The sequence below is a fragment of the Solanum tuberosum genome, unplaced genomic scaffold (assembly GCF_000226075.1).
Source record: "Solanum tuberosum cultivar DM 1-3 516 R44 unplaced genomic scaffold, SolTub_3.0 scf00415, whole genome shotgun sequence".
NCBI classification, from domain to species: Eukaryota; Viridiplantae; Streptophyta; class Magnoliopsida; order Solanales; family Solanaceae; genus Solanum; species Solanum tuberosum.
Window position 1 is genome coordinate 15,725 of NW_006239349.1, and position 64,630 is coordinate 80,354.

At 30.5% G+C, this 64,630-nt stretch overlaps 6 protein-coding genes across 7 annotated transcripts; 3 read left to right on the forward strand and 3 right to left on the reverse strand.

Annotated features, from left to right (window-relative positions):
• Window positions 1-10,800: 10,800 nt before the first annotated feature.
• LOC102589297 (protein TRIGALACTOSYLDIACYLGLYCEROL 2, chloroplastic) lies at window positions 10,801-14,699 on the reverse strand. Its single transcript, XM_006363095.2, has 5 exons — window positions 13,954-14,699; window positions 13,498-13,827; window positions 12,135-12,250; window positions 11,205-11,295; window positions 10,801-11,122 (listed from the first exon to the last, which is right to left on the reverse strand). The coding sequence occupies exons 1-5, from the start codon at window positions 14,491-14,493 to the stop codon at window positions 11,030-11,032; spliced, it is 1,170 nt and encodes a 389-aa protein (XP_006363157.1). The 5' UTR covers window positions 14,494-14,699; the 3' UTR covers window positions 10,801-11,029.
• A 1,718-nt stretch (window positions 14,700-16,417) lies between these two features.
• LOC102589628 (uncharacterized) lies at window positions 16,418-18,925 on the forward strand. The gene is made up of 2 exons (XM_006363096.2): window positions 16,418-16,721; window positions 18,481-18,925. Exons 1-2 carry the CDS (start codon window positions 16,508-16,510, stop codon window positions 18,609-18,611), a joined length of 345 nt encoding a protein of 114 aa, XP_006363158.1. The 5' UTR covers window positions 16,418-16,507; the 3' UTR covers window positions 18,612-18,925.
• A 718-nt stretch (window positions 18,926-19,643) lies between these two features.
• LOC102589966 (uncharacterized) lies at window positions 19,644-25,095 on the reverse strand. The gene is made up of 2 exons (XM_006363097.2): window positions 24,936-25,095; window positions 19,644-21,087 (listed from the first exon to the last, which is right to left on the reverse strand). The coding sequence occupies exon 2, from the start codon at window positions 21,011-21,013 to the stop codon at window positions 19,808-19,810; it is 1,206 nt and encodes a 401-aa protein (XP_006363159.1). The 5' UTR covers window positions 21,014-21,087; window positions 24,936-25,095; the 3' UTR covers window positions 19,644-19,807.
• A 3,062-nt stretch (window positions 25,096-28,157) lies between these two features.
• On the forward strand, window positions 28,158-30,665 carry LOC102590282 (40S ribosomal protein S15-like). The gene is given in 4 exon segments (NM_001288044.1): window positions 28,158-28,216; window positions 28,316-28,461; window positions 28,997-29,054; window positions 30,252-30,665. Coding segments are annotated over 4 exon segments (456 nt in total). The 5' UTR covers window positions 28,158-28,213; the 3' UTR covers window positions 30,501-30,665.
• Window positions 30,666-31,057: 392 nt separating this feature from the next.
• LOC102606045 (probable pectinesterase/pectinesterase inhibitor 46) lies at window positions 31,058-33,130 on the reverse strand. The gene is made up of 2 exons (XM_006363143.2): window positions 32,098-33,130; window positions 31,058-31,900 (listed from the first exon to the last, which is right to left on the reverse strand). Exons 1-2 carry the CDS (start codon window positions 33,128-33,130, stop codon window positions 31,221-31,223), a joined length of 1,713 nt encoding a protein of 570 aa, XP_006363205.1. The 3' UTR covers window positions 31,058-31,220.
• A 14,852-nt stretch (window positions 33,131-47,982) lies between these two features.
• Window positions 47,983-52,282, forward strand: LOC102590620 (apyrase-like). Of its 2 annotated transcripts, XM_006363100.2 has the most exons (10): window positions 47,983-48,068; window positions 48,158-48,391; window positions 49,443-49,571; window positions 49,708-49,764; window positions 49,903-49,995; window positions 50,686-50,888; window positions 51,009-51,100; window positions 51,485-51,699; window positions 51,778-51,967; window positions 52,060-52,282. In XM_006363100.2, exons 2-10 carry the CDS (start codon window positions 48,167-48,169, stop codon window positions 52,209-52,211), a joined length of 1,356 nt encoding a protein of 451 aa, XP_006363162.1. In that variant the 5' UTR covers window positions 47,983-48,068; window positions 48,158-48,166; the 3' UTR covers window positions 52,212-52,282. The 2 variants fall into 2 exon arrangements, with proteins under 2 accessions (XP_006363162.1, XP_006363161.1); XM_006363099.2 differs by lacking the exon at window positions 47,983-48,068 and having other exon boundaries at window positions 48,075-48,391.
• Window positions 52,283-64,630: the final 12,348 nt, after the last annotated feature.

Genomic DNA, 64,630 nt, shown 5'->3' on the forward strand with positions numbered 1-64,630 from the left:
TTTTAATATTTTTTTGGGAGGGGTGGTGGTAGGGGGTGGGGGTAGGGGTGAGGGAATATTGAATTTAAAAACAAACTTTAATTTATTTTTTTTTGGGGGGTGATTGGGGGTGCTAATTTGAGGGTAGGGATCAAATAAATTGAATTTTTCAACAATTCTTTTTTAATTGAAAGTTGGAAGAGAGTTTTGGAAAATGTTTTCCTTAAGTTTTGAAAGGAAGTCATTTTCCTTAAATTTGAGGAAAATGAGTTCATTTGGAAAACATTTTCCAAAACATTTAACCCAACCAAACATGAGAAAATTGGAAAACATTTCCTTCATACCAAACACACCCTTAATTGTGATGATTTTCTTATTTAGAGTTAAACGATAAATATTTTAATTAATATTTTACGATATATTTTTTTATCATATTGATATGCAAAAAATTGTAATTATAGTACTTTTTGTATAGTTTTTGAATATTTAAAGTTTTTGTTTAAAATATCGAATTAATGTAATCTAATTTAACTTTGAAAATTAATCAAATTGACTTTCGAAAAATACAACATGACAATTAAAAGTGGACAAAGATAATAGTAGTATTTTTTTTTTTAATTTTCATTTGGTGTATTAAGGCTCAATTATATTTAGTTTTGTGTCGAAAATTTTCCTATTTATAGGTAAAAATATTTTTTAATAAAGACAACGTCATATATTTTGTAGAATTCAAATACAAGGCCTCTAATTAAAAAATAAAAAAATATTTATCGCTCCACCATAATTCTCATGGGTAAAGCAAAACTAAACTTCATTAGTCCCACTTGCCTAGCTATTCAGGAATAATGAATTGGTTCTTTGTTCTATTACTTGTTATATTCATTACAAAAACTGATTAAAATATTTACTGTATCCCAATATAGGTAAACTAAAAATATTTATATGAAATAGTTGAGCATGTGAAACTGGCTCGAACACTATTATTATTATAAAGGGAATACTTATTGTCTTTCGAAACCCAAAAGAAATTGATTTATTTATTTTTCAATTTTACCCTTACTCTATTAAATGTGGTGAAAGAAAAAAGTAATAAATGGTATCAAAAAATTAACAAGGATAATTTAATTTTAAAAAAATGTAATTCATATAAGGGATGGTGAGTTGGCCACTAGCTATGGAGTATTAGATTTTGTTGTCCCAAAATTAACTTTTTAATTATATTTCCAAAATTTGGGATCATGACAGAAAGTGACAACCACAAATAAATAAATAATTTTTTTTAAAAAAATAGCTAAAGATTTAGGTAATTTATGAGTAAGTTATAAGCAGCAGCTTAGCTAAAAATACCGATATACATTGGTTGATTTGTTTGTTTTTTTCTTTTAATTTTTCCAATCAAGGGACTATGCAAATAAATCAATTAGTCGTGTTTTAGGTGGATACTGAATTTCGAGATTAAATCATGTGATCCGAATGTGATTTCTTTATTTTAACTAGAAACTTTAAACTTAAATCTTAAAATTAGAAAAAATTCTAACATGAAGCTCATTCGCCTCATTTGATAAATTCGAATTGAATTAGTAGGGGCACCCAAAAAAAATTGAACAATGGTATGAGAGTAGAATTCAGAACTTCTATTTCAATCAATAAATAAAATTACAATAACTAGATTAAGAAATATCATTTAACTAGGTAAAAATTAAAAATAAAGTAAGCGTGGGAAGACGATGTTTTAATTTGTTTGAAAAAAATCATATTAATTGTCTAGCCACTGATATTTTGTGGTGTTTTACATTTTGACTAATTATACGATATGAATCTAGAACAGGGCTTAATTTTCTAATTAAAAGATCATTTCAATTAGAAAAAAAGAAAAAAAATTGTGAATATGTAATCATTTTAATGGGTAAAAAAAATCATTTACATTCCTTAATGTTTTAGCAAGCTAATACTATTAAACGTTCAAATAGACATATATTCAAAAGTCATAAAATATAGTCAAATACTAATGAATTTCAAAAATCACGATGGCATGCTAAAAATTTCTGTTATTTTAGTTCGAAGTTCATTATATTATCATGGTTAGGATTTTCACAGTAAACTCAAAAACTGAATCAATTTTTTAATATAAAAAAACACACACATTTTATTTTTGGTTATAAAATTTAAAAGTCAACAAAAATCTGATTTGTTTTGGTTTTAATCAAATATAACCAAAATATTAAATCAAAATGACATATGAATCTTTTGCGCTCATGAGTCATGACAATTGAATTTTTATCTGTATAGAGCAATGTTTTTCATCCTTTATTTGTTTAAGTATATAAAGGAATTTTATTTTTTAAAAAAATTGGCTTAAAAAACACAGACGTCACATCGTTAAAAACATATCGAATATATTACTTTTCATTTTGAATCATCTTTTAAGTAAAAAAATAAAAAAGCTAAATAATCTTTTAAACATATATAAATAAAAAAATGTATGCACGTATTTTAAATATTTCAGTAATCATTTAAGTAACGAAGTCAAAACAAAAATCAAGCAAGCACTTTCTTTTGATATTGCACCTTGCACTAAAAAAAAGTACGATTTGTGTTTGGACCTTCTTTTTTTTCAAGTAAATACATTAAAATTAATTTATGCAATCCTCTATTAGTCAAATATTTTATAAGCTACTTTCCCACTCTTTTTTATGGTTTATAGATTACACGAAAATGAAATGAGTTAAATTTATTCGATAGTGTCTTTAATTATTATTCAGTAAGTTCTATGACATAATAAATTACATTCCTTAAGCTTTTAATTTACCTTCCATCTTCTTTTTTTTTGGCTAGTTAATCCAGCTATTACCTTGTCTTCACTATATATATATGGGTTAAGGTTTTGTACAAGCTACAAATCAAATTAGAGTTTTTCTTCATAATTAATCACTAATAGTACACTCTAATTAAGACATGGCTATGAGCAAACCTTCATACACTTTGTTCTCCTTGGTGTCTGTAATTCTTATCTTAATTGGTATCTCTCTCTCTCTATTATATAGTACACACGCTTGTTACTGGTGTTTTATGCATAAACTGTCCTTATTTTATCGTGATCTATGAATTTTAACTCAATTCTTTTTGTATGTTTGATAGGTTTGCAAAGTATAGATGCTTCTGGACCACCATGTAAGACTAATAAGGATTGTGTACCTTACTGCAGTGTCCCTGTTAGTAGAGGCACTGGAATATGCTTTGATGGATATTGCACCTGTGAAAAACAAGAATCTATCAGCAATGCTAGGAAAATTTTACATGACTAGAAATAGGGATATATGAAAAAATTATGTTTTTTGTTTGTTTTTTTTACCTTGATATATGATTTGAATAAAATGTGACAAGGAATTCGATTTTTGATCGGTTAATTTTTTTATCATGTTTGGAGGATGAAAATCGATGAGAAAATAATGATTCGTCAAAGTTAATTATTCATCACCGTCTTAATTTCTTGTTACTAAAGATATAGCAAAACTTGATCCTTTTTTGTTTTCATTTTATGTTCATGCATTAAGGCTCAATTTTATTTGAATTCTTATTTTAAAAAATCACATTTGAAAGTAAAATATTTCTTATCAAAGGAAATTTCGTATATCTAATAGAGTTTGAATACTAGATCTTTAATTAAGGATGAAATAATTATATTTTCCGCTTCACCACAACATTGGTACCACTTACCTATCTATTCAAGAATAATGAATTGGATCATGTTCTATTTTACTTTGTTATATTCATTACAAAAAAATGATTTAAAATACTTATTGTATCTCAATATAGGTAAAAAGTAATAATACTACGTGAGATAGTTGAGAATTGATCCTCTCTCTTTTTTCTTTAGTTTTACCCTTACTCTACTAAATGTGGTGAAAGAAAGAAGTAATAAAATGATATCTAAAAATTAATAAGGGTAATTTAATAAAAATATTGTTTATATCAATATAAGGGATGTGCAAAAATTAATATGACAAATAGATAATAACGGAGGGTAATGGTGACTAGCTATGGAGTAATAAATTTTGTTGTCCCAAAATTAAGTTTTTAATTATATTTCCAAAAATTGGAATCATGACACAAAGTGACAACCACAAATTAAATAAAAATATGTTTTTTTTAAAATCAGCTAAAGAATTAAGTAATTTCTGAGTAAAGATCAAAGGAGCTTAATTATTTCATCTTCAAAGATATATATGGGTTGGTTCGTTTGTTTTTTCTTTTATTTTTTCCAACCAAAGGCAAATAAATCAATTAGTCGCGCTTTAGAATGAATATTAAATTAAGGAATCAAACTATGTGAACCATATGTGATTTGTTTTTATCTTAACTATTGATTTTTAATTTGAGCCTTAAAATTAAGAAAAATATTTAATAGAAATTTGATTAGCCTTATATGATGCAAATTCGAATTGAATTAGTCAGGGTTCAAAAAGATACTCAAATCAGAAATTATGAATTTCAATAATCACTATGGCATCCTAATTTTATTTTTGTTATTGAAATTCATTATATTGTCATAATTAGGAGTGTTCACATAAACTCAAAAATCGAATCAAGTCAGAAAAAAAAACTACTTATTTTGATTATAAATTTTAAAGTCTACTAAATCTGATATAATTTGGTTTTAATCAACTATAATTAAAAAAATCAAAATGATATGAATCGCTTGCACTCATGAAAATTGAATTTCTATCTGTATAAAGGAATGTTCTTTGATCCTTATCTGTTTAAATATATATTAAAAAACATATTACGAGTCAAATAAAAGGTTTTTGGTTAGAATAGGTCGGTTAAATGACAAAATATATTACTTTCAGATTGAATAATCTTTTGAATAAAATAAAAAAAGATAAGTGATTTTTACTAATATATAAAAGTTATAAATTCCATTCACGTATTTTAAATAATTCAGTAATCGTTTGAGCAACAAGGTCATAAAAAAAATCAAAAAAATAAAATAAAATCAAGCAAGCACACTATCTTTTGCTATTTGCACCTTGCACTAAAAAAATATTACAATTTGTGTGTTGATTTTTTTTTCCAAGTAAATCCAGTCAAATTAAATTATGCAAATCCACTATTAAATAAACATTAATAAGTTATTTCCCACAGTAAGTTAAGTAAATCTATTCTATAGTGTCTTTATTCAATAAATTCTATGACAAAATTAATTACATGCCTTAAAGCTTTTAATTTTCCTGCCATTTTTTTTTGGCTAGTTAATCCAGATAACATTCACCTCTAATTAACTTATTTTCCATGTTTTGGCCAATTATTAGAGATATCAATCACCTTGTCTACACTATATATATCTGAATAGGGGTTGCAATGTTTTGTACAAATCAAATTAGAGTTTCTCTTCATAATTAATCACCAATACACTCTAATTAAGACATGGCTATGAGCAAAGCTTCATTCACTTTGTTCTCTTTGGTGTTTGTGATTCTTCTTTCAATTGGTATATCTCTCTCTTATATAATACATATACACTTGTTACTGGTGCTTTGTGCATCGAACTGTCCTTATTTTATCTGATCTATAAATTTTAACTCAATTTTTTTTATATGATTAATAGGTTTGCAAAGTGTGGATGCTTTTGGACCAGCATGTAAGACTAATCAGGATTGTGTTGTTTACTGTAGTGTCCCTATTAGTAGAGGCACTGGAATATGCTTGGGTGGATATTGCACATGTGAAAAACAAGAATCTATCAGCAATGCTAGGAAATTTTTACATGACTAGGAATAGGGATACATGAAAAAAATTATGTTTTTTGTTTGTTTTTTTGTCCTTTGATCTATGATTTGAATAAAATGTGACAAGGAATTCGATTTTATGTTTGGAGGAATGAAATCAATGAGAAATTAATAATTCATTAAAGTTAATTATCCATTACCTTCTTAGTTTTTTTTTTTTCATTAAAGATAAAGCAAAACTTAACCTTTTATGTTTTCATTTGATGTCCATGTATTAAAGTTCAATTATATCTGAATTTGTATTTAAAAAAATCACATTTGAAGGTAAAATATTTATTATCAAAGGTAATTTTGATATCTAATAGGGCTTGAATATTACATCTCTAATTAAGGATGAAATAATATTTTCCGCCCCTCACTATATATTCTCGTTGATAAAGCAAAACTAACTTCATTGGTACCACTTGCCTATAGCTATCATATATAAATATAAAAGAGAACCCTAGGTCCGCCTACGTGGCGCCACCACAAACCATAATTCCCTTTTAATTTATTTATTTCCAAAATTAGCCTTCCCTTTCATGAGAGTCGTAACTTTTATGAAGAGTTGCGGCTTTTACGAAGAGTTGCGACTTTTATGAAGAGTTGCAACTTTTATGAAGAGTTGCGACTTTTATGAAAGATTGTGACTTTTTCAAAGAGTTGTGCCATTTCCGATAAGTCACAATAAACATTTGTTCACACTACCCTTTGTTGTCTATAAATAGAGGGATTTCCTCTCATTTTAAAACAACGAAAATTCTGAACTTCTTCTTCTTCTGCACAATTAAATATTCATGTACCTTGCTCCTGTTGAGTGGCTCTCTGACACCAATTGTTTTTGTATCAATACACTGGTGAATAGAGTCGTTCTCTCCTGAGAGGATCTATTTCTTTAAAACTCGGGTACTATAGGGAAATAATTTCCTTAAGGGGAAAATGTGAATTCAGTGAGTTGTCTATAAGCTATGTTGATGCCTAAGAGAGCTATATGCTACCTATGGGGCTATATTAATGCCTAAGAGGGCTATGTGACTGCCTACGGGGCTAAGGGACTACCGATAGGGGTATATAGGTTGATTGGCACCTTCCGGGCTTATGGGGGCCTGAGTATGTGGTCTTGTGTGTTGTTTGTACCTGCCGAGCTTATGGGGGCATAGTTAGGTTGTTGTTTTATTATTTTTGATAAGTTTAGATTTAGGAGCAAGTCAATACACTTATCTTATCCTTGAATAATTTATCAAATTATTCCAGTATATCAAGATACCTCCTCATAATCTAATGTCTTTCATACTCTGTATATTATTTTGTACTGACGCCCCATTGCCTTGGGGGCACTGCATTCATGCATGCAGGTCCTGACAGACAACCGAGTAGACCTCCTCAGCAGCAGGATTGACTTTTATCCGGTTGGCTAGCCCCTTTCCTCCGGAGCTGCCAGAGTTGGGAGGTTTGTTACATTTTGTTGTATATATCTTTATGGGTAGGCTGGGGTCCTGTCCCGCTAATCTTTACTACTCTTACAGGCTTGTAGACTAGTGTGTGGGGTGTATAGCTACGTTATGGTCATAATGGCCTATGTTATTGGTTTCCTGAAACTTGTGAGTTGTTTGATGTATTGTATTGATATATACCTGCTTTTAGTTTTGGTATAGATATCATGGTGGCCTCGACGGCCCAATCAGGACTTCTGTGCTAATTGGCTATTTATTTATATGATCTCTTGGGAGTAGCTGTTTCTTTTATAGATCAGTTGACAGGGGCCTCGTCGGCCGATGACTTAGTTTTAAACCGAGATATACTTGTTTGTTTTCTTGATTGCGTGTGGCTGCCATGCGCTAGTAGCAAATGGTTTAGCAGGGTCGACTTGGGCCTGAGTTTTGGCATTAAGAGCCAGTTGCTCCCCTCGAGTTTGGGGCGTGACAAAAGTAGTGTCATCGATTGCGAATGATTTTGAATAAGGGACTTGCCAAGACATTATTTAATTCAAATTATTTGAGCAACATACGTTATTTCATTGAACTCCAAGAGATGTGTTTTTACATTTCAATTAACTTATCAAGTACACAACTAATTACATAAGATGTATAACATTTAGATTTTGTATGTAGAGGCCTTGAATAGGAGAAAAACTCTCGCAATTGATGAATAAAATGTTTGTACCACTTTTTGAAAGTACAAATATAGACAATGAAACAATTGCATATCTTTTCTAAAGAATTTGGTGATGAAGAACTAGAGTAAAATGAAGAATTAATAACAAAACGCATAAATAATTAGAATTAAATCCTTTTGATTTTAAGATTAAAAAAATATTTCATTTCATCTTTGGATAAAATACTCTTGACAATTTATCATAGGTCTTTACCTACTCGAAAACATTTATATTATCAAATGTTCAGAAGTAGATTATTGACATAGTTCACCACCGCACAAAGCGCGGACAATTTACCTAGTTCAAGAATAATGAATCGGATCATGTTCTATTAATGATATCTAATAATGAATTGTAAATGATATTTGATATTTCTTTTTATCTCAATTTATATAGTATCTTTTAGATGTAACTAATAATATTTTGTATCTCAATTTATAGTCTTTTTATCTTGATTTGATATCTTTAGTGTGTAATTGATTAACAAAGGAAGTTACTTCTACTTTTTATTGGATATACATTTCTACGTGAAAGGTGTTAGCATGTATGATTTAATTCTCTATTTTATGAGTATATATAAGTTGAAATTGAACAAACTGTAATTATCGATTTAGCACACTGCTATATTGAAATCAAACTTAAAAGTATCAAATTATATCGAATTAATTTTTAAAAGCCACAATTTTCTATTCTATGAGTATATATAAGTTTAAAATTTGAAACTGAAAAAAGTTATAATTACCGATTTACCATATGGCTAAATATTGAAATCAAATTTAAAAATATCAAACTGTATCAAATTAATTTTAAAAAGTCAAGATTCTCTATTCTAAACTTAAAATTGAACAAACTATAATTACTAGTTTACCACACCACTAAATATGAAATCAAGTTTGAAATGAAGAAATAAATAATGGGTCCCACATGATCACAATATTGCTAACTGCAAATGAAATTCTCCTTGAAATGAAGAGAGTTAGCAAGCAGATGAAGCACGCATGTTAATGGTGTGCTAACTCTCACTTATTAAATAAGAGAAGATATAAATAAATTTTACGAGTTGAATTAAAGGTTTTTGGTTAGAATTGGTCGGATAAATGACCAGATATATCATTTTCCGTTTGAATAATCTTTGAGTAAAATAATAAAAGATAAGTGATTTTTGCTAATAAATAAAAATTGTAAATTTCATTCACATATTTTAAACAATTCAGTAATCGTTTAAGCACTTTCTTTTGCTATTGTTGGATTTTTTTCCCAAGTAAATACAGTCAAATTAAATTATGCAAATCCACTATTAAATAAACATTTATTTCCCACTGTAAGTTAAGTAAATCTATTCTATAGTATCTTTATTCAGTAAGTTCTATGACAAAATTAATTACATGCCTTAAGCTTTTAATTTTCCTTCCCTTTTTTTTTGGTGAGTTAATCCAGATAGAATTTACCTATAATTAACTTATTTTCCATGTTTTGACCAATTATAGAGATATCAATCACCTTGTCTACACTATATATATATCTCAATAGGGGTTGCAATGTTTTGTACAAATCAAATTAGAGTTTCCCTTCATAATTAATCACTAATACACTCTAATTAAGACATGGCTATGAGCAGAGCTTCATACACTTTGTTCTCCTTGGTGTTTGTGATTCTTCTCTCAATTGGTATATATATCTCTCTTATAATACACATGTTTGTTATTGATGCTTTATGCATCGAACTGTCCTTATTTTATTGTGATCTATGAATTTTAACTCGATTTTTTTTTATATGTTTTATAGGTTTGCAAAGTGTGGATGCTTTTGGACCAGCATGTAAGACTAATCAGGATTGTGTAGTTTACTGCAGTGTCCCCATTAGTAGAGGCACTGGAATATGCTTGGGTGGATATTGCACATGTGAAAAACAAGAATTTAGCAGCAATGCTAGGAAATTTTTACATGACTAGGAAGATCCATGAAAAAATCCTGTTTTTTGTTTGTTTTTTTACTTTGATCTATGATTTGAATAAAATATGACAAGGAATTCGATCTTTGTTATGATTGGAAGAATGAAAATCGATAAGAAATTAATGATTCATCAAAGTTAATTATACATCATCTTCTTAATTTTTTGTCATTCAATTATTTACAAGTGAAACGCATATTGGGTGCGAGTAAATATTTTTCTCTTAAGTGTGAGTTGAGTGCCCGCACGGTAAACTGAATTATTGATATTCCTATGTGAGATCTATCAATATTATAATAAAAGACATGCTGCATATGAATAATATATGGGAGCATAGATTTTTCTAAAATAGTATTTATATTTATATTAAGTTTAAATACTAAATAAAAAATCTATTAAAAAGAGTTCAAGTGAAGAAATAATTGTTTCACCCATGTTTGATTAGTCAAAGGATGTGTTAATTGGTAGGAAGACCTTCCCTGTGTTTAATTGATCAAAGCTTTGAAAAATATTTTCGCTAGAAAAAAAAAAAACTTCCTATAAAATAAGAAAAATAACTTCTCTAAAATGAAAATAGAAAAATTAAATCTTCATAAGTGGCACTCTAAATTTATTATTTCCTCCTCACCCCTCCGATGCCCCCTCCAATAAATTTGATAGATTACATATAAAAACTTTTTGAGATAACAAATTTTTGCTCTTACCAAACATTAAGGGGAAAAATTCACTAAATTTTAAAGAAAACAGAAAACAATTTCCTTTCTACCAAAGTCACCCTAAATAGTAACACCTCATAAAATGAGTGACACTGCTGATTAGATTAATGACTAGCAATTAATTTCAAAAACCACATATAGAAATTTTCACCAGGCTTTAATTAATTAAATAATACAATGGTGTTAAATCAGCTGAAACAAGTAATGATATTAGGAAACTGAAAGAAAAAGTGACCAAAGAATCAAAATTCATATTAGTGTAACCATCTTTTAATGACATTTATATTGCAATTTCTATCACAGAACAAAGGTGAAAATGGAAGCTTTCACACCTTAAAATCCTATTGAATTAGCAGAAACAAGACATAAACCCTATGCAATCCCCATAGCCTAAGGACTCTTCTCAATGCCAAACAGAACAACCTCTCAGGCTAGTAGTATTGCAAGAGATCAATCAACTTTACAATAGCCTGCTTAGCGATTTGATAAGCATTTTCAAATTGCGCCTAGTAGATTCATCGCCAGTGAATCCCAAAATGTCGGAGCTAATGCTCTGCACAATGTGACAAATTATGAATCACAAAGCATGAAAGTGATTGACATGTTAGAATGACTATTACCACGCGGGAAATTACCTCAACATTCTTCAAAGTGAAGACCAGTGTATATATGGACTTTCGTATCAGTTCAGTGTTCTCAGGAGTCATGACCGTGGAGTGCACTCTCCTGCAATTTGGTTCATAAAACACTGTAAAAGCAGATAATATGGTTTTTACATGCCTAAAGCAAACAGTAACAGAAGCAACCTCAAAGTAGATGCATAACTTGGGGATCACCTAGAAGAGTTACAATCTTTTGAACTCTGCTTTTGATGTCAATAAAAGGAACTCGCTGTTGTTCTCGAGGAAATTAGAAATGTTTAGCACTTTTCTTATCATGTGTACTCAACCAGGAAAGCATCCAAAGCTGTGTCCTAGTAGAGTATGGTCTATGACGTGGGTTCAATATGTGGCAATCCAAAATTCTTAATAATATACAAAAACATGCAATGTTTGTGAAGCAATGCAGTGGGTAGTGTAAGATCTACCTTTTCGTTGAACTTGCTATCTGCTTATTTGAACATTTTACATAATTGGTCTCACTCCAAATATGTAGCTCACAAGTGAGCAGCATGAGCAAAACTTAATTTGTATCACTCAGTTCTATTCTCAGCCAAAGTAACAAGTACCAAGTACATCTTACAAAGGTTTATAAAGGTCTAGGACTACTTCACCCTTGCTTTAAGATATTGGGGCAGATTCTTAGATACGTTCACATGTGGCAATCCTATAATACCTATTAAATAAACATATAAGATTGGTGGAGAGAGGTATGCAAGTGGAGAAAAGGAGAGACAAAGTGACAGAACAAGCATTTCAAATCCCAAAACTCTTCTTATAGATGGTCAGTAAATATATATTTATTGAGTTTTGCTGTAGAATTGCAAAAGGATCTTCAAAATGCTGGTTAAGCAGTTGAAAATAGGATTTCTCAAGAAAAGAAGCTACCATAAGTTACTGATTCACCTTATATCTTCAGATGTTAGTGCCAGACTCCGTGTTAAACTCTCAACTTCCTTCAGTAAGCCACTATCACGAACATCAGCTAGCATAGGTTGGACATCCTCAGCCATGGCTTTAATCTGAGGTGTCACTACATCAAAGGTACAATGTTCATACATGAGAATATACTAAATACCTGCAAGGAACACATAAATTGCTCAAACAGCATAATAGGATGAGTGCAACCATATGCCCGACATTCCGCTGTTTCAGATCTCCCCTCCCCCTCTATAAATGGTCCTAAAGCTTGATACTGATGAATGTGGTATAGAAATACTCACAGATTTACACTTATCACCTAACATCTGACAAACGAATAATAGTTGTGCACTTGCTTTCGACATATTACTTAGAATATGCACTACATGACACAGTAGTGTGCTGAATGAACATCAATAAGTCCAAACTGGGTTAGACTAGATTTTGTCAAGACGAGAGCATTTTTCTGTTAATAGAGATGGTTGCATGAAGTACATACTGTTAGTTTTTGACAGAATTCTCGAACAGATACACATACTAGAACTAATAATAGTCAAACAAACTTATAAAAACTAATCTCGTTTTATGAAGCACTTGTTTAATAGTTTCACTTTGTTCAAAACAAGATATTCTAACTCAATTCAGTTTTTCATGCGCATCTCAGAAATAATCCTTCATAAAAAGAATTGCAAAGCAATCAAGCAGATCTTGTCTGACAATCCATTTGCATTTCTCCTCTGCCCAGGTCAGATACTTGGGGTATAATATAATTTGGGCTTGCCCAAGCTAATGACCTCAGTAGTCAACCTCTGCACTTCCAGACACACATTACTTCACAAGCTCTTTCAACTTAGAGTTCTCCAAAATTAAGTGGTATCCAACTTACAAATTTCATCACAGTGAAACATTTACACCAATGCTCTTTATACAGATGCTGTCAAAGAGGATTGAAGTCCATAACATCGTAGTACAACCCATACATCACACGCTACACTTTTATAGGGTGTAGACGTGTAGCACATATTGCTTTGGTGGAAAGAACAAAGTTGAAATGTGTGATTTAACCTCAGCTTAAGATAGCGGCACTTTTAAAAATGTTCCCACACATGACACTTGGTCTTCAAAGCAAAAGTAATGAATTTATTATTATAAAGGATGTTATGAATTGTAAATTGAGAAGAGCAGAATTTCAACAAGTTAAATCATTCCATAACTATATTATAAGCTAAAAGTACAGAAGTTAAATTCAGTCTGTTTGTCAGATGTCCTTCTTTACTCCTTGAAATTAAACATCATCCATGCAAAGAGAAAAAAAATGGGAGATGAATAAATGTAAAGTGCATCAGACCTTTGTAAGCAGCGGCCGTGCCTCCTCAATAACATTTAGAGCTCTCTCAGCCAAAGCATAGGTGTTCGACAGACCAATTTCTTCTGCTTCACGACCAAGACGTGTGAATATTCCAACCAATGCATCTAGACTAACCCCTTGTTGTCCTTTTATCTTTTGCCTGTCGCAAATTATCAAACCCTCCTTAACACAATCCGGATCCAGGGGCCCTGCAGAAGGTACTGGGATTGGATCTTGAGGTGTGATATCAATCATGGTTTCCATGATAAGACCAGATTGGTTCACCTCAACTAATGAGTTTCGAGGAATAATTATCTTATCATCTTCAACCTATAAACACATAATCAATGCTTAAGATCAAGACATACACAAGCAACTATGGAACAACTACTTATTACTTCAAAAGAAGTATATATAAAACAGTAAATGTGTTCAGCAAATATACATGTTGCTCACCTCAACAACAGCTTCAACATTTCTCAAAGAAGGATTGACTCGAATCACATTGCCAATACTTACTCCTCTGATTCTAACAGGTGTGCCAGTGCAAATACCACAAGCCTGCTCAAACTCAAGCACAGCTAAATACTTCCTAAACCTAGACCGCAGCTGAAACCCTCTCAACCAGGCCAAGCTGAGTGCCAACAACACCGTACCCGAAACAATAAACAACCCAACCCCACCTTCCCAGATGCTCCTTTTTCCAAACCCAAAATCACTCAATGGACGCATAGTTCGCTTCCATATATTCCTGGGAACATCTAAAATAACAGAAAGCGGACCTTTCTGGTCGGAAGATGAACCTGGTTGTTGCTCTTGTTCTTGACTATGACCCGTATTTGCAGACATTGATTTCACACTAAAGGTTTGATTTTTAGGCCTGATTGGCGATTTTATACACAGAAAACGATCACCCAACACATTTCCTCTACTGGGTATGATGGGAAACACAGAAGAATTTGTTGATACATGGACTAAAGCATTTCCAGCCATCATCTGCTTTTCTTTTTGCCCCTTCTATCTGTTACCTTTCAGCACTTTTCTGGTTGTATAGACAAAAATTGAGCTGGAGATATTGAAAATAGAGATTGAAGATCAACAAAATGTTAGCATATTGGATGGTTCAAGCTGGAAGCAACCCTAGCGCAGATCAACGACTGACTGAATCTGTAGAACTATCATCACTGAGAGGAGAGCGGATAGAAAATGGGCTGGGCTGATAAAGTGAAAATAGGCTAACCAGATCTTGTAGGCCCATGTGAGACAGATTAGATGTTTTGGGCCTTTATAGCACAAGAAAATGGATAACTTACCAAAATCCTACTAGTTTATGAACTAATTACTTAGATATACCGTAGTTTGCAAAATTATGAATCTTATCGGATTTTTGGTGTGTTTAAATACATGTGTATCGATATAAATGTAGTCAAATTTGAGTGTAATTTGTTCTAGATACATTGTATTCAAGTGGATTTCACATGTATATGGATACATATACAACTCTTGTTCGCCTCCTCCTATCTCGTTCGGTACTCTCATATCTCACTTGCATATTTGGTATTCGAAATACATGTGAATCACACCAGGTACATCTAATGTGATTCACATATGTTTTAGATACATAGATAAATCTCATTTACCTCCCTTTTGTTCTCACTCGCTTCTCTCTCTCTCTATTTTAGTGTATTTGATAGAGAAAAAAACATGTATCTAAGTGTATTTAACTTGAAATCTGATATCAAATTATTAATTAGTCAAATAAAATATAATTATCTAAAACTACTAGAGAATTAGTAATTATGATAGGAATGTTTGTATAATTAAGTAGTTTTTCCTATGGAAAATGGGTCATTCGCATAAAATTTCACGAAGTATGCTATTTTGGTCTCGACATTTAGGTAATACCTATTAAATAAGTATCTAATATTAAACAGTTTTCAGGTGAAATAAATGAGAATAGAGAGATACTTTTTAGGGAAAATTGTATGAAATAGTAAACATTTAATTAATATTAAATGTTATAATCATAATTTTTATTTTATTTTTTGTAATTCGCATCAAACTTTTCATGTTTTTTGCTATCTGGCGGGACCCCCTCGAAAGGTATATTTTTATATAAGAATTCCCTTTATACAATTATGTGTTGTATAAAAATTAATCGTATATATATATATATTGCATTTGTTTGTACATAATTTGTTGTTTGTATATATGTCATAGTTATACATAACAAGACTTGTCTGTATAACCTATTTATGTATATATGTAGTAATTTAGTTTATATACAATTACTATGTTTTAGTTTGTATACATGTCAGTATACAGATTACCGAAATATACAAATCAATAGTTTCATAACAAACATAAAATTTGTTATGGAGCACAATTATGCAAACTATATCTATAGCATACAAATATGATTTTTATCTTTGCTATACCTAAAATTTGCTCTATTTTTTATCCGTCTACATAAAAGCAAATTAATTACTGACATATATCGACTTACAAGTTACACAACTATGTCCTCTAAATAATTATAGAAAATGCCGTCCAAACCACAAAAAAAATTATCAATACTATTTATACTGGGATCGTTTCGTTGGGAACAAGTTATCCCATAATTAATTATCCTGGGGTTAGCTATCCTGAGATAACTTATCCCACCATGTATATGAGATAATTTATCTCATCACTATGATATAAATGGTGGGATAAGTTATCCCAAACATAACAACCAAACAAGATACAAAAAATTTATCCTATCACTATTTTCTTATCTTATCACTATTTTTTTTTATCCCATCACTATTTATTTTTATCTCTCACACCAAAGTGCAAATAAAGAATTGTTTTTGGGTGAAAACGTAATTTAAGCATTCTAATTTCTAGTGGCTGGGCTTTTATAACTTCCGCCGTTGTTGCCTCCTTCAAACCCTAAACAAAAATCTGTGAACAAAGCAACCAGAGCTAGAAAAAACAGAGTTCACGGAGATATCTACTTGCGAAGAAAATGGCGAAGTCAATGAGATCAAAGAGGGAAAAGAGGCTGAGAGCTATAAGGAGGGATATAGTTGCTACAGAACCCACTGTTCTTAAGAAAGAAGCTGCTAAATTGGTTGCCCAAGAAGCTGCCCTTGCTGCACCTAAGCTTATTGTGAAGTCTCCCTTCAGCCGCACCACCATGGATACTTCTGCCTCTACTTCTAACGACGATACTAAAATGGGTATGCATGTTTTACTTTTATTTATTTTTCTCCTCGATTCTCTTTATACTTGATTTGGAATAAATATGATATCATATTTGCTAAAAGGCCAAAATTTTGTTGCTTTGGCTGATTCTAGTTTGGAATTAATTTTTTTATGGTTTCATTTTTTTCTTCTGCTGTTACCATTTATTTCCTGTGTATTTTTGGAGTATGATATGTTATTTATATTCATGCGTGTTTGTGGGGTGTGAGATGTTGATAGGAAGGAGTGGTATGCTGTGGGAAAGGTGGAAAACAGAAAATAATGAAAATTTATAGAAAAGGTGTAATACGTATCTTCTGTTTATGTTAGCGAATAATATACTTTGGAAGGATAAAATCCTTTTCAGAAGTGTGTCTTTGAAATAATTAAGCTTTTATATAATATTTGTTCGAGCTTCTGGATAAACAACTCATAGTATGAGTTAGTGTGTATTGAGTACGGCTATGATCTTGGAGATATCATGAATATGGCTATAGGAGATTCATATTTATGTGAAGGTATGTTGTAGCAGACCAGGATACTCAATGATAGTTTCAGTTAGATGCTTGGACATGCTTGCTAGCTTTTCTAGGATTATTGACTGAACAATCATATGAACTCGTTGTTTAGTTGCAGCACAATCATATGAATTCCTATTCTCATAATAAAAGATCATATCAACACTTGTGCTATTCTATGATAGAGAAAACTCTTAGAGAGCAAGGGTTTTAGAATAAGTACAAGCAATAATGTGAAGTTTAATGTTAGATTAGATGGGATTGCACTGCCTAAATGCGAACAATTCATATCTCTAGGGTTGATTTCCCAGGAGTATGGTATGATAGAGGAAGAATGTAACATATCGAGTCAAGATAAGATGGTTGAAATGAAGATGTGTTATCGGAGTGAGTAGCTGATTGGAGAATTTCTGCCACAGTGCTGTCAAATTCCTTAAACAGTTTTACTTTTAAGACCGCTTATGTGATATGAAAGTGAACCTTAGGTTCTTAAGGTCCTAAATTGTTGACATAAAAAGCCACATGCATAGTTGAGGAGTGCACGAGTTGGCCTAAGCACCGCCATTATAAAAAAATGTTTAAAAAATGAAGTAGCAGGAATAATGCATGCAAGCAATCTAACTAATTGGGATTGAGCCATTTTTGTCAACTTTTGAAAGCTGATATTATGATACATAAAATAACTCTTCCTCTTTCACTTTTTAGTTAGTGAATTGTGGCTAGTTCTTAAGATACTCCAGATGAGACCAATTTAAGAGATTGAGACTAATGGTTTAGCCGGTTTAACACTGATAATAGATTAACTGTCAGTTATCAGCATCAACCACTTTGTGTCAGTCTGTATATCCAGTGATTCCAGTAGTGATATGAAAGAAAAAGGAGTTATATGAATTATCTGAAGCATATTGCCACGAAAGGAAGATATCTCGTTACTAGAGTTCATTGAATGCATTAGTTTTACAAGTTTAGCTTGTACAACATCAGTGTGCACAATCAAGACATGTGGGGAACTCCATATCATGCCTTTTTCTTTTGGAACCGAGAAACAGCCCCCAACAATTAGCTTCCTAATATTATTAGTTCCTATTTATTTCTTGTGGAAAGATTAATACATGCGAGTAAGATTTAACTGCTCATTCTACTCCAGTGTTCTGTATCTGCTGTTGCTGCTGAAACTTGCGCACCTGTTTTTTAGCTTCCCCTCAATATGTTATCTTGTCATTGTCTTGATTTCCAGATGTGGAGATAGCCGATGGCAATCAAAGTTCAAAATCTCTAAAACCTCTTGGAAAGAAGATGAAAAAGAAGCTTAAAATAGCTAAGAAGAAGAATCATGGCAAGGGAAAGATCAGGAGGAAGAATGTTTGATTGCAGGCGGTTGCCATCTTGCTAAGCTGATAGATGTCTTGTTACTTACTGTTGACAAGTCCATCCCATATTCTCTCCTTAATTCATGATCTTACATTGTAGTAGTATCTTGGAACTTGAGCATGTGAGTGGATAATGCTCATACAAATTTTGTTTGTGTGCTGTCAAAATGAAGCCTCAAGTTCTTAAATTTGTTTACAAAATAGATCGTATTTTTCATTTGCCTTTTACAGTTTGTTGGAACATGCTAAACTTGCCATGAAATATGAAGATGTAGACTGTAATCCTTAGTTTTCTGATGTAGTTGACGTGGGTTTGTTTTTTGGCTTGACTGTTACACATGGTTCAATATTCACCTTTTCCAATTGTTAGGATGTGTATGTGTTTAAGCACTTTAACGATGTACAAGGATGCAACGGCCAAGTATGACATTATACCCTCAAACAGATAATATTCATATTTAACAATACCAAGTGGTCAAATTATCCATCACAGTGTACTGCAAGTGGTTCATCTGAATTACGTTCCCAAAATAATCTTATATCTATAAATATATCTTATTATATCAAGTCTCCTTAGGGTATTTATTGCCTTACGTTTTGACCTTGACCCTTAAGGCCTTAATGAACACTCTCCCCCACACCCAAGCCTGACAATTTCTTGTTTTATTTCTTCACTTCGCCACTATTGATGCAGGATATCTAATAAAACATTATAATATGAAAACACCAGGTAAACAAAGTGGGGTGGACCTAGCTTTAATACTATGATAAGAAGATGAATTTTGAATTTAACTCAATCTCAAAAGCTTAGCAAAAGTAGCGAAGATTGCCTGATATATTGAAAAAAAAAGACCAAATAACTCATCACCTATGGATGTAGGAACATCTGATATAACTCACTACCATTTACATTTCTACTTTCTGCTGGCATAATGTTTTCTAGTTTTGCCCTGAAATTTTGATGTTCATTCTAAAAAAATTGCATATGCAGTTGCAGAAAATTCATTCAAATTGCATTTCCCTCATAAGCTTACCAATAAAGATTTCTAGTACCTCTACGAACAGATTAAATATTCATGGCCTCTAAACACCAATAGTTCAAACTTAAATATGGGAAACAATTTCGAAAACAAGAATGTGACAGTAAATGGTGCAAAAACATACAGTGAAGATACACATGGTGCAACTACTAAGCTACCTAGCTTCAGAAGATGATCCCTTTGACATTGAAATCTGATGAATTTCACTCAAATGAAAAGTGTAGTCGTTGAACACAAGTTCACCACGGTAGGCAGCTAGCAGTTCAGGAACTTGTGCTTCATATTTAGTAATACACTTCCGTAAGAAGTCCTTTTCACTGATCATTAGAATTGAGGATAGTTTGCCAACTTTTGAAATAGCACCTCTTGACCACAAAACTTGCATGACAGAACACCTAGGAATAACCCTCTTCTTCAGGCTACGCAATAGAAAGGATGGTCGTTGTGACAAGTGTGATAGGCTCAAATGGAGTTTATTAACATAGAATGCCACAATTGCCCTGATATTATCCTCAGAATAAAACATGCAAGTTGGCTGCAATCTGAAAATATTAAGGATCTCACCATCTGAAAAGCCCATACTTCGGTAGTTTTCCAGCTTCCTTTCCATTTTGGAATCATTAAGTACAGACATTGCGGAAAAAGCTGCCCTAAATGCTGGAGAAGTAACATCAAACCCCAATTCCTTAAGTCTCAAGCCAACCTTATTCATCTTTTCGGGATTTATAGTCAAGATAATGGGAACTTTTGAAATAAACTCTGGAACTTGAGAATCAGGAATACCAAGTTGGTGCAATACCTGTAGAGTCTGCTTTAAACCACTTGAGATCTTATAATTAAAGATCTGTGGACTTCGTTTGATGGCAGCCATTGCTTGCATTTCACTACCCATGAACATCTTTAGGGAATCAAAGCATGGAGTCAGTTGTTTCTCTATGCTACTCATAAGTATGTTGGGGTTACCACAGATAATCTTATTGCGTTCATCTTCAGTAAAGCCAATTGATTGCAAGAACTTGAACTTGGGCTTTAGGGTTTTGTCCACCTTCGATACTAGTAATTTAGGGCGTAGTCTAATTAGTTTCTTCGTTTGGTTTGCAGAAAACCCATGGTTTTGGAAGAACTCAATAAAAGTTGAAACTTTCGAACATTGAGCAGTATCTAATTGGAGTGGTTCTGCATCACTAATGATGTTTTCTTTTGATAAACCATGTGACTTTCTGTGATACAAATTAATGAGTGTGCTCTCATCAGTTGGGATGTTGCTGCCACAGCTAGTTGACACAAACTGCACGAAAAGGCTGGTTGTCCTGATCTTTGTACACAAGTTTCTTTGACATTTATAGAGAGATTGAAGCATTTTAAAAGAAGGGAGCCCTGTGAAAGAGATGTGTCAATGCCAAGATCATGCCTCAAGGGACACAAATTATAAACCTGCTAAAGCAAACAAAAACTTGTTAGCTAAATAGCCTGTTTGCCAAAAAAGAGTGCCTATTAGTGAAAGAAGAGGACAATGAAATTCAACATTGGTGTAATTATATAAATCCTCCAAGTTCAGGAAAAGTCAACACTCCACAAAATTTTGTAATATTGCCAAGTAAACTCCTCAATCTCTAGACACATTAGAAGAACCATTATGACAATGGACCAGCCACGAGCAGTTTGAAATGCTCTGACTGTTTGAGTTAAAGAAAATATTTGAGTCTGGTGTGCTACCAAATAAAAATAGCTCAGTCCAGCATTTAGGTTTTCTTACTTTCAATCTCTATGTGAAATTAGTTTTTCAAACTCAAGATATCAAATCCAACTTGAACAAAAGACGACGAAGGATTAAATGATCTAGTGTCAAATGCCTATTCCAACCACTCCCCAAAAGATTCAGAACAGTATGACAAGACAGATTAATTAATTAAAAGTTAAAGCTGAAGCCAAAAAATGAGTTTCCTCTGGTTGTTTTTTTATTAAATTGCTGTATAATTGCAGATACTTCAGACTGTTATTGCTGGTCTACCAACAGGGAAAAATTGAATTCCTCTATCACTGGAAAGCTAAGGAAATGGTGGAAGATAATGCTTGAGTGAGCAGAAATAGTTATAAAGTTTCTGTTGGTAACTATGAAAAAGTGAGATGAGAGAACAATAGTCATAAGTATGAACAGAAAAAATAGTGCTATCTAAACAATGGGAAAGTCTAACTGTGAATGAAGCAATAATACGAAAGAGTAAAGCAAGAGACTATGCAGATGATGACTGTTGGTCACTCCATGACAGACCAAGAGAGCAAGAGGAAGAGGACCATGAACACTGTGACAGAGAGGAAAATATAATCCTCTGTTTCAATTAATTTGTCTTACTTCCCTTTAAGTATGTTTTAAAAAGAATACCACTTTCTATAATTAGTTCAGTAATTCTTTAATTTCCATATCCCAAACAACATTCAAAGGACATTTTGGTATATTATACACATCTTTAGTTTAGGCCCACAAGATTCAAATTGTGATGTTCAAACCTTGATGGACGGAGTTACCTGGTACTTGTGTTGGTGAGAGGTAACAATTACCCCAAGGAATTAGTCGTGGTGCACGCAAGTTGAACTAGACACTACGGTTATTTAGAAATAGTTTTAACTTTAATTTTTCTATTTTACCCTTAATAAGTTGATTTATAGTCATACAAAGTTAATGGCTTGTTTTAGATCACAAGTTTTCAAAAGTCTTACTTAAATTCTTAAACTTAGTGCTAGTCAAATGCCGGACCTACTAAATATAGAAAGTGGCATTCTTTTTTAGACAAACTAAAAAGGAAAGTGAGACACATAAATTGAAACATAATAAGTACTTGATTTATCACTATTATAAAAATATAGCTATCCGAGTTTGAAAAGGACTTGACCAGCCTTCTAGTTGAGACACTAGGTAAGGTCAACAACATGGACATCCAATCTTGAGATCCAAGTCATAGTCAAATCCAAACTCAACACTAGTTGAGCATCAATGAGGACATTTTCTGCTTATAGTCATGCTTTTTTTCATACGATGTATTCCTTATTTGTGGTTTTAGGGTGAGAAATTCACCTTTTACCATTTTACCTTTTGGCACTTACTATTTACTATTTGGTGCCTCTTCATATTTTTATTGATGAATTACATGACATCTTAAGCCCCCACTTTTTAGTACAGACCTAAAGCTCATTTGGTTTGTCTAGCTTAATTATATTTAGAGGTATGAACAAACTCATTGATAAAGCCCAAGATCTTCAAGTCCCTACCTCTCCCTCGTTCTCTTTTTAGAGTAGATTCTCCGCTGATAACTCCTGTGGTGCTCGTATATGGTATTCTTTCTTCTTCTTTTTTTCAAATAAGTGGTGTTCATATATGATATTCTAGTCAACCACAACATCTAGTCTTTCCCCTTCTATTTCCAATCAATTATGTACTTATAGATCACATTTATCAATTCAATACACTTAGAAGATCTATCCTCAAAATGCATTCACCTCACAACTTCAGGCATAACTTCCTTGTGCTTTTGTTTTTCAAAACATTGCTGCAAACTTAAGTCCCCAATCAAGATCATTTTCACACGTTCTGAACCAAAGAAGAAAACATAAAAGGGGGAGTGTTAGTCTACTGCATGCTTCCTCAGAATAATAAACATTATTTCCATTGTAATTCTTCTTTCTACTATAATCCCACTCATAACAATAATCTCCACCTTAGAAGTGTTGTAGCTCTTCTCTGAGATGAACTCACTGATTGTAGGATTTAACTCAAGTCAATAACACACTTGATGGATGGTGGTGAACCATCATAATATCAAAAGTGAGCGGTTGATAATTAGTTCACTAGCTGAGCTAAGTCCTCTGGTAGGAAAGTGGTTGTAATCTATACAACTTCTAGCATGCCGCCTCAATCGAATAAGGACCTTATTTTCTCTAGCCTTCCACCCAAAATGCTAGTCAGATTCTTAAAACTTTCAAGTCTCAAATCTATCACCCAAAAAAGTAATATGCTTACCTAACTTCTCACTCGCAGTGACAACAATATACTACGCAACAAACATCTTTGTTGAGCTTATTATCCAACTATAATATGCATTACTTCTATGCGAACAACAGGAATCTTTCTAAAGCACTATAGTTTAGACCCCTTCTGAAGACTTAAAAATCATAATGTCGTAAAGCAATATTTCGTATTACTACTAGCATACAAGTATAAGTTAAACATTAAAATTAGTTCCATTTTCCTACACCAACTACATTCCACGTGACTCATTAGATGATCTGAAAACATCTTCTCCTAGAATATTAGTTCCAAACATTTGTGTTGCCCCTCTTCTAGGTTCTTGAGAATCATATTACCACTTCCCAAATAGGCTGAGCAGTGCAACACATCTCCAATTCACCTACTTCAAAATCATTCCCTGCTCATTTCATTCGAGATCATTCAGCATTGATGAGAAAAATGAACCTAGGACCTAACTCAACCCAAAGAATAGCTCACTGAAATGCCCATTGTCCAAAATCATATAACAATTCATACCTTCAACCAATGTAAGATTCTAACAAAGAGTTTGTGTTGTACACTTCAAAAAGAATCTAGGTTGAAAATATTTATTTTTTTCGAAAAAGTGTGAAACTTTATAGTATAAGTAGGCTCTCGGTTACCCTTCTTTCCTATTCTTTTGTTTAATTTGTAAGAAAAAATTAATGAACTAAAGTATAGGCTATGCGATTTCTTTTTCGTCAGAATTACCAGAAGCCCCAAATCACAAAAAGGAACAAAAACTAGAAATAGAAAGTAATTGGTTGTAAGTGGGTGTACAAGATTAAACATAAGGCAGATGGCACTATAGAAAGGTACAAAGCAAGGCTTGTTGTAAAGGGATATACTCAGCACTATGGTATAGATTATACAGAAACTTTTTCTCCTGTTATTAAGATGACAACTGTAAGGGCTCTAATTGCTGTTGCTGTGAAGAGACATTGGAACATCTACCAGCTTGATGTAAATAATGCTTTCAAAAGGGACCGAAGAACAGTAAAGGGGCTGCTCAGGTAAAGGAATTCGGATTAAATGAACAAATAAAAGAAAGGAACAAAGAAAACCCAGTTAAATTATCAGATTCAAATTCAAGAACCAGATAAGCACCAAATTATAGCACAATTTTCCTGCTGTTTCATCAATTATATGAATCAATGTACACAAACTTGAACAGTGAATCATTAACAATTTTAACAAAAGGAAAAATACATCAATAATAGGAGGAGTCAAGATTACATACCTGCAATACGAACAGCTCCAGTGAGAATGTCGAAGCAGTGAACACGCACAATGCCTATTTTAGGAACAAGATCAAATATTCGAATTTATCATTCAGGTCCCTTTGAATTTTAGAAAATGCTATTATGACTCAAAGTTCAGATAAATGGCAAAGTGCATCTCCTCCTCCAACTATCCCACCAATTTGATCCATTTTTCTTTTATCTTCTTTCCATTTTATATGATAGTGCATTAGTGCTTTACGTATAAAATATAAGAGAATAATTTTAATACGTATAATAATAGTGATAGTAGGAAAAAAAAAATCTTGAAACTAAGACAAATTTTACAGAGTGGGTTAGACCAATTATGTTATATGAGATAAAGTGTTGATTCGTATAGGACTCTTATATTTAGATAATGAAGATTACGGAAAGAAAGATGTCGAGATTGATGTGTGGGCTTACTAGCGAAATATGATTAAAATTAGGATATCCAATGAAAGTGACATAAATGAGTTTGAGATTGTTCTAGTACATGGAGAGGAGATGCACGAATGTCTCGGTGCGAAAGTGTGAGAGGGTATCTAATGTCTATAGATGGTTTCAAGAGAGGTGGATGTACGTCCAAAAAGTACTAAAGAATTGTGATTAGACAAAATATGAGAATACTCCAGCTTACTAAGGGCCCGTTCGGATTGGCTTAAAAAAATTAGTTTTTAAATCAAAAATAAAAAGTCAAACTGAAATGATTTTTAAGTCAAAAAATAAAAAGTTGGGGGAGACCTACTTTTGGTTTTTGACTTATTTTAAGTCATTCTTGACCTTGCCAAACATTTCTCAACTAATTTTAAGTCGCTGTTTACTTATTTTAAGTGATTTTTTATATTTGTCAAACACTTCCATAAGTCAAAAACTGACTTAAAAATAGATTTATCAACTTTTAAACCAATTCAAACACCTCTAAAAATGTGACCTTAGATATAAGGCTATTTTAGGACACAAATAATGGCAAAAGACTAATAGATAGTTGTTGAATGTTGTTTTAGTTGTTTTTTTTCATACTAATAATTGTAACATTATTCTTGTAATTTTTGTCCTCCTATTTCTTTATGTTGCTCTATTAGTAATTGTATCATACACCGTGAGATATCCCAAAATGAATAGAGTACCGCATTAGTTGGGATATGTGGATTAAAATTTTGGGCAATTTATAAAATTTGATACTCCCTCCGTTTCACAAAGAATGACCTCCTTTTCTTTTTAGTCAGTTTTAAAAAGAATGACCTCTTTCCTTTTTTGGTAACATTTTACTTTTTACTTTTCACGTGGCATATTTAAGACCATAAGATTAAGGGCAATTTTGTACATTTGACATAACTTTAATTTAGGACCACAAGATTCAAAAGTCTTATTTATTTACTTAAACTCCGTGCCAAGTCAAACCAGGTCATTCTTTGTGAAACGGAGGGAGTATATTATTTTAAAAAATGACATGGTACTTATACTTTTTAATAACATGTTTCTTTGTTTGATCATTCAAAAATGATATTATTTGTCTTTTAGAAACAATCTCCCTATCTCCACGAGCTAGCAGTAAGGTATGCGTACACTTTTTTCTTTAAACTCTACTTAATGGGATTTTACGAAATATGTTGTTATTGTTGTCTTTGTTTGATCAATAACTTGAGATAAAGTGCACAAATATTTGACTTGAAATCGTCATTTAAGTTACACATATAGGGCATAAATAATTACAAATTTATCTATTTCAAAACAATTTCACACATGTTGTGCCTAAAGTTCTACATGATTAAAGTTCAGTTTTTTAAAAAATAAAATAAAAAATCTTTAGTCTTATTTGCTGCAACTCTAGGCAAAATTAAACTTCAACCATATGAAAAGGCGTATTTAGGGAGGTTATCATACTCGCGTGAACTGTTTCACATCTTCGTAACAGTACACACGTCTTCTCGAAAATTTTAAATTCACCTTTGATCATATGTTATTTCAAATATCACGTGTTTTTAATTGCTTCGTAACAAGTAGATACATATTTTTTTTAATAATTGAATACAAGTTAAATATTGTTAAAGCAAAATACAAGTTAAATAGCAGTATACATATGAAAAACCCATTGAAATTTCATGATAACTTGTTTAAACATAACTAAACTCATATGTATGATAAAATAAAGGGAAAAGGGTAAAAAAATGTCCTTAAACTATGTGAAAGGAACAAAAATGCACTCCGTTTATAGTTTGGCTCAAAAATACTCTTGCCATCAATATGGCTAAAAAAATGCCCTTGTAGTTAATACTTTAGTCCAAAAATGCCTCTATAGTTACAAAATGGGTTAAAAATGCCCTTTTCTGAATAAATATATTATTTTTTTCTTTTTAAACACATCTTCTTCCTAATTAAAATATTATTAAAGAACAATGTTCTTGTTTTCTTTCTTCTAAAATCACTTTAACAAATAAAAATGTAGGAAATATTTTTTTTCTTCTTAATCTCATTTAATCAATTAAAATAGAATAGCTTCATGTACCATTTCAACAAATAATATATGTAACACACACACACACACACACATATATATATATATAAGATCATAGTATATCCATCATAATTTATATTTATATAACGATAAAAAATAATGATAATAAAAGAAGAAATTATTTCATTTTTTTTGAATTGAAGTAAGATAAATATTTGTTAATTTTAAAAAAAAATATTATTAGAAAAAGAATGTGTTAAAAAGAAAATAATAATATATTTATTTGGAAAATGAGCATTTTTGACTCATTAAATAACAAGAAGGGAATGTTTGAACCAAAATATTGACAGTAAGTGCATTTTTGGAGCAAACTACAAACGAAAAATATTTTTGTTCTTTTCACATAGTTTAAGAGCATTTTTGAACCAAAGTATTGATTGTAAAGATATTTTTGAGCCAAACTATAAACGTAGGACATATTTGTTGCTTTCACATAGTCTAAGGACATTTTTGACCCTTTACTAAAAATTGAAAGTGAAACCTACCAAAATACTAAAAAAAAAAAAGAGTTTAGAATCAATAAAAATCCAAATAAACTCTGCCATTTATATGACTACAGGCCCATTAAGAGGTTTCCCATCAGGCCCATATCTAAACCCAGCCCATCAAAATAACTCCAACCCTACACCCTTTCTTATATATGCGTCTCACTTCTCATTTACCCTCCTTTCATCGTCGTCCCCAAAACCCTAGCCGCAGTCACTTCCATAGGTGCTTAGCAGCCAATTCATTCTCGAAGCCATGGTAATTTCTCTCTCAAAATGTGTAACCTATACGCTTCTACTTTCACTATTTCTGGTATTTTACAGTTCGCTGATGTGTTTTTTTCCTTCTGGTTGATAGGCGGAAGTTGAAGCTGATGTTGCTACCGGACAGCCAAGGAAGAGAACGTTCAAGAAGTTCAGCTACAGAGGAGTAGATCTGGATTCTCTTCTTGACATGTCTACTGACGAGCTTGTTAAGCTTTTCCCTGCGCGTCCTCGCAGAAGGTATTTAACTCTTTTTGCAAATGTATGCTGTTAAATTGCTATTGATTTGCTTTGTATGAACATGTATTAGTGTAGAATTTTAAGACCCTGAGCTTCTTCAACGTAAATCTGTGCACGAGCTTAAGTAAACATTTTCATTGGTGCTGTGTAATTGAAGAACTTGTAACGAGGGAGTTATAATTAGGGCAAAAAACAGATATTACAATGGACCAAAAGTGAATGATTGTCCTGTTCAATAAATTTGATGTAAATTTGAACACTGATGTTGTTAATTTCTGAAGCAAGTCATTCGTTCTATATTATAAATATATATTTAAATCCCCTTCGAATATGCAGTCAAAGAATAGACATTTTTACCCTCCAAATAGTTTTACTGTGAAACAAAGGGATATTAAAACCTTAAGTATCTGAACTCAAAGGCAGTATGGATATGGTGATTGTACATAATTTTTTCTATGTATAAGCTCGTATTTTAGTATGCAGTTAATTTTCTTTTCCTTGCAAAAAGACTCATCTTGAATTTTTATTGTGTTAGGTTCCAGAGGGGTTTGAAGAGGAAGCCTATGGCTTTGATCAAGAAGCTCCGCAAGGCGGTAAGATAAATAATGTTACCTTTTAGCTTCTCTTTAAAAATATCAGCTCTTTTATAGTAAAGAATTACTTGAAATAGTTATACTAGGGACTGTGTTGACCTCGATGCTGATGTTTATTTTGAATGATGATATGCCTTTGCTTTTAATGGCCTCAGTAGCATCCAATCCCACCTTGTATTTTGTGTATTAAGTTGGAGAAAACTCTATTAGTGTAACTGCAATGCCATATTGAATTTAGATCACGAGTCAAAAGACAGCTGAACTGTGAAACTGCACCTAGTACCTCTTAATGCTTTTTCTCAAAGTTGATGTTTGCAACCACTTATTGAGCCTGGACAATCTAGGTTACTTGCATCTTTGTTGATTATCTATGATGACCTTATTGGCTTTTCCAGTTGCCGAATTGTATAATATTTCATCTTCCAGAGTTTTGCCTGTTTGTCTAAGTCATATTACACAGTTTGAAATTTTTGTTTGATATACAAAAAGGAACAATATTAGTGTAATGAATCTTTTAATGGTGTTTTTGTTTTCTTAGTCTTAACATATTGATAGTATGTTTTTTTGGGTTCTTAGTCTTAACATATTGATAGCAACTTAGAGATGTTTAGAATTAGGCGCCTAAGGCCGAGCGCTTCCCTCGTTAATCAAGAGGTGGCGTGGTATTCCACAGAGTGAGGTTTTTATTTGTGGCGCACTATGTGCGTAGGCGCACAACAATGTTTTGGGGTTTCCATGACCATTTTGGGTGCCTCAACTTGCTTCCAAAGTGGTGGGATTGCCCTATATTTTCATTCCTCAGTTGTTTTGTCTTTCATCTTCCACTAGAATTTCAACTTGTAGTTTTGTTACATTCTTTTGCTGAATTTATGTGAGGCAGTACTGTTTTCATTTCTTGTACATATTAGTCAATGTTAACGAGTTTATTGTGACTGGGAAATTTTACTTCACAATAGTCTTTTGGGGAAGGAGGAAAGGCCTTCTGATGTTCAAATCCTATCATCAGTACGCCGTTTTCCTCATGCAATCACCTCTCCCTACAGAAATAAACAGGATTTAATGCTTGCATCCAGTGTTTCATGGTTTGCAAGTTTGGCTTCGCTGTAACATTGTAATCATTACTATATGTTTTACAGTACTAATTGTTGTATTATGTCCATGTCTTTCCATTGATGCATTTTTTTCATATTCATACAGAAACGTGAGGCCCCACCTGGTGAGAAGCCAGAGGTTGTGAGAACACATTTGAGGAACATGATCATTGTTCCTGAGATGATTGGAAGTGTTATTGGAATCTACAATGGAAAAACTTTCAATCAAATTGAGGTCAAGCCTGAGATGATTAGTCACTACTTAGCTGAGTTCTCCATCTCATACAAGCCTGTTAAGCACGGTAGGCCCGGTATTGGTGCTACTCACTCTTCAAGGTTCATTCCATTGAAGTGATTCAGCCAGAGCTTGTCTTCATGTTTTCTAGTAATACTAGTACTTTTGTTTTACTGCAATTTTGATGAGAACAGTGGATACTGAATGGTTCTTTGTTTGAGACTAGTAATTTGCTGATACATTGCAACATTTCAATTATTGTGCTTTATCTAGATTTTTGTTCCATTTTGCTTTTTCTGAAGTGTTACTCTGAATATTGAAGTCTGTTTCAAAAACTACATACATCCTGTGCTGTTATCTAAAATCAGTTCAAAGTAAAATTAGTCACTTTATCCTTGTCACAAGTATAACATGTGTAAAAGGAAAGTCTTTGTATTTTTTGATATGTACTTTTGGTAGTTCAATATATTTGGTTTAGAGGGTAAATGATATATCAATCTGCATATATTAAAATGTCAGCACTCCTGGTTTATTCTATTTGGTGGTGTGGTGTCATTGTTTTGCATGATTCAAGCTGTCTATCTTTGATATTATTACTCTCTGGCTCTCTATGTAATAATTCACGCTTTGTACTGCAAATCAATCAAACATGTAGTGAAATTAGAAAATTCAATTAGCTGGTGCTGTGTCTATAACATGTTCTTGGGCTCTTTGAGCTTCAAAAGTAAAACCAATTTCCCCTCCCGGAGCTCCCATCAGTACAAAGAAAGTGTTAAACAGAAAACAAAGCTCAATCATTGTTAAAAATAAAATGTAGACTCAATCATAGATTCATCTCACTCAGATATCCTTCTTGAAGGCGACTCCAGTTGATGGGAGCCATTTGTCCCCCTGTATCAACTGTGTCACTGAAAACTTGCTAGCTTCTTTACTGGTAATATTCAACTTCAATCCCTTCCAGTTGACTCTATTTTTTGTGACAGCCCCAGCGCCAAAGTTTCTATATTCAGCATAGTAAATAGTATCTGGTGCTGTTGTACCCACCCAAGGTAACCACCCTTTAGGATCAATAAAGCTATTTATTGTCGTATACATGAAAACAGTCGTGGAATAGTTCTTCCATGGCCTACCCAAGAAGGTACTTACTCCAGTAAGGTTAGCTGAGGGCCAAACAGTGCAATTATGAATAGAAATGCCTGTGTTCTGATTAGGGTCAATTTTGCCTTGAGCTGTGATGGTGTTCTGTTGGCCAGGCATAGGTTTCTTGGGCAGTATGTTGCAGTTCTGGAAAACAACTGCTGAGTTACCAAATATGAAGTCTACTGTGCCATAGATATTGCATTCTCTGTAGAATTGGCGATTGGAGTGTGCGTAGAGTGTGTCTTGGTACGCGTCAAATTTGCAGCGGTAAAAAACAGAGAGATCAGCAGTTGACAGTAGAGCCACTGCTTGATGCTTGGCTGCACCTGCTGTGTTGCGGAACCCCATGTCACGAGCGATAAATCCCTTGCCAAACACAGCTGCGTAGGAAGAAAAATGGAAAACACAAATAAGAATTTGCTTCACCAATTTGATTCATCTATTATTTGTCTACCTATCTCTCTTAATTTCTCCTACAACCAATATCTCATATCTCCGTCAATGCTAAGTCAAACTATGTAAGATAAATTGAAAAGTAAAGAGAGTTTATGTGTGTTTCATGTAAAATAAGACTTACCAAAAGTTGCAGTTTCGAAAGTGGGAGTGCCATCTACAAAGTTAAGAGAGCCAGAAACAATAGTTGCATCCATGCCATCACCAATCATCATAACATTCCATTTATTCTTCTCAACCCTAACATTCTCAACATAAACACCCTTCTTCACATATATCACAAACCTCTTATCACTCTTCTCAGGCACAACATCAAGAGCCTCAAAAATATTGGTAAAATGCCCAGTCCCATCATTAGCCACCACAACATCCACATTCAAAACTTCTCCTTTTGAAGATTGAAGCAATTTCCTATCTTTTGAACTCATCCACCTTGGAAAATCTCCATCAAAATCCATCAAAAGACGACGTCTTCTTCCAATTCCACCTAAGGAATTGACTGAGTCCATTGAATTCTGAACTGATTCATCAATGTTATCAATAATAGCCAAGCTATTACTCGTATACTCCCCCGAATTCTTAAGGTTATGTTTAGCAATACTAGTTATATTTCCAAAACCATCAATACATGTTTGTTGGTAAGTTCCAGCTGCACTCAACGTTGTCTTGAGGTCAGTAAAAGCCTCGAGCAACGACTTGTTTGGTATAGAAAGTGAGTCATTCAGACTATCCAAAGCAAGTGATAGAAGATCATGACAACTTTCTAAGGCCTTAATAGTCATAGGATCGGAAATGTTCTTCAATTCTGTCGAATTGAAGAACTCATCCGATGCTCTTGACAATTCATCCACAGAAACTTGTACTGATAATTTGTAAATATCTTCAACTTTAAGGTTGTTTGATGTGGCTAGAGGACCAAGGCTGTTGTAACATGATTGAGGGTACAATGTTATGTCACAAACAGCCTTAATAGCTGCTGAAAAAGAATTTGTTTGAGTGTTTGATTTTTCATTGTTTTTGCTAGTTGTTATTCCAACAATAGCAGCTACAACACAACCAACAAATACTATAGAGGAAATTGCAATAATAGTGATCCTCTTGATTGATTTTTTTCTAGCAGCTACACTTTCTTGATTATTTACATCAAGATAATCCATCTTTTTTACAAGTACTTTTTGTTTTGTTTTTCTTTGTTGGGAATAGGAAAGGAAGGTGTTTATATAGGATTAGTTATTGTGATTTACGTGCAAGGCATAACAATTAGGGAATTAAGGTTATATATGGAGAAGAGGCTATTAAAACAATGGTGCTAGTCATTTTTTTTTTTTGGTTATGGACCAGTTCAGTTCTATGAATGTTTAGGGGGTGGGGGGTTTGTAATAATATGACTATAAAACCAACAAGGGTTGTGGTGGCTTCATTCATAATCAGAGTCTCGAGTTCGAATCCCCCTAAGTACAGGGTCGTTTTAATTAGGGAGTGCTTCACCCTAAATGTGAAACTTTCTAGCACGAATTCAGATTTAGTCAGACTCTAATGTGAATACTGAATTGGGTGGGAAATCAAAAAATGAAATAAAATAGGACTATAAAGAAAGCAAGGAGACTATTTGCTGGGGGAGGGATGAAGGGAGGGGGTGTTTAACTGAAAATGGCTTTAAAAAATGCGAAGCGAAAGACTTAGCGCATTTTTGACTAAGCTTATAAGCTGATCAAATTAATTTATATGTATTTTTTGATTTATCTACGAGTTTCATAACATCAAAAGTGCTTATACAACAATTATTTTCTATAACTATAAGCCATAATAAACACTTTTATTATGATCAAAACTTTTATATCTTCTGTAATCTTGGAAATATTGTTCCTAAAACATGCTCTGTAACATTTAATTATCTGTATATTCTGTTTTCGTTGTTTTTTTTTGGTGTTTGTGTGTAAGATTGCTTCTATATATTTTTTTTCCTGAATAACTATAAGGATATCTATTCATTCATTTTAACATTAAGGAAAACTACTTATCAACATATTTATACCATCATATCAATTCTTTATTATCATTAACACTTTCATTCAAATACTCATAATTGTTTATTTTTAAAATTAAATATAGTACATAAAAGTATTCTTCAATAATGGATGTTTGCAGTTATTTTTAGTCAGCTAACTCAATTGGACTCTCAATTAGTATAAAAGTAAAATATTGTGCAAGGGGAGAAGGAAAAGTTTAGGAAAATATAGTTGTATATTTTCAATTGTATATTATAGTAACAACTTAGTAGTAGAGATGACCGTGTTGCCGTGTTGTGGTTTGCCATAAATATTAATTAGCAACATATACTATTTCAATTAGATCTTAAAATATGACCCAATCCAACAATCGTTTATGGAATTAAACAAGAAAAATTATTTAAGTACACAACTTATTTCATCACAATCTTTAAAATTTTCCATCATTTGAAAAAAATTACAAAAATCTTTACTCTCTCCTATTCTCGAATACATCACTTTATGCGACGTATCTGGACGTACGTATCGGGATGTTGAGTGATGTATTCGAGACCGAGACGCAATGTATCGGGGTGTTGAGGGATGTAGGGATGCGATGTAACGGGACATTTTGGAATATATCCGGATTCCACCAAATTTAAGAGGTTTTTGTAATTTGGAAAAGAATAGGAGATAAAATGTAATTAACTCTTAATACTATGAAATTTGTGTAAAATTCCTATTAAACCTTGTGTGATAATCCTGTCTTATTTGCCACTTATATGAATTTCTTAAAAATTATAATTTGCGAGAAAATCTCAATATTTTATATTTCGCTTTAATTAATTTGTCATCTGATTTATCATAGGGAAGGTTGCTTTATGTCATGAATGGAAGTAGCCGTAGCCAAAGATAGTGCGATGGCACTTGCACTATTTATCTGCTGCTCGTATCCAACTACGGAGAATCTTCGTTGAGGAATAATTCTCCATAAAATTGGTTTTAATAAGTCCAAAGATTAATATGTCTAATCAAATGAACACTACACCAAAGAATTTAGTGATATTTATATTCAGAATCACGATATTTATATAGTGTTGATTATAAATATTTATATTTATTGTTATTATCAATTATAATATAATGATAATTATATTATTTTCACAAAATAATTACGACAAATGTTTTTAATTTGTCGTAGTGGAAACAACACAAATAAGTCCAAAGAATGTTACTAAAATATTAGGTTGACACAACAATATAATCTTGAGGCATCATGAAATTAACAGACTTTCAGTTAATTATGAAATTAGCGAAAACTACAGGTTTATTGCCGTCCACCAAATAATAGTCAGGAAATATATATTATTATATGATATATTTAAATATGTATTTTTAATAAAAAATAATATAAATTTAACTAGCGAGTGTAATTATTATGCGTGATTATGGACACAAATAAGACATTTTGAAAATTTCCAAATTTTGGGAGTCAGGTTGGAATATTTTTTATTTTTTTTCCTTGTCGCGATGAACCATGCTTACAAGTTACAACCGGGTCTCGAATATTAGGAAAATGACTAATTAAAGTAGATTGTGTATCGATCGGTTCGGTTTGGTTTTAAAGTTTATCAGTTTGATTTATTGGTTATCGATTAGTAGAGATGTTAAATCGTTACAGAACCATTAAGATCTTGGCTTAATATCGGTTATTGATCGTTTTTGGTTCGGTTATCGGTTTAACTGTTAAAATTTGACACAAAAAAATATTGAAAATCACTTAGAAACAAGGTAACAAATCAAATGAACCATGTACATGAGTTCACAAGTTACATCTTGCTCAAAAGCGAGTCAATTCCCTAAATGATCACCCAAGTTTAGGGAATTGCCTTGAAATATCATTTATGTTTTATTTAGGATCAAAATATCACTCAACTATCACTATTTTCCTCGAAATATACTTGACACTTCAAAAGTTTCACTCTCTCCTAGTTGGCATGCCATGTCATTGAAGTTTTTTTTTTAAGAATAGACTTATTTAATTCATCAAACTCATTTAACTAAAATAATGATCTTATTATTTTCTAAAAAGTATATATTAGTTTATTAAGAAGAAATATTTTTGCTTAAGAATCTTTTGTCATAATTATTTTTTTATTTTTTTATGCTATGAAGAATAGTTTTTAAAACTTACTATAATGTCATCATTTTTGAATACTTATAAACACATATATTAAAAAAATATCGATATATAAATCACTCATGAATGTCAATTTACATCAATTAATCATATATTATATAATGGATCAATAATATTAAAGGTCAATTAATTATTAAAAATAATTAATTGGGTACTTGAAATCCATACTTACAATATCTTTTTTTGAAAAGAAAATAAAAAGTGAATAATATTTATATTAGATAATAAAATTTTGATATTTATTTATCAGTATATTAATCTCATATAATATGTATATTATTGAATTAAAATAGGCAATTCAGTTAATTATTACTTGTATTTCATGAATTTGGGATGAGATAAGAATATATATTGGTGTTCAAGTGTTTATAAGTTAAAATATAATATAATGTAGCCATAAAAGAATAAAAATAAAAAATAAAATTAAAAAAAATTTAACTAATAATTTTCTCTTTCTTACCAACTTTGTTGTCAACCTTACAAATTTATTTGAATACTTTTATATAAAAAAAAATTGCTTAAAATTTTCAAATAATTTACTTAGGGATTTTGAAAATTACCAAGTAATAATTGCACACAAAGCTTTTTTTATTGAATTTTGTTAGGTAAAAAATATAAAAGAATTAGTTTTTTTATAATCTTTGTTTTGTTGAGACATAAGTTTGATGAATAAAATAGGTCTATTATTTTTAAAATGATGATTTAATAACATGACATATCAACTAGAATAGAAGGAGACTTTTGTGATATTTAGTATTTATTTATTTATCTTGGATAAAAATTAGTAATAATATTATTCACTTTCTATCTTTTTCAAGAAAAAAATATCGTAAGCATGAATTTCAAAATACACAATTAATTTTATTGTAATAGTTAATTGACATTCAATATTATTGATTCATTATAATATTTATGATTAATTGATGTAAGTTAGCAATAATGAGTGATTTGTATATCGATTTTTTTTTTAATGTAGATATTTATAAGTATTCAAAAATTGATGATATTATAGTACGTTTTAAAAACCTATTCTTCATAACATAAAAAAAAAAAAAATTATAATAAAAAATTCTTAAGTATGAAGATTTATTCTTAATAAACTAATATATATATATATATGATCATTATTTTAGTTAAATGGGTTTAATGAATCAAATTAGTCTATTATTTAAAAAAATACTTTAATGACATGTTATGCCAACTAGGAGAGAGTGAGGTTTTTGAAGTGTCAAGTATATTTGGAGGAAAGTAGTGATAGTTGAGTGATATTTTGGTCCTAAATGAAACATAAATGATATTTCAAGGCAATTTCCTAAACCTGAGTGACAATTTAGAGAATTGACCTCCTCAAAAGCAAACACTTTTACATTGTAGAATTTTAAGACAACCAGAAATAAAAGTAGGAAACCAAACTCTAAGTCAAGGATTTTTATATACAAAATGGTATAAATATAATTATTTAATTTACTATCGGGTTATCGGTTAACCCGTTAAGAAAAACAACCTCAAACCGTTAAGAACCGATAACCCGATAACAAAAAAAATCAAAATCGTTATCAAAACCGCTAAACCAATAACCCACTACTATGATAAACCAATAAAAAAATTTCGATCGAATTATCAATTTCGATTAGATTTTGAACAGCCCTAAATTAAAACATAAAAAAGGACCCAATAAAAAACAGAAAAAAGTGAGCAAATCTCTGGAAGAACAAAGAAAACCTATTAAGTTAATATGTTGAATTTTTCCATATGCAATTTGATTAATTGAGTAATTATATATAGTAAATTTTCAAGTAATTTCTACTCCCCATTCTAATTTGTTTGTGATTATCCACTTAATGAGGATAAAGTACTTGACCAAATTTTAGGAATTTTATTTGAGACTTGTTAATTTGATAGAGCAAACATCACATAAGTTTATAATTTCCGTAACTTGATGAATTCGAAAAAAATAAAAATAAATTAAGTTTGATAATGTAAGATGATATCAAACATTATAGATTTACAAATCAAAATTCAACTGTAAGTTTTTTTTTTATGTTTATCGGCGAAACCCAAACCATTGAAATAAGTAAAAGACAAAATTAGTATATAATATAGTCGAAAGTGACTTTCTTGTTTAACAAAGATTTTAGAATGTTTGACCTTAACAATTAATTTAGTTTAATTAGCAGTTTTATAAGATATAACAATAACTAGTTGCTATCTAGTAACAATAACGACTTTTTTCGAGTTTGAGAAAATGTCAAGGTAGTACTAGATATTAATATATACACTCTATTAACGACAAAAACTAGTCTTTTTGACGCGTATATATATATATATATATATATATATATTATATTACTCTTATTTAGAAATGACACTTAGGGTGTACCAACACAACATAAAAGAGTTGTACCAATGACACTTAGGATGTACCAACACAGCATAAAAGAGTTGTACCAAAAGCAATAAGGAATAGTTTCAAAACTAATACAAGTTGTACCATATGTGGACCCATTTGATTAAATTAAAGAGTTGTACGAAAAGCAATAAGGAATGGTTCCAAAAGTCATACAAGTTGTACCATATGTGGACCCGCTTCATTTTACTCCTTATTAGAAGTGAGACTTTAGAGGACGAACACGGCACTACCAAATTGTACACAAAACATTTTAAATTGTACTATAAAATTAATTGTGGCTCATTAATTGTACACGTGACTTTCTACATATACAATAACCCACATGAATAATTACTTTTCTGACTTTTTTTCCTCAGTTTCTCCCTCTATATATTCATTTTTTTTTCTTTTTTTCTACTTTTCATTCTCCCATTTTACTCTCTTTAGTTTATCTTTGATCTTCAAATTTTCATAGATCTTTAAAATATTTTGAATTATTAATTATTATGAATTATAATATTTTGATTTTTACGTAGTTTACAAATATATAAATTTCATTTTTTAAAATTTGAAGATATCATATGCGAATTTATGGTCAAACTTAAAGTATTTGATTCTCGAGAAATAAAAAGTGTCACATAAAACGGGACAGACGAAGGATAACTCTCAATTAAATTTATTTCACTTTTTATTTTCCATTTTTAACATAATTTTTCAAGTTGGATTTCTAGGAATTCTATAGTAGACCCATTTAAATTTTACTTTTTTGTTTTAAATTAGAGAACTTGGCCGCACTTTGCGCGATCATTAACATTAAATATTTTTGATTAATTTTATATTTACTTTGTTGTAAAAAATTGTCGTGAAAAGGCTTTTCTTGCACCTTATTTTAATTTTCATATACTATTATTATTTTTTCTGTCATTTTTCAATGAATTTTTATTTCGATTTAAAATTTAATGTTTATTTTTAAAACTCTGATGGTACAAATTAAGGTGGAGTAGAATATAATAAATGATGATTCTTCTACTAAATAAGAAGATATAACGAAATTGAAAGGGTGAAGTTTTTTTTTTTTGTAAATGGATAGGAAATTCTATTAAGGTATCATTACGTCATTATTCAATATATTTTTAATATAAATTTCATTTGTTGATGCATTTGTTTAGTACTCCCTCTGTCCCTAATTACTTGTCCACTTCTAAATTTACACATTTATTAAGAAATCAATTAATGACATAGTGAGTTTATCATTTTACCCCTATTAATTATGAAGTAGATGAAAAGTTCTGCAATTTTCAAAGTAATTAGTCATTTAATTGAGGGTATAATAGGTAAAAAAAATTGTTCTTTCTTGATTTGTCAAAATGGACAAGTAATTAGAGACAACTATAAAAGGAAAAGTAAACAAGTAATTAGGGACAGAGGGAGTACTAAACAAATGCATCAACAAATGAAATTTATATTAAAAATATATTGAATAATGACGTAATGATACCTTAATAGAATTTCCTATCCATTTTTTAAAAAAAAACTTCACCCTTTCATTTTCGTTATATCTTCTTATTTAGTAGAAGAATCATCATTTATTATATTCTACTCCATCTTAATTTGTACCATCAGAGTTTTAAGAATAAACATTAAATTTTAAATCGAAATAAAAATTCATTGAAAAATGACAGAAAAAATAATAATAGTATATGAAAATTAAAATAAGGTGCAAGAAAAGCCTTTTCACAATAATTTTTTCAAATATATTGACAAGAATTAAAATGAAGCTGTTATTTTATCTTTAAAATTAAGTTTGATTGAATTGAATTAGTACAATGAGAAAAAATATTAAACTAATAACTTTTTCATGTTATTAAATGCATTTTATTTTTAATTCAGTAGTAGATTAAAAGTTCCGAATTAGGATATTTAAATAATATCTTACTCTCTCCTTAATTATTATGGTATTGCAAACATTTATTTTCCTTAAATGGTGATTCATTTTCCATTTACAGTTTTATCCAATTAATTTCTAATGTATTGAATGTGGTTATGGGATATTGAAATAATATCTTTATTTTTCCTTAATCATAATAAAATTATAATTTAACATTTATTTTTCTGAAATGATAATTTTGTTTTAATTCCTAGAACATGTTGTTTACTATATTGAATGTAATTATAATAAAACATATTGTATTTAGTATGACAAAAGAACTCAAAAATTGGAGAAATTAGATAAATAGTAATCTTAGCTTCTAAGAAATGTGACATCATCATTTACATATCCAACTTTTATATATATAAAAGAGTTAAAAAAGAAAAAATAAGTGATTAAACAAAATTATATAAATAACATTAATGATGAGATGAAGATTAAGAAAAAACGTCAAAAAAATTAGTAGTATTGATGATGATAAAAGTTAAATAAATCATTTTTTCTATTATTAAAATTTTTAACATAAAATTTCCAATCTTTTAAAATTAAAAATAAAGCTTAAAAAAAATTTCGACGCAATAATTATTTTAAAGAAAATATAACCAAAATTGTCAAAAAAAATTAATAAAAATAAATAACTATCTATTAGTAAGAATGGTGTCACTACATTTTCTATTTTTACTTTATTGTTACGTATGGATAGAAACTTTTACAAGAAGAAATGATCCAAAAATTTAAAAATAATTATTCCTTAAATAGTGATTCCTTTTCCATTTACAGCTTTTCAATTAATTTTTAATGTATTATATATGGTTATGGATATTGGAATAATAATTTTATCTTTCCTTAATCATAATAAATTATATTTTAACCTTTGTTTTTGTGAAATGATAATTTTCTTTTCATTCGTACAACATATTGATTAATATATTAAATGTAATTATAATAAAACATGTTGTATTTAGTATGACAAAAGAATTCAAAAATTTTAAAAATTAAATAAATAGTAATCCTAACTTCTAAGAAATGTCACAAATATATATATATGTGTGTCTGTAAGAAAATGATATAAATTACATTAATGATGAAATGAAGATTAAGAAAAGAAGTTAAACAAATTAATAATAATATTGATGATGATAGGAGTTAAATAAATCATTTTTTATATTTTGTAAATTTTCAATATAAATTTTTCAGTCTTTTAAAATTAGAAAATGCTAAAAAAATAAAACTAAAACTAAAAATCGAGGCAACAATTATTTTAAGGAAAAAATAACAAAAAATGTCAGAAACATTGATCAGAATAAATAAGTATCTATTGCTAAGAAGGTGTCACCCCACATTTTCTATTTTAGCTTTATTATTACATATAGATAGAAACTTTAAGATGAAGAATGATCCAAATATTTTAAAAATGACAAATCAATTATGTAAAAATACATGTGTAATTCTTATAAAGTTATAATAACTAATTTCTTCAAATAAATAATTAAATGAAAGAAAAAAAAGTAATTAAGAAAATAATATAAATAACACTATTTATGAGATTAACAACATTGATGAGGAAAGGAACTAAATATGATCATCTTTTTTAAATTCTTTTTTAAGAAAATATATATAAACTTTAATCAAAGATAAATAAGAAAAAAAAAACTTTAATTAAAGATACAAAAAATCAAGACAAAATAAAAGAAGAAAGAAATTAGAAGAATAATGAGGTTGAAAGAAATAATATCTAATTTTCTCTCTTTTTCAAATCACAAAATAAATTTTTGCTTGTTCTCCTCCTAATTTGATACGAATTCCATAAATAGAATGATTTTTTCTCCAAATAATTTTTCTTACCCTTTGAAACACTAATCAGCTTTCTTAGAAATTTCTCAACCACAATGAATTTTCTTTCCTTGTAGGGGGAATGAACATTTTTTCAAAAAGTCTTTTAATTTGAAGAGAACTTTTTTACAGGATCTCTTTCTTTACATCAATGTCTTCACAAGAATCATGAGATATTCTCTCTTTCTCCTTTGTTAAAAAAGTCACATGACCTAGAAATTTGATGGACATCTTAGCGACAAAAGTTGATACCATATATTGATCATTATCGTCAGAAGAAGAAGAGCCAAAGTGAAGAAATTTGTTCTTATTTGTTACAAATGCTCAACTATCTTTTTTTTATAGGCTAAATAATTATAAACAGTTATAAAAAATGAATAGTTTTTATCTTTTCATCTTCCATTTTCATTTACTTAAATCTATATTAGTGTAATGGATGTTATAAAGGGCATAATTAATCGGGTATGACATAAATACTTTTTAAAAAAAATACAAATAAAAAATACAAAACAAAGATAAAATGTCAAAAAAAGGAAAAAAAGATGAATACAAATATTGGTCATAGAGAGATGCCACATCAAATTGTCAATATTCAGCTTTATATATACATATATAGGTTCATGCCCTTAGATGTTATTTTATACTTTAGCTGGCATCGACATTTTTGTAAATCTGATATCTACTTTGGAACATTTTATAATGTGGCATAGGCTGACAATTGAGATCATAAATTTAAAATAATAAAATTTAATTTATTATAATACTAATATCAATATCATAAAGATATATATATATATATATATATCATTTAAAAAATATATAAAAAGTATTATAAATTGAAATAATTAACCGCTTTATTTTTTTTTAAAATCATATAACTAATTTGATTTACACTCCAAAATTCATAGGTGTCACATAATTTAGACATTAATTCTTTATTACTTAATATATGTAATTATATCAATGACATATAAATTGAAATAAAAAATTACATATTTTATTTGAAAATCACGTAATAGTACTATAAGGTATAATAATTAACAACTTAACATATTTTAAAATTTTGTGTTGTATAAGCAAATTCCATATGTCTCATGTAATTGAGACAGAGAAAAACATATATTGGTTTAAAATAAATAAAAATATTATAAATTATAATAATTAACAACTTAAAATTTATAAAAAAAATCGTTTAAAAAAATTTAGTTGGCTCTCCAAATTTTAATCGATATTACAATGATTAAAACATAGAAATTAACATAGATTGGACTCGTGCTGACATTTTATGTTTTCCTTTTTTTAAATTATTTCTTTTATACTTTATATAAAATAATTTTTTTTATGTTAAAAAAGTATTATAAAATCATAATAATTAATAGCTTAAAATATTTGAAAACATATAAAAAGTTTTTGTTAACTTTCAAAATTTCATCTATACCACATAAATTGGGAGAAATATAGATATATAGATATTTTAAGTTTGCTAATTATTGTGAGTTTATAGTACGTTTTATGTAATTTTCATAAATATTACTCGCTTTGTCCTGATCTATGTGATACAAATGAAATTTCAAAAGTCAATGAATTTTTTATAAGTTTTTTTTTTATTATTAACTTGTTAATTATAGTGATTTATAATATATTTACGTAAAACATACTCTAAACAAAAATAATTAGCAACTTAAAATAATATAAAAACAATACTAAAAAATTGATTAACTTCAAATTTCATATGTACCACATAAATTAAAACATAAACAATAACATATATTGGGCCCCGTGCTAGCACGGGGTCCCATATCTAGTATATATATATATACTAGTTACAGAATCAGTGCTAGGACGAACACAATATATGTTACTCTTTTTGTTTCAATTTATGTGGTACATATGAAATTTGAAGTCAACTAATTTTTAAATATGCTTTGAAATATTTTATGATGTTAATTATTAGTACCATTTATAGTACGTTTTGCGTAATTTTCACATGATATATGTTACTCCTTTTGTCCCAATTTAAGTGACATAAATGGATTTGAGAGTTAACTAAAATATTTTATCTATATATTTTTAAATATTTTAAGTTGCTAATTATTGTGATTTATAGTACCTTTTAAATTTAATTTTCACATACTAATATATATTACTCCCTTTGTCTTGATTTATGTTATACAAATGAAATTTTAAAAGTCAACCAATATTTTATAAGTTCTTTTTGATATTTAACTTGTAATTACTATTTATAGTATATTTTATATATTTTACATAATATATATTTCTGCCTTTACTTGAATTTATATGGTATATATTGAATTTTGAGAGTTAAATAATATATGATCAAATGTATAGAGCTTAGAAGAAATTATGGATACCATCAAAGATCCAGAGCATAGAAGAATTTGTTCAGAAATTTCACTGTTCTTATTTTACAATTTTACAGTTCCGCAACTAATTTCAGGTGAACAAATTCAATGATTTCTATATGGTTTGACCTGCACTCTGTCTATTCACCAACAGAGTCAATATATTCTATATCGAACTCTAATCCATATATTCCCTTTTCAAAAACGTTAACCAAACGTTTTTCAAACTCTAATCCATATATTCCCTTTGCGAAAACGTTAACCAAACGTTTTTCACTTGAGGTTGATGCGTACAGATGAATTTATGTAGTCAACTTAACTATCTGTTGAGAATATGCGCAAATTTTGAATTGAAAATGTTCAATTGAAAAACTCCATGATATATTCAGCTCTTCAATTGAAACAGACAATAATTAAATGACTAAATAAAATTTGCTGACAAATTTAAGGGACTGACAATGTATTTAAACCTAATGATAATAATGTATTAGCCACAAAAACAGGGTATTCATAACAAAAATTCTTTGATCTAAAGTTAGCAAGCTGCAAAAAAAAAAAAGCAAACAGTGAATTAATGCCTTGCAGAGTTTGCCCTTATTATGTTAAATCTTCGTGTTCCACCTTAATTTTCATATGTAGTTCCTATGTTACATACTTTTTGAAAATGAAATTTATGAACTCATTTAAACTCTTTAACCAGCCCGTGTTACAATCAAACACTATATATGTTTAATGTTTTACGTTCTACCAAATACTCGGAACATTTTAATATGAGATAGATAGTGTTAAAATAAACCCAAATATAAGTAATTCGTTCAGAATTTTATGGGGTGGATTTATGATAATCTGAATTGGCTCAATCTTAATTTATTCAAGTCTGAATTCATAATACTCTTCAATTTCAACCCGTTTTAAGACTCTTTATTTGCATTGTGTAACGTATGTTTCTATATTGAAAATATGAATTACTATCTATTAGGATTTATCTATTAATTTGTAACTTTTTAATTTTTAATTTTATTTTCTTGAGTTGAAATTCAAATTGTGATTGTAAATAGGTAAATAAAGATATACTAAAATTATTATGATTAAGTGGGTCAAATTGGATAGGTCCCGACTCAACTTGGAGGAATTGACACATACATACTACTATTATATACAATTGGCAACATATAGCCCAATATTAATTAGCAATTAATAGTCCCAAAAAAAATAGCACGTATTAGCCTAAAGAAATATAACAAACTTTTTACAGTTTTTTTTAACCATGTGCAACCAATTGCATTAATTAAGGAGATATGGGGTTATTTTTTCTTTCTTGTTTGTAACTCTTAACGCAATTTACAATAACATAATGATATAGTTGAATGTAATTTTATGAATTATTTTTTTACTAATAGACGGTAATTAGTTTATTAAAAAACAATTGCCTACTTTTAAGAAGTGAAAAACAAATATTTATTAATTAACCCATTAAAAAAAGGTTATGTGAACTTTCAAGTAAGAAGTTTTTTTTAAAATTATTTAATTAACTTAATAAAAAATTATGACTACTTTTAAGGTAAGAAAATATATTATTAATGCTCAATTAACATGTATTAATTATCAAATAACTGAAAATAATTAATCAAATAATATTAAGAGACAATGATTTTTAATCAAAGTTGCAATTACATAATGTATACATAAAAAAGTACTATATGTATACACAAAAGATTATTCATAAAATAGACATGTAAATTTTATTGATGTATACAGTAACTGTAGCATGTATACATAAACTTTATAATATATACATAAGAATATTATCAACAATTATAGGTATTAGTTATCACCATAATGAATACAAGAATATGATACATATATAAATTAAATTTTATTCATAAATTTTACATGTGATTTTGTTTATGTATACATTAATTGCACTATGTATACATCAGTTCGTATTCATCTATGTATTCATTGGTCTGTATTCACCTAATAAATTTATATACATTTATTCAAATTGAGATTGACATTCATTGGTATACATGAATTGAGTCGTATTCATCAAAATCAACATTCCGATTTTGTACGAGGATCATACTAGAACCTAATTTCTTACCCATGAAATTGAAAACAAAATTTTCAAATACTATAACCTGAATTTTTGGCAATTTTTTTTTTAAAACTTTAATTCTACAAATCTCGAAATTTCAAAATTAATTGGGCAAGAAATGCTACATAATTATATATTAAAAGAAATCTTTGGGAGGATCAATTGATAAACATATAGTTTATCTGATTAGCATAAACATAATGAATTAAGGAGACTAAGAAAAAATTTAGAAGAGAAACAAATATATATACGAAAAAGATTTTAGAAAAAAAAAGAAAAAAAAAGGGATGAATAACCTATAATTTCGTAAAACAAAATTGAAAAAACTTCAATTCCACAAATCATGAAATTCAACAATAAATTGGACAAGAACAAGATTATATATAGAAGATGATTTTTAGAAGTATACATGAATAAACATATTGTTTTATGTAATTTTCTTAACAAAGTGAATTAAGGAGAAGAATTAAAAATTTGGGAGAGAAACAAATATATGTATGAAAAGAATTCTAGAAATAGAAAAGAAGGAGAAGAAGAAGAAGAAGAAGAAAAACTTTATTTTAAAATGGTTAACAAATAAAAAGGAGAGATAAAATAGGAATAATAAAACAATAATTTTTTCCTATTCAAGAAAAAAAAGGAGCAATCAAACGTGATTTAGAAAAAAATAAGGAGAACAAAAATACATTTTTTCAGAAAAAGAAAAATAACTATTGAATGCCAAATAAATAAAACAAAGTCTTTTTCTTGCTAAAAAATTAAAAATGAGCTATTTATTGCCAATTTAATCTATAAGTTGTCATGTTATGCCATTTTATCCTAAAAACTTTAGCATCTTTGATCCCAAAGTAAATTTGAGTCGGTCATGACCCAATTTATTACTATTTCAACTCATTTGAATATTTCAAATTTCAATTCAATCTGCCTGTTTAACTCCCTTGGCGAGGGACCTAATGAATAATTTTTTTTTGACTTCATTCACGTACTGAAAGTAACATTTTTCAAAACACGCAGTGTCTTTTCTTGGCAGTTTAGATAAGAGAACTCAGCATGGACCAATAAAATGGGTACGTTTAATTTGTAGCATACCGTTTAAATTTTCAAATAAAGCGCATGTGAATAATGTGACTATCTTTTTTTTCATCTTCAATAATGCAAGCTAATGTACCCTACCCAAAAAAAGAAGAAAAAAAAAATGTGTGAAAAGATACAAAAGAAAAATATCAGTACTAGTTGTGTGTATAAAAGATAAAGCTGCAGTACTATTGGTGTAAGTTGTTGATAACTTAAGCAGGTACCATTTCTCTCTTTCTTCCTTATCTTGTGTTTGCTAAGGCCTTATGCATTGCTTTGTTTACTTGTTTTTGTTTTGATTTTCTGCAGAGATCGAAAATGCAGAAGCATAATACTACTAATATTTATAACTTGTTCAACATCATCTTGTTGATACTTGTGGGGTTGCCATTGAGCTCGTTATCGAAGCATGACGATAATTATTCGGAGAAATATGCAGTGATATTTGACGCCGGAAGCACTGGTAGCAGAGTTCATGTCTTCCGTTTTAACTCAAATTTGGATCTCCTCAATATTGGCAATGATCTTGAACTCTTCTTGGCGGTACCTACTTAATACAACACTACTACACTTCTACTTATATATGCATTTCAATTTGTTAATTTTATTTTGATTTGACATGAAGTTTAAGAATTTTTTTTTAAAAAAAGACTTTGAATGTTGTAGATTTGTTGTCATAGATTAAAGATATATCAAAACATCTTTTAATTTGTGGTCTTAAATATCTCAGTTAAAAAATAGTAACTAAAGAGTTGCTAATAAGAGAAATAGACATTTTTTTAAACCCCAATATAATTCGCAGCCGCGACAACCTCTACCCTTTGGGTGAACACTCTGTGGTAAACCCTCTACTGTGTAATAGACTGCAAACCACACAGAGGATGTAAACTACACTAGGCAAGCACTATGACTCAGAAGACATTGAGGGGGGATCGGTCACAAGTCATATGTATGGATAACCACTCTCCAGACCAACTGAGTCATCCCGAAGGACAAATAGACTTTTTTTTAAAACAAATTAAACAGGAAAATAAGATAAACAAATTGAAAAGAATGAACTAGTAGTAATTTTGCACTGTTATTTGTTAGGACCAAAATAATTATGTGTCATGTGGAAGTTAGCAAAACAAATCTCGAAAGACCACGAGTAAGAAGACAAACGAGAAATATACCAAAAGACACAAAGATTTAACGTGGTTCGGTCAATCGACCTAAAGGAGATGAGCAATTCCACTATATAAATATGAGAGTGCAAAATATAGAGAGAAACAACCTCAATCAATTCACTCAGAATACATGGGAGGTTCACACAAGTGATAACGTATCAAGCTTGTGTCCCACAAATTCCCTCCCTAACCAAAACTCTCAATGCCCTTAAGACTACATTGTGAATGCTGATTAATTTAGAAGGAACAAACCTTTATAGAGTCCTAAACTTTTTCTTACGAGAATAGGATTAGCCAGATCTTAAACCTTTTTATAAAAGAAAAACCTATTTATGATAAGAAACTCACTGCAATTAATACCAACATTATTTACCAAGATCTAGTTATAAGTGAGTTTTTCTTTTTCTTTTTCTTTTTTACCTTTACAGATAAAACCAGGTCTGAGTTCATATGCAGATGATCCAAAGGCAGCTGCAAATTCTCTAAAGCCCCTTCTTGAGAAAGCTGAAGCTGTTATTCCTAAGAATTTACAGTCTCAAACCCCTATTAAAGTTGGGGTCAGTTAATAATTAACTATTTACATTACTCTTAATTCTGATCAAGATTCATAATTATATTAATCCATATGGTTGAGAAAACTAGTACTATTTGTATTAATTAATATCATTCTTGGATTAATCTTAATTGATACAGGCAACTGCAGGGCTGAGGTTGTTAAAGGGTGATTCATCTGAAAAGATTTTGCAAGCAGTACATTTTTTATCCCTACTTACCTTCATTAGTTGGAAAAATGATCTTAATTATTGTATTATTTGATAATCCTTCATAGTACAAATTAATCTTACTAGTTTAATTATTGTTTTTTCTTATTATAATTCCTTGATTAAGGTAAGAGATTTGCTGAAAAATGAAACTACTCTGAGTTATAAGGATGAATGGGTCTCTGTTCTCGAGGGAACTCAAGAAGGTTCTTATTTTTGGGTAAGTTTAATTATTATCAAACGTTCTTAATTAACGTGACAAAGTAATAGTTTTGTGATTTTACTGTTATGATTTGATAAATTACATTTGGTGTTCATATGTCGAAATTAACCTGGTAAGAAGTCCAATTCAAGTAAAAAATAATAAGAACTGGGGTAGGAAAAGGAAATTACAATACAGAGAATCCAACCCTCATCAATAAAAATGAAAGTTCAGGTAGCCAAACAACTAAAGGAATAATGTTATGAAACGTGTTTAAATTTATAGATTGGCATTCAATTTTTTTAAACACTAAAGCGACTATACTGATTATTTTATAGCGAAAAATCACTTTGGGAAAGCTTAGTGGTTTTTTTATTAAAAAAAAAAGTTCAGTTAATTTGGTACAATAATAAAAAAAAGTTGAAATCATACCTTTTTGTATTTAGAAAATAAACTGCTTTTCATTGGTAAGAGTGACAGAGTTGGCTGAGCATAGTATCTCTTAAATAGGATCACAAGTTTGATGCTTTCTTGATTGAGCTTGTTGTACAAGGCTTGCCCAGTGCAATTTACTTCTTCGTTATAGTTTACATACTATTACACAGGAGCAAAATGTATCGTAAACGCAACTGAAGGATAGCAGCTGCGCATTTGCATCAACAGTTAAAATTTGAATGACTTTTGTTTTTCTCCTTAAACAAAATGCAGGTTGCTTTGAACTATTTGTATGGGAATTTGGGGAAAAATTACCCAGACACCATTGCTACAATTGATCTTGGAGGTGGATCAGTCCAAATTGCTTATGCTGTCTCAAAAGAAAGTGCTTTAAATGCTCCAAAGCTACCAAATGGAGACCCTTATGTCCAACAAAAATCACTTCTTGGAACTAATTATTACCTCTATGTTCACAGGTTCCATTTCTATTATTTATATTTATTTTATAGTACATTAATGTTTTCTAATCAATAAATTTATTTAAATACTCAAAAGCATAATTAATTAACAACTTTATTGTTGTCTTCGTTCTATAGTTTTCTTAATTATGGACTATTAGCGGCTCGAGCTGATATTTTGAAGGCTTCTAAAAATTATACTAGTCCGTGCATCGTGGAAGGGCACAATGGTACTTTTCCTTGAACGAATACTTGAGCTAATATTTTGGTGCATTAATTATTGAAAAAAATTTGGATTTTGGTCCTTATGATATTAGACTAATTATATTTGACCTTCAATTAATTGAAACGTGCAATGCTTGTGAATACGCTAATTGTTCTACTATTTAATTATTCATGTGTTATGTTAAACTTGTACTATTATGATAAAAATAATGTGTTGTTAATAGTAATCATAACATACTTCATACATAAAGGAGTACTATAACACACCCATTTTAATTAATTCAAAGTTATTTTTATTTTTATTTTTCCGAATTTTTACTAATAATTGAGAGATTGAAAGTGCTATTATCTCTTAATAAAATACTTACAATTTTTTTTTATCCTTGAAGGGTACTACACATATAATGGAGTAGCTTATAAAGCTGCATCACAAAAACAAGGTCCAAATATTAGGAGATGTAAAGCAATAATAAGAAAATTACTTCAGCTTGATGCACCTTGCCAACACAAAAATTGTTCATTTGCTGGGATTTGGAATGGTGGAGGTGGAGCTGGAACAAAAAATCTCCATATCTCTTCATTTTTCTATGATTATGCTTCTACAGTAAGTACATGATTATATTACAAAAATGAAATAAGTATATTTATGTCATGACTTGATTAATATTTTAATTTAATGTAGGTTGGTATAGTGGATCCAAAAGAGCCCTCTGGTATAACTCAGCCAATACAATACTATAAAGCAGCGACGCTGGCTTGTAAGACTAAGAAGCAAAACATGAAATTAGTATTCCCTAACATTGGCGATAAAGATATACCCTTTATCTGCATGGATCTATTATATGAATACACTTTGCTGGTACATGGATTTGGTAAGAGTATTTAATTTCTCTTTTTTATTTATTGTTTTGTTATCATACATTTTAATTACTCTTTTTTTTTTTTGTAATTAATGAATAAACAGGCATTGATCCAATCAGAAAGATTACAGTGGTGCATCAAGTTAATTACAAAAATCACCTTGTTGAAGCTGCATGGCCATTAGGCTCTGCTATTGATGCTGTCTCATCCACAACATCAGAAAAATTGATTTCATATGTTGGGATAAGTTATTAGTGTTAATTTCGTTCTCATGTGTTAAACTAATTAGAGCAATTTCTCCTATGGTGAATTTAGTAGGAGCAGCTGTTTCTATTGAATCTCCTCATTTGGTACTTCAAAAATAAATGGTGTTTTCTTTTTAATTTTACACTTTAAAATTGAGATTTATTTAAGCAATCTTAAAGAGATTTTCAAAATCAAGATTTTCTTGTTAATTTATAAGGGAGTAATTTTAATATTTTTCTCAATTATTTCTTGTTGTAATATAATTAATTAATTTTCATATGATTTTATTAATCTAAAATAGTTTGCTCACATTTTTATCTTTATATTATATATTTATATTACGGAGAAAAAAGAAAGAAAAAAAAGGACAAAAATAGAGAAAGGAACTAAAAAAGAAGAAGAAGATAAACTGATGAAAAAAAGGAGAAATAAATTAAAAGAAAAAAAAAAGGAAAAACAAAGCAAAATCAAAAAATAAATAAAAAAAATGGACAAAAGCAGAGAATTTTTGACCAAAATAAGTCATTATTTAAATCAATTCACCAAAATAATATGTTTTTTAAATTTTTTACAAAACTAGTATAAATGTACTTGACAGTAACGTATTAGGTATTATTTTATTAAAAAAAATAAATGACAAAAGGACAAACATTTGACGGAGTAAACAGACTGAAAACGTTACTGACAGTAACGTTTTAACGTTAAAACATTACTGTCCGTAACATTTTAAGCTTAAAAAGTAACTTATCCCTAAACTAAAACAAACGATGTCATTCGCATCACCATATTATGCGTTTCAAAACCCTTATGCAGCCTCCCCATTAGATTCATTGACGTTCCCAACCCTTGCTGCTCTGTGCCTAATCCGCCGCCATCGGTGTTGTCGGAAAAACGAGATTCAGGACAACTTACTATCATAAATCTTTCGAAAAGTATAGAACATAGTTTTTTTTTATGCTTGAGGTATGTTTTCTCTTTACATAGTAGAAGAAATGCTTGGATATCATCTTAATATTCCCACAATTTAGCTGACATACAATTCATAATTCTGTCCATCTAGATTTGATTAGGTGAAATCTAATTTTATAAAGGGTTAGGGGTCATTATTTTCCTTTGTAAATGTCTCATCTTTCTCGTTAAAAGGATGAGGTATGTCTATTTTTTTTTATGTATCTCACATATATTATCATCGTTAACTCAGTAATTTCAAAATTTCTTGCCGCTGTCAGCTGCTCTAATTTATATGGAAAAAAGTATCAATCTACCTCTAAAATATTTGATATGAGGCAATTTTACAAGAGAGACCCTTCTGTTTTTTTTTTTGTAGCTAAAGAGTAATTCAGCTTAGAAGTCTAAATTGTAAGTCTTGCATTGTTGAACCATTAAGCTAAGTGTTTCATTAGCTCTATCAGTAAAACTTGACTTCCTTTTTGTAATGTGAACAATACAGAACTGTATTTGCTCTCAGATGACTAGATTGGGTGTAGTAATTTGTAACCACTGCATCAATATGATGTATGTAACCATTGCAGCGAGGTAGTCACCCTTGGCGGTGATTGACCGGAATACCAACGACCCCAACATCACTCAGATCCAGCTCACTGGTGACTCGAGAGTTCTTAGTAAGCAATTTAATCTTTTAATCTTATATCAGTACACTTCAAAATTAAAGAGGATGATGATCTTAAAACTTCTAAATGTGATTTTGTTAACTTTACCTCACTTTTGAAGTGTGCTGCCAAGAAAACATTACATAATAATTCGGGCTAACATTTAAGTTTACTTTCATGTGTATTCCATAGGTATTTTTTATGGCTAATAATAGTGAATACAAGTTGGATCCCGATCCATTGGAATCGAATGTATTAACGGGACAACTTACTCATAGATCACAAGATATATGGGAAGGGAATGTTAATATGATTCTTAATACGAGGAGAGAAGATGGAAATTTTTGGAAGCTCATAGAGAAATATCCTATCCATCCACGAGTTCTTGAAGTAATTAGATTATCTGGATTATATGGTGTTTACAAATCTAATCAGCCTGCTATTGACCGTAGTTTGATCACTGCATTAGTTGAGCGGTGGCGTCCCGAAACTCATTCTTTTCACTTTAAAACAGGCGAAGCAACAATTACCTTGCAGGACGTAGAAGTGTTGTATGGATTACCTGTGAATGGTGATCCAGTACTTGGTAATGAAATGATAAGGACCATAGGGGATTGGCAAAACATTTGTCAAAGATTATTAGTTTTGTTCCATCTCGTGAAGAAAGGTTGCTGCATTTAATGCACACATGTTAAGCCAACCACAGTTGCCGAACATGGCAACACAAAATATGGTCAATCAGAAGGCAATATGTTATATCTGATGGTTATTTGAAGCTTATGTACTTGCCTATGCTTGAGGACATCGATAAAATTGGGTCTTATAGTTGGGGGAGTGCGACCATGGCATACTTATATCATTTTCTTTGTAAAGCCTCAAGAGTACCCAAAATGAGATAGCCGAATTTTTGCCACTACTTCAGGTATACCTAACAATTTATTTATATTTCTTACAGTTACTAGTTTTGGACATATGTGTCTCATATCATATTTTCTCTCCATATATATAGTCTTCCTTTAATTTGTCTCCGTAGTGTTATTGGAGGATGAGAATTTTAAGAGATGTAATCCTAAAACTCTTTCTCCTAGATTTGGGCATGGGAGAGAGTCACTGTCCTTGGTCCTCAAATAGTAGCTCAGAGAGATGCGAGAACTATTTCTCATGTTGGTTTGCCTAGGGGTCCACATGCTACTAGATGGTTTGCGCATCTTAGTTGGACGAACACTACCAAGCATATGTTGAAAGTTTATAGGGATGCACTTGACTCTATGATAGAAGATCAGATACAATGTAATTTTTACTTATTTATAAAGATAGTAAATGTAAAGGGTCACTTTGCTCTTTTCCTTTTTCATGTAGTTTATTTGGGAACCGTATTCCGATGACTTAATTGAGAGTCTTCCTCTCTATTGTCACGCTAGACGAAATATATGGCGAGTTAGAGTTTCAATATTTTGTTGGGATGTGGTTGAGGTTCATTTGCCTGATCGTGTTATGAGGCAATTTGGACTACAACAAGTTATACCAACTCCGTTTTCATTTGATTCAACCACTTTCGTCATGATCGTCAGGGAAGACCAAATGCAAATTAGGAGTTTGAACATGCATATTGGTTATCATTTTGGAACCAACGCCTCCAATATAGTTGTGATGCACCGGTTAATAATGAATCACTTCGCTATGATGATCCATATCTTATTTGGTTCAGGCGCATTACTCGTCTTGTTATTGGTAATCCTAATTCACGTCCTCAAAATCAACAAGGTTATGTGCCTAATTCGACGGCATATGAAACTATGGTATGTGCCACCTCATTAGCTTAAATTTCTAAATTTGTCTTTATTGATTTTAGTGTGTCATTTATTTTGTTTAGTGTTGTTGCTGCTAAGTTTTTCATTGTTCTTTGTTCACTGCTAAGTGTTGAGAAAAATGCTAAGGTAATATATATATGAAAATTAAAAGAGTGAGAGTAGTGAAGTGGGGCTACTGATGAGGTGATATAAATGATGTTTTCTTTTTTATGAATGATTGGAAACAACCAGTTGCACAAGAAAAGCTAAACATTAATGGCCACCCGCAAGAATGGTGGTAGAGTAGTAAGTACTTTTATTAAGTAACACTTTTATTACTAGATCTCTTTTACATATTTCAGTTGGTAGTGAGTTCATTGCTCAAGTGACAGTCCGATCTAAATAATCAGATTAATGGAGTAGCTTTTAGTGTTAGGAAAAATAAATATTTACCATTTTGAAAAACAGTGGTTCACGGATACATACAGAAATGCAAATCTTTACTTTTTTTATCTTTTACATTAAATTACTTTCACTTTAATTTATTTAGGTGCGTCATATTCATTCGATGGTTGATGAAGCTAAAACACTTGGTGATATTCCATCATATGAGGCCTTATACATGTTTAGAAAAATGGTGCGAGATCAAGGTTCTGATTGTTTGAAATATGTTCATGAGGCTGACAGGGTTCATGTGTCAGCCGATTATAGAAGAGATGTGGTACAATCTATCCAGTTACATCCCCTAGTTCGTAGACGAGGAAAAGGTGGTGTTGCTGGTAGAAGAGAAAGTGCTGTTAAAAGAGGACAAACACGTGTTAAAATGGATCAGGCAACACAAAATGCCCAAGCAGCCTCACAAGATGATCAAGCAACATCCAATTATAATATTGGTTCCATTTCAAGAGGTTGCACTCATGAATTCACTCAGGCATCAAATATGACATATCAACCGTCACAAACAGATATCATGCCATACGTGACGCCATAGACTCTACAAACATCAAGTCATCAAAGTCTCTCATCACTTGAGAATGTCGTTGATAATTATCAACCTCAATATTTTGAGAATGTCCCAAACTTTACCTCATCGCCTATGCCACTGAACATTGAGACCCCTGATGCTACTAATAATTTAGAGGACCCGAATCATCATGTGGACGATAATGATCCAAAGGATGCAAATAAAGGCGGTGATGCGACTATTGAAGATAGTGAACCATCAAGGAGGGAAAAGCGTAAAATTAAACTTAAGCCTTGTGGGACTGGTATTTTAACATCTTACATTTTTTATTTGGTTTTACTATCTTTTTGAATAATAGATCATTTATATTTTCTTTACAGGCGGTCACTATGCTATCCAACAGGTCAAAAAAAAAAGAGCAAAGAATAAGTAATGAAAATTTTTGGTGCTGCTGAAAATTTTTGGTGCTACTGAAAATTAGTATTTTAGTGACAGTAACTCAACATTATAATCACTGCACTTTTTGGTCTAGGTATTTATTTTCACTTTGTGAATAGATTACTTTAATTTCAAAAGTATGAAGGCTTCAGAATGGTGACAGTAACTTAACATTATAATCACTGCACTTTTTGATCTGGGTATTTATTTTCACTTTGTGAATAGATTACATTAATTTCAAAAGTATAAAGGCTTTAGAATGGTGATGCAAATTTACATTGCCTATTTTAAAAGGTGTTGCCAGAAGGTGTTGACATTTTAAAAGGTATAAGTTTAAAAGGCTTCAGAACTATGAACTTGGTCATGAAAATACAATTTGAAATGAAGCAAAATACATAATTAGAGCTGTTTGAAAGTTAAAAAATACATAATTAGAGCTGTTTGAAAGTAAGAAATACATAATTAGACTACCCACTTAAGTTTGATTTCGAGTTGGACATCGACGCCTGTCATGCCTGGTCTGTCTACACAATCCACAAGCCCGCCCATATATTGCAGGATCACGATCCATCTCATTACGAATTCTAGTGGTCCTTGATCGATTGGGATTCCGATACAATTCATTACTTTTTATTATAAAATTTGGCGATGGCTAATATGCCTCGTGTCCAATCGGTGAGAATGACCCAGAATATGTTACAACATAATTCTCTATTGTGAAATGTTCGCTGACAAAATTTCTAGCTAGCGCTCCCATTCTTTCAATAACCTTCATGACATGTGAACACGGGAAGTCTAAATTAGCCCATTTTTCACAATCACATTTTTTTTCACTTAGTGAAACACAGTGAGGATTACCACCAGTACCATCAATCTGTATAGATCTAACCTCATATACCCCTGTGGATATATTCCAATCATAAACAAAGTATCTTTTTGAACTTTCATAGTTCTTTTCCCACTTCATTTTGAAACTGCTTGTCCATAATTCATTTTGCTCAACAAGTTGGTGAGATGTTTGGCATCTACGAGTATATCGTTCAACGGTTTGCTCCAATGAAAGTCTAACCATGGCAGTGACAGGCAAGCTTCGAGTTTTTTTTGGAAGTCTTTTGAAAGACTCTGAAAGATTTGTTGTCAATACTCCCCATCTTTTTCCATCATCATGGCTAACAATCCATTTGTTCAATGAAATTCGCATGAGGTATTCATATGCTTCTCTATTTTCTTCTTGAATTTCCTACATCAATGCTTCAAATTTTCTTACTTGATGAGCAATAGCAGCCCTCCACATCAGATTACTGAGGTCCCTGTTTGGAAATTAAGATTGAAAGTTACTTTTAAGATGCCTTAAACAAAATCGATGAAAGGCCCGGGGCTCTTGAAATTGCCACAATTCTGATAAACTAGTCAAGATTCCTTTTGTCCTATCAGAGATAATACATATGTCTTCTCTATCCTTTATCACATGTGTACTCAGTTTCCTAAAAAACCATTTCCATGCCACTTTCGACTCCTTGTCAACAATAGCAAACGCAAGAGGAAGAATGTTATCATTTCCGTCAACTCCAATAGCAATTAACAATTTTATCTCATATTTACCATACATATGAGTTCCATCTACTGAAATAACAGGATGACAAGTTTGGAATCCATCAATACATGGCTTGAAAGCCCAAAATACAAACTTGAAAGTTTTTACCTCTGGCGAACTCATTGTCTCTTCGTGTTTCCATTCCACAACTGTTCCAGGATTAAAGTATTGAAAAGATGCAAAAAAATTAGGAAGCTTACTAAATGATTTTTGAAAATCACCATATACTAATGTAAATGCACGTTGACGCCCAAGACACACTTTTCTATATGTTACTTGATGACCAAATTTTTCATGAACCTTAGAAATGACATCCACTATCAACAATTTGGGATTTTTACGTATTTGATTTAAAAACAAAGATGCAATTAAATTGGTATCTAAGTTAGTATGACCCGTTGTAAGCCCTTCAGTTTCACATCTATGATTATTAAAATATTTTCCTATCTTCCAAAGACTACCTCCAACCTTCCGACCTCGAAGAAACCATGGACAACCCAATGAATCAAAAAATATACATCTCACAGTCCATATGCTCTTTGTTGATATAACAACCTTGACTTCTTTATTTTTGAGCAAACTCCAAATTGTCACAGCTTGTTTCAACTTAGTTTTGCTGCTAAAACACATATTTTTTTCTAAATCTTTTTTTGCATCCTCGGACCAAACAGAACAACATTTCATTTCGGATTCACGAGTAGAGATAAAAATATCTTCCTCGTTCTCCAATGTTGTAAAGTAAGGTATATCATTATTTTGCATTTCAGATACATCTTGATCACATTAATTTTGAAGATTTACCCCACTATTATTTTGAGGTAAATCTCCAATATCTTCATCGGATTCACTTTCAATGGCTTTACTCTCTCCATCATCTTCTGAAGGTTCATCCTCCTCCGAATTTTCATCACTTCTTTGAGCATGTGCATCATTACACAAATCAAAGGTAGCTTCATCTTCTCTGTAGAAAAAGAAGAAGTTAATTTCATGAAATACATAAAATGAAAATAATTAATTATTCATGCTACTAAATAGAATTAGTATTTTTTTATATGAAAAGATTACTCTACCTGATTTCATATTGATTGTGGCTACTCTCCATATGTCTTTGACTACTAGAGCATTCAACAAATGATCGATTTTCATGTTCGTTAAGGCCTACACCAAATGATTGATGGATACCATGTGTTGCACTGTATGCATAATGAGGCTGACTGATTGTGGCAAATACATCTCCAAAAGATTTATATCAATCTTGTTCAAAAATTTCTGAGGAATGGCAAAAAATTGTAGCAAAGATTGGTCATTCTCAATTTTGAACTCAATAAATCTTGTAATGTTACCTTGAAATGAGCATGGATATTTTCCAGAAATATCCAATTGAATATTTTCACCATCAGTCCCCATTTTCTCATGCAACAATTTAATTAATTCAACGTAGTTGGTCGAAATATACATGCTTACAATCATTCTGGCACATTCGTTATATCGAAATTCATTCATTTAAGTGATTATTTCACCACCCAATACAAAGCAATCATCACGTTATCTTCAAAATTAGCCATCAAAAATCCTACACACAAAAATAAGATGCATTATAGTTATTAAAAATATGTTTTTATAAATACATTACAACATATTGACAAGACTTACCTATTAAAATTTTGTGAGTATTGATTCAACAATGGGGCACATAAACAAAAGCTTTGTAGAAAATTATTGGAATGTTCTAAACATTCTACACCACCATTTCTTATAATGATCCGTGATCAAATTGTAAAAAGAACACTTTAACAGTTTGTTGTTAATGTCAGTCACGTTTTAAAGTTAAAACGTAACATATAGTAACGTTTTATTGGCAGATCAAATCAATAAGACATCTTCAGAGCCCCGTGACATGATTCGATAGAATCGTTACTCAGAGTAATGTTTTAGTCTTAAAACGTGACTCATAGTAACGACTTTAACGTCAGATTTCGTACAAAGATTCTCAGGTGGGAGACGTGATTTGATTCGACAGAATCATTACTAGGAGTAACGTTTTATCATTAAAACGTGCTTCGTAATAACGAAATTTGGTACAAAGATTCGAAAGCGGCAGATTTGCAGAGACTTGTTACTGATGGTAACGTTTTAAGCCTAAAATGTTACTGCTAGTAACGTAAATCTTCTTTAACGCCGTCTCCCAACTATTTTTGGTCCGTTTATTTTTTTAAAAATTGAAATAAAGCCTAATACGTTACTACCTAACAACGTTTATACTAGTTTTGTAAAATTTTAAAATTTCATATTACTTTGGTGAATTGAATCAAATAATAGCTTGTTTTGGTCGACTAATGCAAAAGCAGATGACACAAAAGGACAAAGCAGTTGGCAATTTCGAACAAAAGGAACTGCGTAGATATTTCGTGTATGTTTTGGGTGATGTGGGTATTTTCAGGCAATTATTTTATAGATGCACAATTTCGAATAAATAATTTGCGTAGACTGGACAGTTTGTATAGTTTTCCTTCTATTTCTGACCCCAAAAAAAAATACTCAAATTTTACTTGGCCCAACTCTATGTTGTTGTGCCTTCATCAATCCGATTTATTGCTTCTAACTATTATACTGTCCAATAATATATAGTGGTTCATTATTAATTTGATATAGAGATTAAGAAACAGTAAATGATAGAAATAATTTTATCAAATCACTTATATTAAATATAAATTATTTAAATATTAAAAAATAAATAATATTTAATATCAAAGGTAATATAAATATAAAATGATAAATTATTTATTAATTTTATAAACTGGACATATATTATTGGATATTTCAAATAAGAACGGAGGAAGTATTAAGAAAATGGTACGTTACTTGACAGTAAGTTAGAAAACCTTTACAATTACATCACACATAAAGAATAGGTATTTGTTTTAACCAGTCTACCTTACAAGATGTCTTGTAGCAATATTAAAAATAAGTACTACATAAATTAAACTCTTTAAATATTTATGATATGATCACCTCATGTTGTAACAAGATAATATTTGTTCACGAGTCAACTGATTATTATTTATTTCATATCATATACTAATTAGAAGCTTCATCACCTAAACAAGCTAACTCGTTATAATTTATAAGTTTCATCACTAGTGGGGACAGTGACAATAATATAATTATAGAGGTATTAATTCTGGGATGGAAGGGTAAAATACTAATACACAACTTTAAATAATGATTAAAGTCTCTGCTAGCTCAACTTAATTAGATTAATACTTTATTTAGTAGTATTATTTTTCTCATCTTGTTAGAAGGGTTTAGAGTCGATGCGTCGAGGGTCTATATATAAAATCACATAATTGCATTTTTTTTTTATAGTGAGTTAAAGGTCTACATTCAACTATTTTATCGAATGTCTAAGCAAAAATTGATTCGAATTCAATATTTATACCAATTCAATGATACACGAAGCATACATATTTTCATATAATGTTTATCACTAAATTGTATTTAATTATTATTCATTACACAATATAGTATCATTTTAAATATTTATGACTTAACCATGATAAATTAGTATGATTTGGTTTTAGCTCGGGTATACAATTTTTTTACTCCAGTTACTACTATCTCCGATTAACACATATATCAAATAACTCTGGCCACCAAACTTAAGTAAATAAAAAGAAATTCCCTAATTCATTTTTGATCTCAACAAAAGTTTAAACGTACTTTTTTCTTTTGTCTTAAGGTAGTATAATATATAAACTAGTTTTTTAGTTTCTTGTAATTGGATTTTTGCTAGAAAAAGCTGGTGAAATTTCCCTAATATTATCATTTTGCAAGAAAACAAAACGAAGTTTTTATATATATATTCGAGTGTGTATAAGGTAAATTTTATTATAGTGAGAAATAAGGCTAACAACACATGAGAAGTAAATCATCAGCTAGGCTCTAGTAACGATCTTGAACGAGAAATCATGTAAATGATTTTAAATTTAACACCTCCATTTAAGAGATTACATGTTCAACCAATTCGATAGATAAATTGTTTTATTTATATTTAATGAGAATACTAAGATGATATATAGCTACATTTTTTTAACTTTAATATTAATTTAAGTTGAATAATCTTTTTTAATCTTAGCTTGTTAGAAGGGTTGAGAGGTCACTGTTCCTAATAGTCAGTCAAATAAACAAAACGAAGTTTTTATATATATATTCGAGTGTGTATAAGGTAAATTTTATTATAGTGAGAAATAAGGCTAACAACACATGAGAAGTAAATCATCAGCTAGGCTCTAGTAACGATCTTGAACGAGAAATCATGTAAATGATTTTAAATTTAACACCTCCATTTAAGAGATTACATGTTCAACCAATTCGATATGTTGATTGTTTTATTTATATTTAATGAGAATACTAAGATGATATATAGCTACATTTTTTTAACTTTAATATTAATTTAAGTTGAATAATCTTTTTTAATCTTAGCTTGTTAGAAGGGTTGAGAGGTCACTGTTCCTAATAGTCAGTCAAATAAACAAAACGAAGTTTTTATATATATATTCGAGTGTGTATAAGGTAAATTTTATTATAGTGAGAAATAAGGCTAACAACACATGAGAAGTAAATCATCAGCTAGGCTCTAGTAACGATCTTGAACGAGAAATCATGTATACCTTCGTTTTGAAGGATTTTTCCACGTTAAACTTGGTGTTCTTTATTTTAGATTTTTGTTTTCATCTTTTTCGTCACAACAAGTGGTATCAGAGCGAGGTTATCTATATGGAGGGGAATATGAGCAAGATAGTATGTTTAAACGGAAGAAACTACAACATATGGAAAAACAAGATGAAAGATCTACTGTTCGTGAAGAAGATGCATCTTCCCGTTTTTGCTGCTCATAAACCTGAGACTGTGACCGATGAAAATTGGGATTTCGAGCACCAACAAGTATGTGGATATATAAGACAATGGGTTGAAGATAATGTTCGCAACCATATTGTGAATGAGACACATGCTAGAACATTGTGGGAAAAGTTGGAGACGCTTTATGCTTCAAAAACTGGCAATAACAAGTTGTTCTTGCTAAAGCAATTGATGACCTTTAAATACAAGGAGGGCAATCCTATTCTTGATCACATAAATGATTTTCAAGGTGTTCTTGATCAGCTATCAGGAATGGGTGTTAATTTTGATGATGAAATACAAGGACTTTGGCTTCTTAATACTCTACCGGATTCTTGGGAAACTCTTCGTGTCTCTTTAACAAATTCTGCTCCTGGTGGTAAGGTGACTATGGAATATGCAAAAAGTGGTGTGTTGAATGAAGAAGTTAGAAGAAAATCTCAAGGCACATCCTCACATTCAGATGTTTTGTACACAGAAGATCGAGGGAGAGATAAGACAAGAGATCCGAAAAGTAGAGGTAAAAGTAGAAGCAAGTCAAGATTCAGGAATCCAAATATTATATGCCATCATTGTGGAAAGAAAGGACATATTAGAAGATTTTGCAAACAATTGAAGCAAGATCTTAAAGAAGGGAAGAAAGAAGAAAATAATGGAAACAATGTTGTTGCTGTTGTTCGAGATGACCTTCTTTTTGCTTGTGATAAAGACGTCATCAATTTTGTATCTCAAGATACAAGTTGGATAGTAGATTCTGGAGCTACATCACATGTCACACCGAGAAAAGACTTCTTTTCATCTTATACTTCTGTTAACTCTGAGGTGTTAAAGATGGGTAATGCTGGTGAGGTTAAGGTGTTTGGTGTTGGCACTGTTTGTTTGAAAACCAATACTGGTTCAACGTTAGTCCTTCAGAATGTCAAGCATGCTCCAGACATTCCCTTGAATTTGATCTCTGTAGGACAACTAGATGATGATGGCTATCATAATGAATTGTTCAATGGCCAATGGAAGCTCACCAAAGGCTCACTGATTGTAGCTCGAGGAAGAAAGCATTCAAATTTATATGTGACACAAGGATCGATCCTTGGAGACTCTATAAATCTGGTGGAAAGCGAGACTTTATCAGAATT

Excerpts from the sequence above, each read along its gene's own strand:
- LOC102589966 (XM_006363097.2), bottom strand. The coding sequence starts at position 21,013 with ATGCTTCAATCTCTCTATAAATGTCAAAGAAACTTGTGTACAAAGATC.
- LOC102590620 (XM_006363100.2), top strand. The coding sequence starts at position 48,167 with ATGCAGAAGCATAATACTACTAATATTTATAACTTGTTCAACATCATC. Across the intron at positions 48,392-49,442 it reads ATCTTGAACTCTTCTTGGCG|ATAAAACCAGGTCTGAGTTC; the intron begins GTACCTACTTAA and ends TTACCTTTACAG. Across the intron at positions 49,996-50,685 it reads AAGAAGGTTCTTATTTTTGG|GTTGCTTTGAACTATTTGTA; the intron begins GTAAGTTTAATT and ends AACAAAATGCAG.
- LOC102589297 (XM_006363095.2), bottom strand. The coding sequence starts at position 14,493 with ATGATGGCTGGAAATGCTTTAGTCCATGTATCAACAAATTCTTCTGTG. Across the intron at positions 11,296-12,134 it reads CTAACATCTGAAGATATAAG|GAGAGTGCACTCCACGGTCA; the intron begins GTGAATCAGTAA and ends ACCAAATTGCAG. Across the intron at positions 11,123-11,204 it reads TCACTTTGAAGAATGTTGAG|AGCATTAGCTCCGACATTTT; the intron begins GTAATTTCCCGC and ends CACATTGTGCAG.
- LOC102589628 (XM_006363096.2), top strand. The coding sequence starts at position 16,508 with ATGGCGAAGTCAATGAGATCAAAGAGGGAAAAGAGGCTGAGAGCTATA. Across the intron at positions 16,722-18,480 it reads TAACGACGATACTAAAATGG|ATGTGGAGATAGCCGATGGC; the intron begins GTATGCATGTTT and ends CTTGATTTCCAG.
- LOC102606045 (XM_006363143.2), bottom strand. The coding sequence starts at position 33,130 with ATGGATTATCTTGATGTAAATAATCAAGAAAGTGTAGCTGCTAGAAAA. Across the intron at positions 31,901-32,097 it reads TTTCGAAACTGCAACTTTTG|CTGTGTTTGGCAAGGGATTT; the intron begins GTAAGTCTTATT and ends CTTCCTACGCAG.